The 60,948-nt window shown below is 45.4% G+C and overlaps 1 protein-coding gene across 2 annotated transcripts; it reads right to left on the bottom strand.

Moving 5' to 3' along the window:
- Positions 1 to 2,088: 2,088 nt before the first annotated feature.
- On the bottom strand, positions 2,089 to 30,745 carry LOC120992075 (sialic acid-binding Ig-like lectin 8). Of its 2 annotated transcripts, XM_040420826.1 has the most exons (7): positions 30,562 to 30,744; positions 14,555 to 14,636; positions 12,409 to 12,777; positions 11,381 to 11,680; positions 7,468 to 7,590; positions 4,962 to 5,002; positions 2,089 to 2,364 (listed from the first exon to the last, which is right to left on the bottom strand). In XM_040420826.1, the coding sequence occupies exons 2-7, from the start codon at positions 14,613 to 14,615 to the stop codon at positions 2,314 to 2,316; spliced, it is 945 nt and encodes a 314-aa protein (XP_040276760.1). In that variant the 5' UTR covers positions 14,616 to 14,636; positions 30,562 to 30,744; the 3' UTR covers positions 2,089 to 2,313. The 2 variants fall into 2 exon arrangements, with proteins under 2 accessions (XP_040276760.1, XP_040276767.1); XM_040420833.1 differs by lacking the exon at positions 14,555 to 14,636 and having other exon boundaries at positions 30,562 to 30,745.
- Positions 30,746 to 60,948: the final 30,203 nt, after the last annotated feature.

Here is a 60,948-nt window from a genome sequence, read left to right as displayed (position 1 = left end):
TTTTTATGGGCCTCCTAACAAAGGGGGTGAATACATACGCACATGACAATTTTCTGTTTTCTATTTATAAACAATAGTTTTATTTATATATTTTTCTCATTTTACTTCACCAACTTAGACTATTGTGTTCTGATCCGTCACATAAAATTCAGATTAACAAAACATTGAACTTAAGGCTGTAATGTACCAAAATGCGAAAAAAGTCAGTGGGGTGAATAATTTTGCAAGGCACTGTATAATCTATGAAAAATATTAAATTGTACCAAAATGTGATCAAAATTATGAGATAATGAACTTAAATTTGAAAATATATTCCCCCATCCCCCTAGTTGAATACTTGGACAATACACCTCCCAGGCCCTTTGTCCTGGTGATTGTATTTTAGTAAATCATGCCTTAAGAAACACTTCAGTCTCTGTTCTAAATTCCCTATCAACTCATTTAAGGAAGTATCTATCTCTAAGGGCTCATGCACATGAACATCTTTTCTTTCCGTGTCCGTTCCGTTTTTTTTGCGGACCGTATGCGGAACTATTCACTTCAATGGGTCCACAAAAACAACTGACTCAGTTTGTATTCCGTTTCCGTATGTCCACATGGCCGTTCCGCAAAAAAGTAGTGCATGTCCTATTATTGTCCGTGGCTCCATTCAAGTCAATGGGTCCGCAAAAAATACGGAATACATACAGAACACATCCGTATGTCATCTGTATTTTGTGGATCCATGCCCACTTTGCCCATGTGTTTACTGTTTACAAACATTACAGTACATTACAGTAATGATAACAAAGTTCCTGTTTCCGTTTTTGCGATCCGCAAAAAACGAATCGCATATGGAAACCATACGGATATGTTTTGTGGCATAACGGAACAGATGCGGCCACAAAACTGAAAAATAAAAACCTCAGATACGGAACAACAGATCCATTAAAAACGGGCCGCAGAACTACAACGGTCATGTGCATGAGCCCTTACAGTGATTTATCCTTCAAACTAGAAAGTGCCGATCACAGCTGAAAGTATCTAAACCACAATATATTATCCACCCTCTGTGCTGAATCCAAGATCGGCAATATCGCTCTATTCTTCACCACCTGTGTAACATATAGAATCCTATACTTTTTCCAAAACTGATCCTCAGCTATACCACCTAAAACCTGGAAATAAGAATTGTGCCAAAGCGGAGAGTATTGAAGCGACCCTTTTACCCCCAACCATCATTTAATAGTGCCCCAAGACTTAGATAATAACTTTGTGGCCTCGCTATAGTCCTGCTCCCGTTTGTTCAATTGTCCAGATTCTAGAAGAGTAAATACAGGTATATTGTTATACGAGGATCTCCTCCCCAAAGTCATAAGGAATGCACTTTTCTAACATTCACGACACAACCATACCTGGCCGGCAATAAAATATCCCTTGAAGTAGGGGAGAATCAATCCCCCCTGATCCAATGGTTTATATAAATATTCCCATTTAAGCCTTACTCGCTTTCTTCCCCAGAATAAGTTGTTAATGATACTCTCGATAAGTTTAAAAAACTTGTCCTCTATCCATATGGGTGAATTCCTAAGAATATAAAGGAGTTGGGGTAGAATCACCATCTTAACCAGGGATACTCGATCAGCTCTAGATAAGGGAAATCAAAACCATATCCCAATTTTTGACCTTAGTTTTGTTATCAGTGGAATCAAGTTAAGCTGTAAAAAATCTTAAATCTTAGGGGATATAGTCATACCCAAATACTGAAAGGTATCAGAAACATTCAACTTAGTCAACAAAACTTCATTAGAGGGTACAAAGTCCAGTGGCATAAGAGTGTTTTTTGACCAATTTATATCTAAACCAAAAAAAAACTCAGAAAGTCTTGGAAGAGTTGTTTTTGTAAAATCTATTAAAAATAAGACATCATCCGCGTATAGGGAGATACGATCTTCCATCCCTAATATTCCAAACCCTTTAATTTTATCATTCTGTCTAACGGCCAAAGCCAAAGGCAATGGAAGATAGTGGGCAACCCTGACGAGTGCCCCTATTCAAATCAAAGTTAGATGTCAAGATCCCATTAACGTCCAGCCTCGCCGAAGAAGATCTATATAATAGTTAATCATATCAATAAATCTATCTCCAAAACCCATCCTAGCCAAAACCTTCCAGAGGAATCAATGGCTACTACATTTATAGGAGTAGATAAGTCAAATACAAAAATAAAGAATTGATCTGCAAGATATCTTGATCTGCAAGATAAGATCTGAAACTTGGAATGTCCATTTTTGCTGGGTTGTATCTCTCTTCTACAAGGATGTTCCTGTGTCTTCATTGCGTCCTTATGCTATAGTAGATGTCATTTTTCTGTCCTATTAAGTTCTTTAAGAGAAAAGTTTATTAAAGGGGAGATCACAAGACTCATCATGATAATTCTTCATTGTGTATCATTACTGGTATGTACTATTGCTGGACAACTAGCTGACCTCAAGCGGTCAGGAGGAGTTGGAGCTACTAGTCCTTAGGGGATATAGCCAAAGGAAGCTGCTGTTGGCCACAAGCCCCTGGGGGAATTTAGCAGTACATGGCTCTAGAAATTAGCAAATTGAAAGAGAGACTAGGTTAGTGTCACGCCTGCTGTTGCCGGTGGCAACATGTTGCTGTTTTAACATGTTGGGGCAATGTCACGGGTTTTGCTGTGTGCACTGTGACTTACTGGCCACGCATGCTGTTGTCTGCTGCAACCTGTTGCCTTTTGCCTGTGTGTGCAATTCCCCTTTATGTAGTGTTTCCCTGCTGTGTGGTGTGTGTGGGGTTAATTCACTGGCTGGAGCAAAGTGGTGAGTTGGGTGCGGTCTCAGGTCTCCTTATATATGGTTTGGAGACTGAGATCAGTTTTGGTTTGTCTGCTTTGCATGAGAGATGTCTGCTCTGTGCATGGATGAGTTCTGAGGGCCATCCAAGTTTGACATCAAGGTTATTAGCAATGTCATCTGTGATGTCATACTGAGTGTTTCCTCCTTGTCTTCCTTCCCCTCCTGGTCCTGGTGTGTCATTTATGGTGTGGGTTTAAGTTGCAGGTTTGTGGTACGTCTTGTTTGTGGTTGCATGTCTGGGATGTTGTTGGTGTTTGTCTCTGCATGTGTGCAAGACGTCTCCCTTTGTGTGTGTTACCTCCGAAAGGGGGTCCCATTGGTTTCCCGGAGGGGTGAACCTAAACATATTTGCAGCCTTGCCTGGAGCCAACTTGCATTGGTGTCCGCATGGGGGTACAGGATGTTTTGGTGTTTTTCCATCTTTGCTGCGGCAGGTAAGTGTTTGATGTTCAGTTGTTACACTGTGTTCTTATCTGCCATGCAGTTGCTGCATTGTCTTTCTCCCTGTCAGCTACTGGGCTGCTGGAGATGCCTTTCATCCGTGGTGATGGATGAACAGGAGGTCTCTGCCATGTCACGATGTTGAGGGTGGTGCAGGGATTCCTAGACTTCTGGGTTCATGGATATGAACCCCTTTACCATTGAAGGTGGCTCATACAGCGAGGAGACTAGAGCTATTTTAGGGAAGCTTTAGGAGGTGACCAGCTCCCTTTTCCCTGCCTATGGCCTAGTACTTGGTGACATTGTACGGTGGGGAGTTTCCCCCACTCCCTACCGTGACAGTTAGGCCAAGTAACACTGCTCTTGGTTCCTGGGAAAATATATGGAAGGAAAGTGAACTGGCAGATCTTTGGGTTTCTGGGAAAGATATTGAAACTAGCATTGTTTCCAAAAGGAAAATAAAGCGAAGTCTGATGCCAGCAGAAGAATACCAAAAATTATAATTTGCATATATTTTTCTCAGAAACCAAGAGCAGCGTTGCCTGGCCCACAATACTCCTCATGCATACTAGGTGCTCTACATAATCAGAAGTACCCACCAGACAATACATATTTCCCAGAAACCTATAGTGGCATAATAGTCTCTCTTCTTTCTTTCTCTCAAAGTAGAATCTCTCCAGTTCTCCCAGTGGTTAATACATGGGGGTCCCATAGAGGATCCCTTTTCCATTTCATGATACTGATACAGGCTTTTAGAGGGCATTAGAACTTTGAATGCATGGGGTCATTATTGCACATGGAAGAATTATTAAATTGATGAATGCCCCTTTATTTAGGGTTGATCAATTTAGAAATAATTTATAGTGGTCAGAACACCAGAGTTGAATGACACAAATCTGGTATGCTGCAGCCACTACTAGAGGTAGCTTACTGTATATATGAGATGTACATACAGTATGCAGAAAGCTCTTGAGTCCCCCCTAGTGGTGGCTGCACAGAAACAGAGTCTTATTATTCATATGTCTGCTATGGAGATATAAAGCAAGATTTACTGATTTTGTATAACAGGAGTGCAGGGCATTGTGGGAACGTGTATGACAGTTGCAGATAGAGTTATTTTACGTGATCACATGACTGGTTTCAAGTAAAAATGTAACTTTCTTGCTTTTAATATGAATAAAGCACAAAACATCATATTTCTGTAAACTTTACCTTAGGCTACATGCACACGACCGTATGTGTTTTTCGGGCCGCAAATTGCGGATCCGCAAAAAAAAAAAAAATATGACGTCCGTATGGCATCTGTTTTTTTTTTTTGTGGATCCATTGCATATGCCTATCCTTGTCCGCAAAACGGACAAGAATAGGACATGTTATATTTTTTTTGCGGGGCTACGGAACGGACATACGGATGCGGATAGCATATCGTGTGCTGTCTAAATTTTTTGCTGACCCATTGGTATGAATGGGTCTGCATCCTATCCGCAAAAAAACGGAATGGACACGGAAAGAAAATATGTTCGTGTGCATGAGGCCTTAGAAAAACCCCACATAGAACGTATTATCACATTTTGCTTATGTGGGTTGATAGATCTTCAATCAATTACATAGTTGCATAATTAATACGGATGAAAAAAGACACAAGGCCATCAAATCTCATACCTGATAAGTGCTTTCTGCTCCTTGTTCTCCAGAGCCTTTTACTAGAAAATACAGCACATGCCCGGTCAGTGAGAAGTCATCATAAAGAAAACCAAAAGCAAACCTCGCTCTTCTGTGATAATAATCTTGTCTCTGCTAAAACTATAATTAAAGTTATGGAAAATAATGCACTAGAACAATAGATGCAAACATAATATATGGACTAAGCCCTCACTCTAATGATAAAATCTGAGACTCTCAGCCAATATATTTTCATTAAAACACATCTGTGCCCGCTACTCAGCGCCACGGTGGTCTCAGGTCAGGCAGGTCCTACTCTATAGCTAACTACGCATATATTATGTTTGCATCTATTGGTGGTGCTGGGTAGGTGGGCACAGATGTGGTTTGATCGAAATATGTTGGCTGAGAGTCTCAGGTTTTATCATTAGAGTGAGGGCTTAGTCCATATATAATGTTTGCATCTATTGTTTTAGTGCATTATTTTCTGTGACTTTATAAATGGAGCCATGCACATCCGCATATTTACTATCATATCGTGCAGAATTTTTTGTATCTTTTTTCTGTGATATTTTTAAAACTATAATTATAGCACACTTGAGCTGGGTTAACACATTAGGGCAGATTTACTAAGCCTGCATGTCTGGTGCACCCGGCCTCTCCCGCATCATCCCTACCAGTTATGAAATCTCAGGGACTGTCAATGAAACAATAGGGGGTGGCCCTAGTGAAGCAATGGTGCACCAAAGGGAGTAGCCCCACCCATGGTGCACCCAACACAGTATTTCTCAGGATAAGGGCTCATGCACACGACTAGGGTTGAGCGAATTGAAGTAAAATGAATTGACTTCTATCCGAATTTCAGAAAAAAATGGGTTTCGAATTTCCTCGTGCTTCGAGATAACGAGCCTATTTTTCCTGAAATGGCGGCAAAAAAAATCTAACGTACGAAATCTTGCGCGTGGTGACATAACTAGGTCACTGCACTGGACAGGCGCGGTGACGTCATCAGTGATGATGTCACCGTCCCGGCCAGCTTCCTGACATGATAACGTCACTCATCACATCACCGCGTGAGAATTTCAATCGAGATGACCACGACGGCCTCTCCACAAGCAAATGGATAAGGCAGGTATGTATTTTATTTTTTAACCGGATTAACCCTTGAAATGCCTTAATTTTAAACTCAGATGCCTCGATCAGCGATAAACATGGCATCTGAGGGGTTCAATGATGGGGGGCGGAGCAATCACCGTTCCCCGTCATTGCGTCCACTACATATAAAAGAATGCACTTCATGATGAAGTAATTTGTCAGGAATCAAATTTCTTGGTGAAATTCAGTAAAGCAGCCGAATCAAATTTTTCATAACTTCACTCATCACTACTAGAGTTGAGTGAACCCGAACTGCAAAGTCCGGGTTCGTACCAAACTTTGCGAGTTCGGGTACCCGGACCCAAACCCTGACTTTTTCACTGAAGTTCATGCTCGGTGTTCGGGTGATTTTATTATTTTCTGTTATAGCATGGTTATAATGGAAAATAATAGCATTCTTAAAACAGAATACTAAATAAAATGTCTACTGAGGGGTTAAAAATAAAAAAAAAACTCACCTCATCCACTTTATCACGCAGCCAGTATCCTCTTTTCTTCAGGAACTGCAAAAGGACCTGCGGTGTCGTCACCACGTGGAGAGCGTAGTGATGTCACTGCAGGTCCTTCTATCATCATTCAGCAGGACATGCGGTGACGTCACCGCAGGTCCTTTTACAGGTCCTGAAGAAAAGAGGATACCCGCTGCGTGACCAAGTGGATGAGGTGAGTTTTTATTTTATTTTAATCCCTCAGTAGACATTTTATTTAGCATTCTGTTTTAAGAATGCTATTATTTTCCGTTATAACGGAAAATAATAAAATGAAGTTTGGGTCCCCATTGGCTTAAATGGGGTCAGGGTTCGGGGTGAAGTTCCCGAACCCGAACTTTGACCTGAACTTAGGCTGAACCCGGCGAACCCAAACTTCCACGGGTTCGCTCAACCCTAATCACTACACATAACCACTGGCTGTTTTGCGGTCTGCAAATTGCGGATCCGCAAAACACGTATGCCGTCCGTGTGAGTTCCGCATTTTGTGGAGCAAAATGTTCTGCCCTCTATAGAACTGTCCTATCCTTGTCCGTAAAATGGAAAAGAATAGGAATTGTTCTATTTTTTTAGCCTGGTTGTGGAATGAACATATGGATGCAGACACGGCGGTGTATTACACTGTTATAGATGCCCCAGTTGGTGCTGTCATGGGGCAACAAGATAACTCTAATAGTGTAATCATGGCTAACACTACGGTAGTAAGGATGGTAGCACTTTTTCAGGCTTGCCATGGCTATCTAAAAAGCTTGCCACACGTTTAGGGTTTATACCATTAGGTTGTTGAGGTTGTTATAATAGCAGCAATGTCATTTCACCAGCATCATCACTACACTGAATGTGGCTACAAAATCTACAGTTACCTAGAAGTCTCTTCTCCATGTGTCTCTTCAGAAAGCAGTAAGTTCCCACCACGATCAGGATCAGGATCACAATGTTACCAGCAACCATCCCGGCAATGAGGCCAGGACCCACAGACCTGCAGACTACAGAGAGACGTGTGAGCCACAACATAGCAGATCTTTAGCCCGCTGACAAAAATTAGGACAACCCCTCAACCACTAATGGACCAAATTATTATAATTTACACAATGTAATAGTGTTGATATTCGCGAATATTCGAATCGCGAATTTTAATCGCGAATAACGCCACTTCGAGAATTTGCAGAGATGTAGAATATAGTGCTATATATTCATATTTGCGAAAATTCAAGATTTTTTTTCATCTGAACCTATGATCGATCACTCCCTGCTTCTTGCTTGTGGACGAATGAGAAGGCTGCAATGTCTTTGTCTGAGCTTAGCAACATCCATAGCAATCAATAGGAAAGTTGCCGACCCCTTACTATTTAAGAACCTCCGAAGCAGCCATTTTCTGCTGTTTTTTGCAGTTCTGAGAGAGAGAGCAGTGTGATTGCTGTGCTCTGTGCTTTGCGGTGTCATTACATTTGATAGTTAGTTAGCTTATATATATAATACAGATAGTCAGTGTAGGTTATATCCTGATATAGTGGAGCTGATTGTAGTGGTTCTGCTGTCCATATATACATCCTACAGACATAGTGCTGTGATGTCACAAGTTCACAATCAATATTTAGTGCACCAATCAGTAATATGTAGTCAGACCTGCTAAAATGTGAAGTTGCACGTGTTTCGCAAAAATATGCGCATCATTATTTGCCGATTTGCGCAATCGCGAATATATTGGAGCACTCTACCTGCATATAAAGCTATTGTAATGTTCTGCCGTGCCAACCGTTTTCTCCAGTCTCCGGAAACTTCTAGCAGTTTGGAAAATTTAGCAAAAGTGACCCACGCCTGTATTGCGCGCGCAATACGCGCATATTACATTGCCGATTTTCACAATCAAGGAAACAATCGCTTATTCTCGAATTTGCTAATTTATGATGAATATTTGCTAAATATTGCGAATTCGGATATTGCCCCTGCTGCTCATCACTACAAAGTAAATACCCCCCAAACTATTTATTACCAGAGCTCCTTGTACAGATATATCTGATAGGTAGCATCTTAAGTCTATTATTAGAAAATATCTACAGTATTACAGTCCAAGCTTCGTTCATTATTTTAGGGTTCATATTGCTTTATAAAATATACTATTACTACTGCTGCAACTAATACTGTTAATACAATGACAGTTATTACCACTGTACTACTACTACTACTACTAACTACTAACCCCTACAACTAACTACTACTACTCACTACTACTACCTACTACTATTAACTACTACTACAACCTCTACTACCACTACTATTTAAAATGTCGCTCATCTCTAACTCCTAGTAATACTAGACAACTTCTTAATTCTACTGCTATTAAAATACTCTTACTACTTCTTTACTACTACTATTTGACTACAGTAAATAGACTACTACTCCTAGTAGATTAGTACTACTATTAAAAGATTACTACAAATGCTATACTGCTACCACTAGATTACAATTGCTATTGCTAGAGTACAACTCCAACTATTGATGCTAGATTATTATTCTATACTACTATATCACTTTCAATTGCTGTTATACAACTTTTTCCATTACTTCTGTAATGGCCACTATAAAAACATCTACCGGTACGGCAAATACTGCTCCTAGCCATAGAGTATCTGTAAACTCACCAGGCACAGAAATGTCAGTGGAGGGAGCGTAATGCCTCATTCACACGTCAGTGTTTTGGTCAGTAAATTCTATCAGTGATTGTGAGCCAAAACCAGGATTGAAGCCTTCACAGATATAAGGTATAAGGGAAAGATCTGCACCTGTTCTGTGATTAGAGCCGCACCTGGTTTTGGCTCAAAATCACTGATGGAAATCACTGACCAAAACACTGACGTGTGAATGAGCCTTAAGTGTGAGGAGAATCTGAGGAAAAAGCACAAATATAGTATATATTTTGTATGTTTATTTATTTACTTTATTTATTTATTATTTTTACTGACAACATATTTTTGATAGCAAACCAAAAGACTACTACAACTACTAGATTACTACTATAATATTATAATTACTACTAACACTAGAGTACTTCTACAACTACTGGAATACTGTCATTGTGTATTACTATTTATATACTTAAGAGATTTCTATTAGAGTTGAGCGGACACCTGGATGTTCGAGTTCGCTGGGTTCGGCCGAACAGGTCAAAGTTCGGGTTCAGAACCCGAACTTGACCTGAACTTGACCCCGAACTCGGACCCCATTAAAGTCAATGGGGACCCGAACTTCACTTTATTATTTTCCGTTATAAAATGGTTATAACGGAAAATAATACTATTAGCTTTTTCAGATCTGATTTTTCACGATCGTAAAAACTCAGATCCAATGGTATATTCTAAAACATAGGCGTTACCATGGTGATGGGGACGCTTGAAGTTAAAATATACTATCGGATTGGAGAAAACTCAGATCCGATGGCATATTCTAACACAGAGGCATTCCCATGGTGATGGGGACGCTTGAAGTTAAAATATACCATTGGATTGGAGAAAACTCAGATCCGATGGTATATTCTAAACCTGTGGCGTTCCCATGGTGATGGGGACGCACCTCTGACAGGGCGCTGCCATCCGCGGCACCTGAGGGATTAATTGTGTGGGGAGCAGCTCCCTGTCAGCGGTCTGGTGCCGGGAATGTTTCTACAATGTTTGCATTAGTGGTCAGTGCGCCCCCACCTCCCCAGTATTAAAATCATTGGTGGGCAGTGCGCCCTCCCCCCCTTCCCCAGTATTAAAATAATTGGTGGGCAGTGCACCCTCCCCCCCTCCCCAGTATTAAAATCATTGGTGGGCAGTGCGCCCTCCCCCCCTCCCCAGTATTAAAATAATTGGTGGGCAGTGCGCCCTCCCCAGTATTATAATAATTGGTGGGCAGTGCGCCCCCCGGTATTAAAATCATTGGTGGGCAGTGCGCCCTCCCCCCCATCATTGGTGGCAGCAGCACTGCTGGCTGCCATGGTAACTCCGATCAGAAATGCCGCTGCCACCAATGATGGGGGGGAGGGCGCACTGCCCACCAATGATTTTAATGCTGGGGAGGGGGTGGGGGCACACTGCCCACCAATGCAAACATTGTAGAAACATTCCCGGCACCTGACCTCTGACAGGGAGCTGCCACTCGCGCAATTAATCAATCAGGTGCCGCAGATGGCAGCGCCCTGTCAGAGGTGCATCCCCATCACCATGGGAACGCCACGGGTTTAGAATATACCATCGGATCAGAGTTTTCTCCCCTCTGATGGTATATTTAAACTTCAAGCATCCCTATCACCATGGGAACGCCTCTGTGTTAGAATATACCATCGGATCAGAGTTTTCTCCAATCCAATGGTATATTTTAACTTCAAGCATCCCCATCACTATGGGAACACCTCTGTATTTGAATAAAATAACCCGAACACCGAACCCGAACCCGGACTTCAGTGAAAAAGTTCGGGTTCGGGTCCGTGTACCAAAACTTTACAGTTCGGGTTCATTCAACTCTGATTTCTATTAATGCTATGGTACTGCTACTTTCTCTATTACTAATACAGCACTATAGAGTCTAATATCACTACAGTAAATACTACTGCCAGACACAGAAATATCTGTGAATAAAGTGATTGTCTTTCAGTGAGGAGGGTCTTCTTCTCCCATGTATCTACAAATATTCTCAATCTATGTTCTACTGTTTGCATATACAGCCCCTACGTAGTCCTGCTGGTCTTAGAAAGCAATGCTATATGTCCAGTAGATCCAAAGTTGTGACGAAACTCACCTTTTACACTCAGCAAGATGCCATTCCTTGTGGTCACATTATTTTCATAAATCACTGTACAGGTCAGTAGTAGTCCATCATCTTCAATCGAAGGAACAAAGGTGATGTTGGAAGAGTGAGTGGTGGTGCCGTCTTCATTACTTATTGCATATATTATTTCTGTCTTCATTTTAGCTTTTCCTTCCCATTTGATTAATGGAGGTTTTCCAGAACATCTCCCAGGACTTGTACAGCTCAACGTCACCCCCTGACCAGCAACAATAATTCCGGCAGGAGAGATCTCCGGTTTATCTGATAACTCTAACAAAAGAGAGAGAGAGAGAGAGAGAAATCTTAAAGGGTTCTGATATTTTTAGTACATATTTATGTGTATCCTCATTATACCTGAAATAATCTGGAATTCCTTGGTTTTACTTTATCCATTAGACAGTATGTGCTACTGCCGGGTTCACATCACCGTTTAGTTTTGCATTCTTCTGATCCGTCAGAAGAACAGGAAAAAAAAAAAAAAAAAGATCCTTTATTTTGATCATCCTTTGTGCTAATTTTTAATCCAATTTTTCAGTTCCATCTGAGATCTGTTATTTTAGAAGGACAAAAAAGTCCTGTGAGGAAGATTTTTTCACCTGTCAAAAATGAAGGATCTCTTATGGAACTGACAAAATTGGATGCCATTTTGCATCCAATTTTGTCAGTTCCATAAGAGATCCTTCATTTTTGACAGGTGAAAAAATCTTCCTCACAGGACTTTTTTGTCCTTCTAAAATAACAGATCTCAGATGGAACTTAAAAATTGGATTAAAAATTAGCACAAAGGATGATCAAAATAAAGGATCTTTTTTTCTTTTTTTTTGGGTGCTTTTTTTTGGGTGCTCAAAATAAATTGTGTTTTTATGTTTTTTTTTCTCTTCTTTTGATGGATTAGAAGAACAGAAAGCTAAATGGTTATTTGAACTCAGCCTAACTAATGGGTTAAGTGTCCTAACTAGTCAATAATATTAGAAGATAAGTGGAGATAATCTACTCACCAGTTACTCTCACAAAGGTTCTGAAGTTATTGAAGGTATGTTGTAAGGCTCCCTCCTCTAATTTAAAAGTATAATAGTCAGCATCTTGTTGTCTTGCATTGTTGATCATCAGGGAACAATCTCCTCTCCAGACATCTCCAGTAAGAAAGATCCGTTCCCTTCTATTTTCAGAATCATTACCACTCTTAACAGCCACAGTCTTCATTGGAAAGGCATTTCCCCTGAGCCAGATTCCTCTGGTTTCCCTGGAGGGGGTGTATATTGGTTGAATATTAAAAGTGCAAGGGATGTGCACGCAGAGTCCGGCCTGGACTTCCACATTTCTTGGAGACATTACAATTAATCCATTATAAAACTGTGTGCTTGCATCTAGACAAAATAATAAAAAAGGAACACTCAACATTATGTTCACTTTTAATAACTAGTGCAAATAGTATGACAATTGCCTCTGGAGAGGGCAGTTTAAATTAAAAAGGGTTTTCCAGTTTCTTTACTTTGATGACCTATCCCTAGGACACATGACAGATCAGTTGGTTCGGGAAGCCCCAAGTGCTGGATCTAACACTGTGGACAGGGCTGGAAGCTGACCGCTCCATCCACTGTGTAGTAGCCGTACCAGTTTACTGCAGCTCAGCTCCTACAAATAATTTACACATTGGTTCCCTTAATAATAGCAGTTTCCAAAATCATAAAACACTCAATGCGCATGAATCAGCCTCTCTGTGGCATATCAGCTGTATAAGTACACAAGGCCGTGAGACTGGAGCTGGACAAAAGAGTGAGTCACAATTATCAAGCATTGTTTGTGCAACACGCCGCCCCCCAGGGCCGATCATGTCTCAGGTTTAGTGGAATGCAGAGTGGTGTGGTGAGGCCCACATGTCACGGTGTATGTCACGGTGCTCCTACCTGGATACCATCACTCCCCAGGGTTAGGCTCCGAAGCGATAAAGGGGATGAGTAATGGTGGGGAATAAGTTGAGTCCAGACTCCTATGAACAACAGCTTTACTTGGGTAAACTGGCATCCAAACAATATTCAGGCTTTCTCTTAGTTCCAACAGGCTTTGGCATAAAATCGCAGGCAAACTTGATATCTCTGCTTTCTCTCTCTGCTCTGCTAAACTCGGCTTGGATCTGGTTACTGGACTTTCAGTCAGTTCTGGTATCCCTGGATTGGGGTGCCTTTGGCTGTTGTCCCCCTCCTGACACTCAGTAAGTAAATTAGCAAGGAGTCAGGGGGCTCTATGAGCTACTTCCCTTTGGAGAGACTCCGGCCGCAGCCGGATAACCTTTTCCCCTTGCTGCTACATCTTTCCTGTCTTCTCAGCTCCACCATGGAGTCTAAACTTCTATAAACTAGAACTGCAACCCCTCCCTTTGGTAGGAAACAGGACTGGCTCACTTCTGCCCAAAAGGGGGAAAATGGAATGGTAAATTCCATTTTATTTAAGGATCTCCCTGCCACTTATACGCTGCCACCTGCTGGCGAAACAGGCACATTACATGAACATAACAGTTTAATTGCAAAATTAAGAATGCACAGTGTAGGAGGACCTGTAATAAATACACAGATAACAATATGGTAGCAATTAAAGACAGTAGCGGGGTGTAGAGTGGTAATACCACTTCAGAGTATTACATTTGTATCTCCATGCGATCTAAAAAAAGGACCAAACACGAAGAATGATGGCTTCCACAAGAAACAACATTCAGCAAGTTTAAGGGAAAAATACAGTAGCAACCTTTAGTCGTAAGGAGTGAAAGTGCAGCACAAAACAGGAAACAGTGGCCACTAGTGGTCAGTTCATAGAAAAACATCAGAATCCTGACAATGACTTATTCACATATGAATTGTGTGGACCCTTCTCCCTGATTTCAATTGGAGTCTGCAGTTTATGGCTATGACCTTAATTTACAGTCAAGGCCATAAACCATGAGCAGCACTGCCTCCCTTTGAAAACGACAAGAGTCTGTTTCCATGCTGGTGCCTGGTGGGGAATTCATGCCAAATTCAACTGTCAAAAGAATCTGAAAGGCCCTAAAGAGAAGGTCTCCAGAGCCCAGTTCATTTTCTGCACAAATTTTCATACCAAGGGATAAACTCAGTACACTGAATATTACTTAGAGAGTGTCTCTGTACTCACCTCTCCATAGCAGGGTAAAAATCAGTAAAATTGCGCTATAATGTACACGGCGGTCAGTCATTGGTCCCACTGGTATTGAGCTCTAAGATTAACATAATAATGAGAAAAATTATTTCCATTCATTGTAAAGCACGGTTCAACTTAAAAAAAATAAAAATAAAAATATATATATATATATACAGTACAGACCAAAAGTTTGGACACACCTTCTCATTCAAAGAGTTTTCTTTATTTTCATGACTATGACAATTGTAGATTCACACTGAAGGCATCAAAACTATGAATTAACACATGTGGAATTATATACATAACAAACAAGTGTGAAACAACTGAAAATATGTCATATTCTAGGTTCTTCAAAGTAGCCACCTTTTGCTTTGATTACTGCTTTGCACACTCTTGGCATTCTCTTGATGGGCCTCAAGAGGTAGTCCCCTCTGCTCTAAATACAACAAGGGGCATTGCAGAACGATCGAAGATGTAACAATACAAATTACTTCGTAAATTTCATCTATCTCGCTCGGCACATGAGAAGCTGACTTTGTTAAATGATAACATATACTGCTTAGCAGCAATAACAAATCAATTAGTTTATGTTATATTTTAAACACTTTGGATGTACTTATTACTTTGAATACAACAAGGGGCACAACAGAACGATTGAAGACACACAATCAATTATTTTGCACATTAAGGCTACTTTCACACTTGCGTTCGGAGCGGATCCGTCTGGTGTCTGTACAGACGGATCCGCTCCTATAATGCAAACGCTTGCATCCGTTCAGAACGGATCCGTCTGCATAACTGTTTTTTTCAGATCTGATTTTTCACTTCGTGAAAACTCAGATCAGACAGTATATTCTAACACAGAGGCGTTCCCATGGTGATGGGGACGCTTCAAGTTAGAATATACTAAAAGAACTGTGTACATGACTGCCCCCTGCTGCCTGGCAGGTGCTGCCAGGCAGCAGGGGGCAGACCCCCCCCTCCCTCCCCTGTATTTAACTCATTGGTGGCCAGTGCGGCCCCCTCTCCCTCCCTCCCCTGTATTTAACTCATTGGTGGCCAGTGCGGCCGCCCCCCCTCCCTCCCCTTCATTTAACTCATTGGTGGCCAGTGTGGCCGGCCCCACCTCCCTCCCCTGTATTTAACTTATTGGTGGCCAGTGCGGCCGGCCCCCCCTCCCTCCCTCTGTGACCGGTCGGGCGCTCCTCCTAGTGGTAAGTGAAAGGTCTGTGCTATAAGCAATGCGTTGCACAGACCTTTCACTTACCAGTAGGTGGAGCGCCCGGCCGGTCACAGACATCGCAGGTAAGTATAATGCTTCTAAAATTGCTAAGTAACCATAGCAGCCAGGACTGCAGTAGCATCCTGGTTGCCATGGTTACCGATCGGAGTCCCAGCGATTAAACTGGGACTCCGATCGGAACTCTCCGCTGCCACCAATGATGGGGGGTCGGTCATTTTAATTAGGGGGGAGAGGAAGGGGGGGCCGGCCGCACTGGCCCCCAATGAGTTAAATACAGGGGGGGGAGAGAGGGGGGCCGGCCGCACTGGCCACCAATGAGTTAAATACAACGGAGGGAGGGGGGGGGCGGCCGCACTGGCCACCAATGAGTTAAATACAAGGGAGGGAGGGAGGGGGGGCAGGCCGCACTGGCCACCAATGAGTTAAATACAGGGGAGGGAGGGGGGGCCAGCCACACTGGCCATCAATGAGTTAAATACAGGGGAGGGAGGGGGGGCGGCCGCACTGGCCACCAATGAGGTAAATACAGGGGGGGGGGGTCTACCCCCTGCTGCCTGGCAGCACCTGCCAGGCAGCAGGGGGCAGTCATGTACACAGACCTTTTAGTATATTCTAACTTGAAGCGTCCCCATCACCATGGGAACGCCTCTGTGTTAGAATATACTGTCGGATCTGAGTTTCACGATCTAACTCAAATCCAATGGTATATTCTAACATTGAGGCGTTCCCATGGTGATGGGGACGCTTCAAGTTAAATATACCATCGGATTGGAGAAAACTCCGATCTGATGGTATATTATTAGGGACTCCTGACTTTACATAGAAAGTCAATGGGGGACGGATCCGTTTGCAATTGCACCATATTGTGTCAACGTCAAACGGATCCGTCCCCATTGACTTGCATTGTAAGTCTGGACGGATCCGTTTGGCTCCACACGGCCAGGCGGACACCAAAACGCTGCAAGCTGCGTTCGGGTGTCCGCCTGCTGAGCAGAACGGAGGCCAAACGGTGCCAAACTGATGCATTCTGAGCGGATCTGCATCCACTCAGAATGCGTTCGGGGCCGCTTGTGAGAGGCTTCAAATGGAACTTACAAGCGGAACCCCGAACGCAAGTGTGAAAGTAGCCTAAGGAAAATCACAAAAATTATATAAATTAAAGGACATTTGATGGACTATTCATAATTTATTAAGAAAAATAACAAAAAAAGAACCATATAAATCACAGATTGTCACGATCAGTTGGAATACATTTTATATATATTTTCTTATATAAACTAGTGTTGAGCGAGCAGCCCGAATTTGCAGCGTTCGGCCGAATCCTGTGTATGCTCGAGCACAATTGAACACAATGAACATCAATGAGAGGCACCCCGTGCTCTGAAGAAGAGAGGATGTCTGGTTCACAGAAAAAGGTTAGAAATTGTTCGGAAACAGCAAGGAGAGGACAGCTGGATGCATCTTGGACTCCTATTACATATAATTAGGGATGAGCGAACCCGAACTGTATAGTTCGGGTTCGTACCGAATTTTGGGGTGTCCGTGACACGGACCCGAACCCGAACATTTTCGTAAAAGTCCGGGTTCGGGTTCGGTGTTCGGCGCTTTCTTGGCGCTTTTTGAAAGGCTGCAAAGCAGCCTATCAACAAGCGTCATACTACTTGGCCCAAGAGGCCATCACAGCCATGCCTACTATTGGCATGGCTGTGATTGGCCAGTGCACCATGTGACCCAGCCTCTATTTAAGCTGGAGTCACAAAGCGCCGCACGTCACTCTGCTATGATCAGTATAGGGAGAGGTTGCAGCTGCGACGTTAGGGCGAGATTAGGCAGATTAACTCCTCCAAAAGACTTCATTCTGTGATCGATCTGCAGCTGTGGATCATTGAAGTGCTATTATTGACTTGCTCACTTTTTTGAGGCTGCCCAGAGCGTTTTTAGATCACTTTTTTTCTGGGGTGATCGGCGGCCATTTTGTGACTTGTGGTGCGCCAGCACGAGCTATCACCAAGTGTATTTAACCATCGATAGTGTGGTTATTTTGTGCTATATACTACATCAGCTGCAGGCTGAGCCTGTGTCACCCAAGTGCATTTAACCATCAACAGTCTGATTTATTTTTTGGCCATATACTACATCAGCTGCAGGCTGAGCCTGTGTCACCCAAGTGTATTAAACCATCAATAGTGTGGTTATTTTGTGCTATATCCTACATCAGCTGCAGGCTGAGCCTGTGTCACCCAAGTGCATTTAACCATCAACAGTCTGATTATTTTTTGGCCATATACTACATCTGGTGCAGGCTGAGCCTGTGTCACCCAAGTGCATTTAACCATCAACAGTCTGATTATTTTTTGGCCATATACTACATCTGGTGCAGGCTGAGCCTGTGTCACCCAAGTGCATTTAACCATCAACAGTGTGGTTATTTTTTGGCCATATATTACATCAGGGGCAAGTTGAGCCTGTCACCCAGCGCCTAAAAAATAGACCTGACATTTCTATTCAACCAAATCTGTACTGTTTTAGCTGGTCAAGTTATTTGTATTGACCGTAAAAGCACACTTTTTTTTTCTGGGTTGAAAAAGCATTCCCAAATTTGCCATTATCAAAATAACTAGTTTGTGGTATTTGAGGCCTACTTGAAATCTATCCCAAAAATAAAATCTTACATTGAAGGTATTGATAGTGTCATTCAGAAAAACCTAAGACACACGCTAGCGTGCTGATAGAAGTGTGATTCTGTGATTAAACCTATACCTGTCACACAGCGCAAAAAAAAACAGGTCTCACATCTCTATTCAACCAAATCTGCACTGTTTGAGCTGGTCAAGTTATTTGTAGTGACCGTAAAAGCAGACTTTTTGTTCTGGGTTGAAAAAGCATTCCCAAATTTGCCATTCTCAAAATAACTAGTTTCTGGTATTTGAGGCCTACTTGAAATCTATCCCAAAAAGAAAATCTTACATTGAAGGTATTGATAGTGTCATTCAGAAAAACCTAAGACACACGCTAGCGTGCTGATAGAAGTGTCATTCTGTGATTAAACCTATAACTGTCACACAGCGCAAAAAAAAAACAGGTCTCACATCTCTATTCAACCAAATCTGCACTGTTTTAGCTGGTCAAGTTATTTGTAGTGACCGTAAAAGCACACTTTTTTTTCTGGGTTGAAAAAGCATTCCCAAATTTGCCATTCTCAAAATTGTGGTGAACGGGAACAATGAGGAAAACATCTAATAAGGGACGCGGACGTGGACATGGTCGTGGTGGTGTTAGTGGACCCTCTGGTGCTGGGAGAGGATGTGGCCGTTCTGCCACAGCCACACGTCCTAGTGAACCAACTACCTCAGGTCCCAGTAGCCAGCAGAATTTACAGCGATATTTGGTGGGGCCCAATGCCGTTCTAAGGATGGTAAGGCCTGAGCAGGTACAGGCATTAGTCAATTGGGTGGCCGACAGTGGATCCAGCACGTTCACATTATCTCCCACCCAGTCTTCTGCAGAAAGCGCACAGATGGCGCATGAAAACCAAGCCCATCGGTCTGTCACATCACCCCCATGCATATCAGGGAAACTGTCTGAGCCTCAAGTTATGCAGCAGTCTCTTATGCTGTTTGAAGACTCTGCTGCCAGGGTTTCCCAAGGGCATCCACCTAGCCCTTCCCCAGGGGTGGAAGACATAGAATGCACCGACGCACAACCACTTATGTTTCCTGATGATGAGGACATGGGAATACCACCTCAGCACGTCTCTGATGATGACGAAACACAGGTGCCAACTGCTGCATCTTTCTGCAGTGTGCAGACTGAACAGGAGGTCAGGGATCAAGACTGGGTGGAAGACGATGCAGGGGACGATGAGGTCCTAGACCCCACATGGAATGAAGGTCGTGCCACTGACTTTCACAGTTCAGAGGAAGAGGCAGTGGTGAGACCGAGCCAACAGCGTAGCAAAAGAGGGAGCAGTGGGCAAAATCAGAACACCCGCCGCCAAGAGACTCCGCCTGCTACTGACCGCCGCCATCTGGGACCGAGCACCCCAAAGGCAGCTTCAAGGAGTTCCCTGGCATGGCACTTCTTCAAACAATGTGCTGACGACAAGACCCGAGTGGTTTGCACGCTGTGCCATCAGAGCCTGAAGCGAGGCATTAAGGTTCTGAACCTTAGCACAACCTGCATGACTAGGCACCTGCATGCAAAGCATGAACTGCAGTGGAGTAAACACCTTAAAAACAAGGAAGTCACTCAGGCTCCCCCTGCTACCTCTTCTGCTGCTGCCGCCTCGGCCTCTTCTGCTGCTGCCGCTGCCTCGGCCTCTTCTGCTGCTGCCGCCGCCTCGGCCTCTTCTGCTGCTGCTGCCGCCGCCTCGGCCTCTTCCTCTGCCTCTGGAGGAACGTTGGCACCTGCCGCCCAGCAAACATGGGATGTACCACCAACACCACCACCTGCGTCACCAAGCATCTCAATCATGTCACACGGCAGCGTTCAGCTCTCCATCTCGCAAACATTTGAGAGAAAGCGTAAATTCCCACCTAGCCACCCTCGATCCCTGGCCCTGAATGCCAGCATTTCTAAACTACTGGCCTATGAAATGCTGTCATTTAGGCTGGTGGACACACACAGCTTCAAACAGCTCATGTCACTTGCTGTCCGACAGTATGTTGTTCCCAGCCGCCACTACTTCTCCAAGAGAGCCGTGCCTTCCCTGCACAAACAAGTGTCCGATAAAATCAAGTGTGCACTGCGCAACGCCATCTGTGGCAAGGTCCACCTAACCACAGATACATGGACCAGTAAGCACGGCCAGGGACGCTATATCTCCCTAACTGCACACTGGGTAAATGTAGTGGCGGCTGGGCCCCAGGCGGAGAGCTGTTTGGCGCACGTCCTTCCGCCGCCAAGGATCGCAGGGCAACATTCTTTGCCTCCTGTCTCCTCCTCCTCCTACTCAGCTTCCTCCTCCTCTTCTTCCACCTGCTCATCCAGTCAGCCACACACCTTCACCACCAACTTCAGCACAGCACGGGGTAAACGTCAGCAGGCCATTCTGAAACTCATATGTTTGGGGGACAGGCCCCACACCGCACAGGAGTTGTGGCGGGGTATAGAACAACAGACCGATGAGTGGTTGCTGCCGGTGAGCCTCAAGCCCGGCCTGGTGGTGTGCGATAATGGGCGAAATCTAGTTGCAGCTCTTGGCCTACCTGGATTGACGCACATCCCTTGCCTGGCGCATGTGCTGAATTTGGTGGTGCAGAAGTTCATTCGCAACTACCCCGACATGTCAGAGCTGCTGCATAAAGTGCGGGCCGTCTGTTCACGCTTCCGGCGTTCACACCCTGCCGCTGCTTGCATGTCTGCACTACACCGTAACTTCGGCCTTCCCGTTCACCGCCTCATATGCGACGTACCCACCAGGTGGAACTCCACCTTGCATATGCTGGACAGACTGTGCGAGCAGCAGCAGGCCATAGTGGAGTTTTAGCTGCAGCACGCACGGGTCAGTCGCACTGCGGATCAGACACACTTCACCACCAATGACTGGGCCTCCATGCGAGACCTGTGTGCCCTGTTGCGTTGTTTCGAGTACTCCACCAACATGGCCAGTGGCGATGACGCCGTTATCAGCGTTACAATACCACTTCTATGTCTCCTTGAGAAAACACTTAGGACGATGATGGAAGAGGAGGTGGCCCAGGAGGAAGAGGAGGAAGAGGGGTCATTTTTAGCACTTTCAGGCCAGTCTCTTCGATGTGACTCAGAGGGAGGTTTTTTGCAACACCAGAGGCCAGGTACAAATGTGGCCAGACAGGGCCCACTACTGGAGGACGAGGAGGACGAGGATGAGGAGGAGGTGGAGGAGGATGAGGATGAAGCATGTTCACAGCAAGGTGGCACCCAAAGCAGCTCGGGCCCATCACTGGTGCGTGGCTGGGGGGAAATTCAGGACGATGACGATACGCCTCCCACAGAGGACAGCTTGTCCTTACCTCTGGGCAGCCTGGCACACATGAGCGACTACATGCTGCAGTGCCTGCGCAACGACAGCAGAGTTGCCCACATTTTAACGTGTGCGGACTACTGGGTTGCCACCCTGCTGGATCCCCGGTACAAAGACAATGTGCCCACCTTACTTCCTACACTGAAGCGTGATAGGAAGATGCGCGAGTACAAGCGCACGTTGGTAGACGCGCTACTGAGAGCATTCCCAAATGTCACAGGGGAACCAGTGGAAGCCCAAGGCGAAGGCAGAGGAGGAGCAAGAGGTCGCCAACGCAGCTGTGTCACGCCCAGCTCCTCTGAGGGTAGGGTTAGCATGGCAGAGATGTGGAAAAGTTTTGTCACCACGCCACAGCTAAGTGCACCACCACCTGATACGGAACGTGTTAGCAGGAGGCAACATTTCACTAACATGGTGGAACAGTACCTGTGCACACCCCTCTACTTACTGACTGATGGTTCGGCCCCATTCAACTTCTGGGTCTCCAAATTGTCCACGTGGCCAGAGCTAGCCTTTTATGCCTTGGAGGTGCTGGCCTGCCCGGCGGCCAGCGTTTTGTCTGAACGTGTATTCAGCACGGCAGGGGGCGTCATTACAGACAAACGCAGCCGCCTGTCTACAGCCAATGTGGACAAGCTGACGTTCATAAAAATGAACCAGGCATGGATCCCACAGGACCTGTGCATCCCTTGTGCAGATTAGATATTAACTACCTCCCCTTATCAATATATTATTCTACTCCAGGGCACTTCCTCATTCAATACTTTTTTTAATTTCATTTTACCATTATATTGCGGGGCAACCCAAAGTTGAATGAACCTCTCCTCTGTCTGGGTGCCGGGGCCTAAATGTGTGACAGTGGCCTGTTCTAGTGGTGGGTGACGTGAAGCCTGATTCTCTGCTATGACATGAATACAGATTCTGCACTGACATAAGGCCAGATTCTCTGTTACGGGACCGCTCTCCTCTGTCTGGGTGCCGGGGCCTAAATCTGTGACAGTGGCCTGTTCCAGTGGTGGGTGACGTGAAGCCTGATTCTCTGCTATGACATGAATACAGATTCTGCGCGGACATAAGGCCAGATTCTCTGTTACGGGACCTCTCTCCTCTGCCTGGGTGCCTGGGCCTAAATGTGTGACAGTGGCCTGTTCCAGTGGTGGGTGACGTGAAGCCTGATTCTCTGCTATGACATGAATACAGATTCTGCGCTGACATAAGGCCAGATTCTCTGTTACGGGACCTCTCTCCTCTGCCTGGGTGCCTGGGCCTAAATGTGTGACAGTGGCCTGTTCCAGTGGTGGGTGACGTGAAGCCTGATTCTCTGCTATGACATGAAGACAGATTCTGCGCTGACATAAGGCCAGATTCTCTGTTACGGGACCGCTCTCCTCTGCCTGGGTGCCTGGGCCTAAATGTGTGACAGTGTCCTGTTCCAGTGGTGGGTGACGTGAAGCCTGATTCTCTGCTATGACATGAAGACAGATTCTGCGCTGACATAAGGCCAGATTCTCTGTTACGGGACCTCTCTCCTCTGCCTGGGTGCCTGGGCCTAAATGTGTGACAGTGGCCTGTTCCAGTGGTGGGTGACGTGAAGCCTGATTCTCTGCTATGACATGAAGACAGATTCTGCGCTGACATAAGGCCAGATTCTCTGTTACGGGACCTCTCCTCTGCCTTTGGTGCCTGGGCCTAAATGTGTGACAGTGGCCTGTTCCAGTGGTGGGTGACGTGAAGCCTGATTCTCTGCTATGACATGAAGACAGATTCTGCGCTGACATAAGGCCAGATTCTCTGTTACGGGACCTCTCTCCTCTGCCTGGGTGCCTGGGCCTAAATGTGTGACAGTGGCCTGTTCCAGTGGTGGGTGACGTGAAGCCTGATTCTCTGCTATGACATGAAGACTGATTCTGCGCTGACATAAGGCCAGATTCTCTGTTACGGGACCGCTCTCCTCTGTCTGGGTGCCGGGGCCTAAATGTGTGACAGTGTCCTGTTCCAGTGGTGGGTGACGTGAAGCCTGATTCTCTGCTATGACATGAATACAGATTCTGCGCTGACATAAGGCCAGATTCTCTGTTACGGGACCTCTCTCCTCTGCCTGGGTGCCTGGGCCTAAATGTGTGACAGTGTCCTGTTCCAGTGGTGGGTGACGTGAAGCCTGATTCTCTGCTATGACATGAAGACAGATTCTGCGCTGACATAAGGCCAGATTCTCTGTTACGGGACCTCTCTCCTCTGCCTGGGTGCCTGGGCCTAAATGTGTGACAGTGGCCTGTTCCAGTGGTGGGTGACGTGAAGCCTGATTCTCTGCTATGACATGAAGACAGATTCTGCGCTGACATAAGGCCAGATTCTCTGTTACGGGACCTCTCCTCTGCCTTTGGTGCCTGGGCCTAAATGTGTGACAGTGGCCTGTTCCAGTGGTGGGTGACGTGAAGCCTGATTCTCTGCTATGACATGAAGACAGATTCTGCGCTGACATAAGGCCAGATTCTCTGTTACGGGACCTCTCTCCTCTGCCTGGGTGCCTGGGCCTAAATGTATGACAGTGGCCTGTTCCAGTGGTGGGTGACGTGAAGCCTGATTCTCTGCTATGACATGAAGACTGATTCTGCGCTGACATAAGGCCAGATTCTCTGTTACGGGACCGCTCTCCTCTGTCTGGGTGCCGGGGCCTAAATGTGTGACAGTGTCCTGTTCCAGTGGTGGGTGACGTGAAGCCTAATTCTCTGCTATGACATGAAGACTGATTCTGCGCTGACATGAAGCCAGATTCTCTGCTATGGCATGAAGAGACTGATTCTCTGCTGACATGAAGCCAGATTCTTTGCTATGGCATGAAGAGACTTATTCTCTGCTGACGTGAAGCCAGATTCTCTGCTATGGGACCTCTGTCCAATTGATATTGGTTCATTTTTATTTTTTTCATTTTTATTTTAATTCATTTCCCTATCCACATTTGTTTGCAGGGGATTTACCTACATGTTGCAGCTCTCTAGCTCTTTCCTGGGCTGTTTTACAGCCTTTTTAGTGCCCAAAAGTTCGGGTCCCCATTGACTTCAATGGGGTTCGGGTTCGGGACGAAGTTCGGATCGGGTTCGAATCCCGAACCCGAACATTTCCGGGAAGTTCGGCCGAACTTCTCGAACCCGAACATCCAGGTGTTCGCTCAACTCTACATACAATAGACAACCACACAAAGGCTAATTTGCCAAAAGCCAGGTAGGTGCAAGCCAACAATCTATCCATGAGACAGATACAGTCAGCATACCTTACAATGGCAGCCTTGTGCACTATGAGACATTTAAACCAGCTCTCATCTGACTGGGAGCCAGTAAGCCTAAAACTTGCTTTATAACTTTTGGATGGCTTGGGTGGACCTGCACACCTAGATCATTATCATTAGGGTGACAAAAAGTTTTCTGATTGTCCTAACATAATATTCAATAACCTTTCTATACAGTTTTGTCATGTAAACTCATTTGCATAATAGTGGGCATAGCAAATTAGCTGAATCTGATTGTTATTTTTTTAGCTGAAACACTATTTGCATGGAAAATTTGCGATAAAAATCCACGATTCGAATATTCGCGATCAACACTCCTCATGAACAGCGCCATTTATTGGATTCATAGTCTTATGACAAGACTATGAATCCAATAGATGGCGCTGTTCATGACTCATGAACAGCACCATCTATTGGTTTTATTTAGTGTTGAGCGCAAATATTCGAATAGTGAATTTTTTTAGCGAATATCGGCACTTCGCTAATTCGCGAATATTTTGAATATAGCGCTATAAATTCGTTAGTTTCGAATATTAGTTTTTTTTTATATTATTGTTATAATTTTTTTCTTTCCCACTTCCCAAAAGTAGTTCTTACCTGTTCTGAGGATTCCTGGCTTCCTGGCTGCTCCAGTCAGTGCCCGTTGCCGCTTCTGACGACTTCCGTGCTCATGGAGCGTCCCCATCACCATGGGAACGCCTCCATACTAGAATGTACTGTCGGATGTCAGAATTAAGTTGAAATTGCAATGCGATTAATATAACTTGAAGTAATCGCATTGCGATTTTAACTTAGACTTGGTTTACTATGGTTGGCTTGGTGGAATTAGCAAAGATGAGGAATATGACGAATGTATTCGTCATATTCCTCAAAACGAAGATAACAAAATATTCTCCATCTTTGTTTTAGCTCCATATTCGTCAACTTCGCTAATTCTAACAATCAAATAGGAAAGTTGACTATAGAGACAGCTGTGTTTAATTCGCTATGCGATTATATTACTTTGCTTTTTTAAATAAATAGAATAATTATAATACTTGATAATTATTATAATTATTCTATTTATTAAAAAAAAAAAAGTAATATAATCGCATAGCGAATTAAACACAGCTGTCTCTATAGTCAACTTTCCTATTTGATTGTTAGAATTATCAAAGTTGACGAATATGGAGCTAAAACGAAGATGGAGAATATTTTGTTTATCTTCGTTTTGAGGAATATGACAAATACATTCGTCATATTCCTCCTCTTCGCTAATTCTAGATATCAAACCAATAGGAAAGTTGCCTTAAGTTAAAATCGCAATACGCGATTATTTAAATCGCATATTAATTGCGATAACTAGAATAATGACGAATATTCGATTTCGACGAATATGAGACGAAAATTCTAGCGAATATTCGCGAATTTCGTCGAAATCGAATATGGCACCTCCCGCTCATCACTAGTTTTATAGTCTTTTATTTTTAAAATACATTTTATTAGGTTTTGATATAATTTGCACATTTACATTCAAACATACAGTACAGACCAAAAGTTTGGACACACCTCATTCAAAGAGTTTTCTTTATTTTCATGACTATGAAGGCATCAAAACTATGAATTAACACATGTGGAATTATATACATAACAAACAAGTGTGAAACAACTGAAAATATGTCATATTCTAGGTTCTTCAAAGTAGCCACCTTTTGCTTTGATTACTGCTTTGCACACTCTTGGCATTCTCTTGATGAGCTTCAAGAGGTAGTCCCCTGAAATGGCCTTCCAACAGTCTTGAAGGAGTTCCCAGAGATGCTTAGCACTTGTTGGCCCTTTTGCCTTCACTCTGCGGTCCAGCTCACTCCAAACCATCTCGAATGGGTTCAGGTCCGGTGACTGTGGAGGCCAGGTCATCTGGCGCAGCACCCCATCACTCTCCTTCATGGTCAAATAGCCCTTACTTTCAAAGTTTTCCCAATTTTTCGGCTGACTGACTGACCTTCATTTCTTAAAGTAATGATGGCCACTCGTTTTTCTTTACTTAGCTGCTTTTTTCTTGCCATAATACAAATTCTAACAGTCTATTCAGTAGGACTCTCAGCTGTGTATCCACCTGACTTCTCCTCAACGCAACTGATGGTCCCAACCCTATTTATAAGGCAAGAAATCCCACTTATTAAACCTGACAGGGCACACCTGTGAAGTGAAAACCATTTCAGGGGACTACCTCTTGAAGCTCATCAAGAGAATGCCATGATTGTAGAAAGCAGTAATCAAAGCAAAAGTTGGCTACTTTGAAGAACCTAGAATATTACATATTTTCAGTTGTTTCACACTTGTTAGGGCTCTTTCACACTTGCGTTCTTTTCTTACGGCATAGAGTTCCGTCGTCGGGGCTCTATGCCGGAAGAATCCTGATCAGTTTTATCCTAATGCATTCTGAATGGAGAGAAATCCGTTCAGGATGCATCAGGATGTCTTCAGTTCCGGACCGGAAAGTTTTTTGGCCGGAGAAAATACCGCAGCATGCTGCGCTTTTTGCTCCGGCCAAAAATCCTAAACACTTGCCGCAAGGCCGGATCCGGAATTAATGCCCATTGAAAGGCCTTAATCCGGATCCGGCCTTAAGCTAAACGTCGTTTCGGCGCATTGCCGGATCCGATGTTTAGCTTTTTCTGAATGGTTACCATGGCTGCCAGGACGCTAAAGTCCTGGCAGCCATGGTAAAGTGTAGTGGGGAGCGGGGGAGCAGTATACTTACCGTCCGTGCGGCTCCCGGGGCGCTTCAGAGTGACGTCAGGGTGCCCCACGCTCATGGATGACGTGTCGCATGGATCACGTCATCCATGCGCATGGGGCGCACTGACATCATTCTGGAGCGCCCCGGGAGCCGCACGGACTGTAAGTATACTGCTCCCCCGCTCCCCAGTACTACTATGGCAACCAGGACTTTAATAGCGTCCTGGGTGCCATAGTAACACTGAACGCATTTTGAAGACGGATCCGGCGGGCACCTCCGGCAAATGGAGTGCACGACGGATCCGGACAACGCAAGTGTGAAAGAGCCCTTTGTTATGTATATAATTCCACATGTGTTCATTCATAGTTTTGATGCCTTCAGTGTGAATCTACAATTTTCATAGTCATGAAAATAAAGAAAACTCTTTGAATGAGAAGGTGTGTCCAAACTTTTAGTCTGTACTGTACATATTGGATCACATTACAGATATGTGCAGTGAAAACAAAGATAAAACACATATAAACAGTGCAATAATCATTTCCCTAAACATTTCCCCCCCTGACCCCCTCCCCCTTCTATACAGGTGATGTGGTTTAAAGTTTTCTTTTTATTATAGGTATTCCTCGAGGTATACAGTGTCTCATTTCGGAGTTCATGTGGATTTATTGTCCTGTAGTCTAATGGTAGTGCATCTTTATGTAAGGATTGATGATGCTTTATATGTTATTGGTTTCATAGTCTTATGACAAGACTATGAAACCAATAGATGGCGCTGTTCATGAGTAGTATAGATTCTAATGTTTATGCAAATGAGTTTACATGACAAAACTGGATCGAAAGGTTATTGAATATTATGTTAGGACAATCAGAAAACTTTTTGTCTCCCTAATGATATTGATCTAGGTGCGCAGGTCCACCCAAGCCATCCAACCGATATGAAGCAACTCTGAGGCTTACTGGCTCTCAATTAGATGAGAGCTGGTTTGGAATGCCTCAGGTGGGATGGAGCATTTAGGAGTTATAGAACTTGATAAGAAAATATGCAATAAAGTCAGATGATGATAAGATGTAACGTTTATGAGTGGTAGATTATAAATATTCCTATCTGAGGGGAAAAAATTATAAATAAATAAAGCTGGTTTTGAATGTCTTAGTGCACAAGTCTGCCATTTTAAGGTGTGCTGACTGTATCTGTCTCATGGATAGATCGATAGCTTGCACATACCTGGCTTTTGGCAAATAGCCTTTGTGTGGTTGTCTATTGTATGTAATAGGAGTCCAAGATGCATCCATATGTCCTTCCTATGCTATTCCCAAAGCATTTTAGTGGTGTTTCCATCAATTTCTAACCTTTTTTCTATAAACCACATGCTATTAATTAATTTTTTTATTATTTTTTTTGTTCTTTAATTAAAATATACGTTTTTTAAATCAACTCCAGTCTAATTAAGTTATATCAATTTTTTTGAGTTTTTTTTCGAGTAAACTACTACACGTATACAATCATACTACAATTTGGTTCCACTATTCATTTGGACTATTGTAGATCAAGAGACTTATGTCGTGTCGGTGGATTGACGCCCATGTGACCTCAGTATTTGCCCACCAGCTGGAAGTCCCCTTTTATCTTTTTTTTCTTAAATTATTTTATTAATGTATAATATGTAACAAATACTGTACTTTATATTAAACCAGTCCTAACTGCTCGATCTCCCTTACCGCTCTCCATAAGCTAGTTAATATACATTGCCGTGCCTGTCTTCTCAAAGAAAAATTTGGAAATAATTCAGATACAAATTTCCCAAAAATTTTGCACAACTTCCTCCTTATATCTACTGCATGTAAAAGCTATAAACTCCAGTATTACACATTGCTGATTAATGTTGCACAAATGAAATGATATCTGACAATATGACCGGAAGGAAATATCTAAATCTGCAAAAACACAACTTTTAGTGTATAAATGATCTTATGCTTCGGCTCTTCACCAAATTTAAGATCTGCTTGGTGTCAGTGATTGGGAACCCTCTTGTTTACAGGCAGTCACCTCATACATAGCAAGACTATTTTTTAGCTAAGTGGGTACAATGGTATCCAGTTTAGACAATGCTCTGTTAGCTAAAAACTGACTCCAGAATGATACATTTTGGCAAACTAGTAGAGACACTGGCGTAGAGGCCTGGGCGATAACTACTGTGTGGAGGCACCAAGGTGGCATAACTACTGTGTGGAGGCACTAAGGGGAATGACTATGGTGTGGACTTTTCCTCCTGTCCAGTGCAGGACTGGCAGTGGAAGAGAGTGTTGCAGGGACTTTGTTTGGGGGAGAGAGGACATAAGAAAATTTGCTGTAAACCTGGTTGCTCTCCTGCTGTTCAGCTATGGATGTATTCATCTTACTGAGCATTGTTCACACAATATCATTTTTTTTTACACATTTACATACTGTGTGTACAAAGGATGAGATTTCCAAATCGGATTGTGCCAGAATTCTGGCGTACATACTTTGAAGCACATTTGAGCAAAGTCTTGGAAACTTTTTCTATCCCATCGGACAAGGGTGTGTGGCTTACCAGATAAGTAGCATTACCTTCCTGAAACGGGTCGTGACTTATGGTACTGTATGACAATGTGCAGCGACCCCCAAAAAATAAAAAAATACAACATTTTAGCACATAATTCTGGAGTGAACAAAGCCAACTAATGCATTTCTTGCAGAGAGGGGTGTCAAGCATGGATTTCTTACCTCTGTGTCTTGCAGATGATAAAGGTGGAATTCCTATCTTGATCTTTAATGATGTATTTCTTCACAAAATGCCTGGACAGCTTGGCCTCTCTCCGCAGCTCTCCTGACTTTTCCTCCTTCCTTAGATTATCTGCTTTGAAAACTGCGTATCCTGGGCACCAAGTAAAAAGCAGAAGTGGCCGTTTCCTCAGCTCCATCCAAGATTGCAGTATAACTGAGTCAGTCATAGCAAGTGATTGAAATATGAGGCAAGAGGAGAAATATAAAGGGGTCATCGCATGGAAATTCTTACTATGAAGTATGACTGCAATGGACCTATAATGATTTTTTCTTTTTTTTAAATTTACATTACATTTTCTTCTGTGGTAGCACCCTCTGCTGTTTATCCTTCTGGGCCACCTTCTCCTGGCCTAGTCATCTCATAAAGAAGCAGGTGACGCGGTCCAAACACCTTTCATTCATCCCAACTGTTAAATTCACAGAAATATAGAGCTATATCTCCCTCTAGACAGAGGAGAAGAAAATTGTGGAGGCATTAAAAGCCATATGTATCTCTGGAGCAAAATTTGATGAGGGAATATATGTTCATGCTGGGGAGGAAAGAGTTAACAAGATCTAATTTATTAAGATCTAAGGTACACTATCATGTGTAGTGGTAATTATTAGGTACACTGCCATATGTAGTAGTCATTATAAGATATAATATCATGTGTAGGGGTCATTATGCGATACAATTAGAGATGAGCGAATTTCTTAAAAGTTCGATTTGGCTAATTCGCCGAATTTCACAAAAAAATTCACTTCATGCTGAATTCCTTAGTCACGAATGCATTTTTTTGTAAGTAGTGGGCGCAATGACAGGGAGCGGTGATAGAGCCGCCCCCGTCATGGTACCCCTCAGATGCCGTGTTCATACATGATCGCAGCATCTGAGTGTAAAATTAACAATACAAAAAAAATTATTAAATCAAACTTACCTCCTCCATTTGCTGGCGACGGGTCGGCGGCCGCCATCTTGCTTGAAGATCTCGGCCGAAAACCCGTGCGGCGCGTGATTACATCATCACGCCGGCTGGAGTGATGATGTAATCTCATGCTGCACGGGATTTCGGCTGAGATATTTAAGCAAGATGGAGGCTGGCGGCCCGTCGTGAGGAAATGGAGGAGGTAAGTTTGAATTTTTTCGTTTTTTATATTATTTCAGGTTAAATCGATTTGCTGACGCGAAGCACGTGGAAATTCGGCTTCTAGGCGAATCAAATTTATCCTGATATTGGGATTGAATTCCACTTTGTGGGATTAAGATCACTCATCTCTAGATACAATGTCATGTGTAGTAGTCATTAAAGGATACAATATCATGTTTATGGGTCATTATAAAATATACCATCATGTGTATGAGTCATTATAAGATACAATGTCACGTGTAGTAGTCATTAAAAAATTCTATGTCATGTGTACCAGTCCTTATACGATACAATGTCATGTGTACGGGTCATTATGAAATACAATGTCATGTGTATGGGTCATTATAAGATACAATGTCATGTGTATGGGTCATTATGAAATTCAATGTCATGTGTAGCGTAGCTCGTGACTTCTTATACAGACTTTTGACCAATAAATCTCTCTGATATCTTGATTGCTTGTAAGCGACATGATGGGCTTTTCTTTCGTTAACTCTTACACAATAATAAAAATTTTGAGAGCATACCAACTATTATGAATTGCAGTGCAAATAATTGACACCATAGAACTATGCTTAAATGAGAACACTGACTGACAATTTTAATGTTAAGAAGTTTGTCTCTTAAATGTCTCATTATGACTATTAATTCTTATCATATAAATAGACCATAAGTAGGGTTGAGCGAACCCAAACTGTAAAGTTCGGGTTAGTACCGAACTTTAGGATTTTTGGACCCCGGACCCGAACCTGAACTTTTCAGTAAAAGTTTGGGTTCGGGATCGGTGTTTGGCTATTTTATGGTGCTTTTTGAAAGGCTGCTGAGCAGCCAATCAACAAGCGTTTAACTCTGTGCCCTTAGAAGCTATCACAGCCATGCCTACTAATGGCAATGCTGTGATTGGCCAGTGCAGCATGTGACCCAGCCTCTATATAAGCTGGAGTCACATCGCGCTGCACGTCACTCTGCTGTGCTTAGTGTAGGGATAGGATGCTGCTGCTGTGAGGGAGAGAATAGGAAAGAATCTTTAATCAGAAGTGCTTGTTAACTCAGCGATCTACATACATTTAGTTGTGTGGGTGCAGTGCCACAGGGACTCTTTCTGGCCACAATAGTGATGGAAAAGTTGTTTCAAGGGGACTAACACCTGGACTGTGGCATGCCGGAGGGGGATCCATGGCAAAACTCCCATGGAAAATTACGTAGTTGACGCAGAGTCGGGTTTTAATCCATAAAGGGCGTAAATCACTTAACATTCCTAAATTGTTTGGAATAACGTGCTTTAAAACATCCAGTGTGTGTATACGATCAGGTATGATGTTGTATCGATCAGGTGGTGTAAGGGTTACGCCCGCGTCACAGTGACAGACTAAACTCTGACAGACCAAACTCCCCGTTTAACGCATCGCAAACAACTGCAAAGAGTTGTCAATAGTTGACACACTCATGACATAAATTTTATTCCTCTATGGGTCAATCTTGGTGTAGTGATGACTGTGCTCGTGCACACGTTTGGGAGATTGCAGTCTATGGCGGTTTTTCAAAGCCTATGGTCGTGCTGAGGTAGTTCAGTGACAGTTAAGTGACCCAGAAAACAATGATTCTGCAGTGTGGGCCCATTGTTGGCCTAATAGGCTTTAATGATCACCTTAGATGATCACAAAGAAAATTTATGTTTTTTCTATGCAAAATTATCCAGCCGATCGCTTTTGATCTGTTCACAATGAAGCAATGACCTTATCATCTGGGGTGTGCCAACATTGCCATTGCCAACAAACTCATAGAGGTGATCGCTTCATTGTGATACGCAAACCCCTTCACCACAACAAGGTAACGATCACGAAGGGGAATTGACACATGTATGTGCCTATTTTTTTGTTTTGTTTTTGCAGCCACAGTGCAGCACCAGAGGCCAGAAAAATTAGGCATGTACACATGCCTGAAAAATTTGGTATTGTTGCAGCCGCTGCTGTAGCAAAAAGGCAAAAAGTGCACTAAAACATTGCGGCTTGAACCCTAGTTGGTGGCGGAGAAGTCACACAAGTCATCCGGCATGCAGAGATTAAATTCAGCAGAGTGGGGAGGGGACCATTTTTAGCCCAAGGCATCTCATCGGGCATTTTTTAGTCAAATGCATCCCCCACTGTCAGTCCCTTCGGGATCCATGCCTCTTTCATCTTAATAAAGGTGAGGTAATCTAGACTTTTTTGACCTAGGCGACTTCTCTTCTCAGTGACAATACCTCCTGCTGCACTGAAGGTCCTTTCTGACAGGACACTTGAAGCGGGGCAGGCCAGAAGTTCTATTGCAAATTGGGATAGCTCAGGCCACAGGTCAAGCCTGCACACCCAGTAGTCAAGGGGTTCATCGCTCCTCAGAGTGTCAATATCTGCAGTTAAGGCGAGGTAGTCTGCTACCTGTCGGTCAAGTCGTTCTCTGAGGGTAGACCCCGAAGGGCTGTGGCGATGCGTAGGACTTAAAAAGTTCTGCATGTCCTCCATCAACAACACGTCTGTAAAGCGTCCTGTCCTTGCCGGCGTGGTCGTGGTAGGAGGATTGCTTTCACCTCTTCCCCTGTTAGATTCCCGTTGTGCTGTGACATCACCCTTATACGCTGTGTAAAGCATACTTTTTAACTTGTTTTGGAACCTCTGCATCCTTTCCGACTTCCGGTAATTCGGTAACATTTCAGCTAGAGTTAAGCGAACACCTGGATGTTCGGGTTCGAGAAGTTCGGCCGAACTTCCCGGAAATGTTCGGGTTCGGGATCCGAACCCGACCCGAACTTCGTCCCGAACCCGATCCCCATTGAAGTCAATGGGGACCCGAACTTTTGGGCACTAAAAAGGCTGTAAAACAGCCCAGGAAAGAGCTAGAGGGCTGCAAAAGGCAGCAACATGAAGGTAAATCCCCTGCAAACAAATGTGGATAGGGAAATGAATTAAAATAAAAATTAAAAAAATAAAAATGACCCAATATCAATTGGACAGAGGTCCCATAGCAGAGAATCTGGCTTCACGTCAGCAGAGAATCAGTCTCTTCATGCCATAGCAGAGAATCTGGCTTCATGTCACCCACCACTGGAAGAGGCCACTGTCACATATTTAGGCCCCGGCACCCAGACAGAGGAGAGCGGTCCCATAACAGAGAATCTGGCCTTATGTCAGCGCAGAATCTGTCTTCATGTCATAGCAGAGAATCAGGCTTCACGTCACCCACCACTGGAACAGGCCACTGTCACACATTTAGGCCCCGGCACCCAGGCAGAGGAGAGAGGTCCCGTAACAGAGAATCTGGCCTTATGTCAGCACAGAATCTGTCTTTATGTCATAGCAGAGAATCAGGCTTCACGTCACCCACCACTGGAACAGGCCACTGTCACACATTTAGGCCCAGGCACCCAGGCAGAGGAGAGAGGTCCCGTAACAGAGAATCTGGCCTTATGTCAGCACAGAATCTGGCTTCATGTCATAGCAGAGAATCAGGCTTCACGTCACCCACCACTGGAACAGGCCACTGTCACATATTTAGGCCCAGGCACCCAGGCAGAGGAGAGAGGTCCCGTAACAGAGAATCTGGCCTTATGTCAGCGCAGAATATGTCTTCATGTCATAGCAGAGAATCAGGCTTCACGTCACCCACCACTGGAACAGGCCACTGTCACACATTTAGGCCCAGGCACCCAGGCAGAGGAGAGAGGTCCCGTAACAGAGAATCTGGCCTTATGTCAGCGCAGAATCTGTCTTCATGTCATAGCAGAGAATCAGGCTTCACGTCACCCACCACTGGAACAGGCCACTGTCACACATTTAGGCCCCGGCACCCAGACAGAGGAGAGGTTCATTCAACTTTGGGTTGCCCCGCAATATAATGGTAAAATGAAATTAAAAATAATATTGAATGAGGAAGTGCCCTGGAGTAGAATAATATATTGTTAAGGGGAGGTAGTTAATATCTATTCTGCACAAGAAATGGACAGGTCCTGTGGGATCCATGCCTGGTTCATTTTTATGAACGTCAGCTTGTCCACATTGGCTGTAGACAGGCGGCTGCGTTTGTCTGTAATGACGCCCCCTGCCGTGCTGAATACACGTTCAGACAAAACGCTGGCCGCCGGGCAGGCCAGCACCTCCAAGGCAAAAAAGGCTAGCTCTGGCCACGTGGACAATTTGGAGACCCAGAAGTTGAATGGGGCCGAACCATCAGTCAGTACGTGGAGGGGTGTGCACAGGTACTGTTCCACCATGTTAGTGAAATGTTGCCTCCTGCTAACACGTTCCGTATCAGGTGGTGGTGCAGTTAGCTGTGGCGTGGTGACAAAACTTTTCCACATCTCTGCCATGCTAACCCTGCCCTCAGAGGAGCTGGCCATGACACAGCTGCGTTGGCGACCTCTTGCTCCTCCTCTGCCTTCGCCTTGGGCTTCCACTGGTTCCCCTGTGACATTTGGGAATGCTCTCAGTAGCGCGTCTACCAACGTGCGCTTGTACTCGCGCATCTTCCTATCACGCTCCAGTGTAGGAAGTAAGGTGGGCACATTGTCTTTGTACCGGGGATCCAGCAGGGTGGCAACCCAGTAGTCCGCACACGTTAAAATGTGGGCAACTCTGCTGTCGTTGCGCAGGCACTGCAGCATGTAGTCGCTCATGTGTGCCAGGCTGCCCAGAGGTAAGGACAAGCTGTCCTCTGTGGGAGGCGAATCGTCATCGTCCTGTGTTTCCCCCCAGCCACGCACCAGTGATGGGCCCGAGCTGCTTTGGGTGCCACCCCGCTGTGAACATGCTTCATCCTCATCCTCCTCCACCTCCTCTTCATCCTCGTCCTCCAGTAGTGGGCCCTGTCTGGCCACATTTGTACCTGGCCTCTGGTGTTGCAAAAAACCTCCCTCTGAGTCACTTTGAAGAGACTGGCCTGAAAGTGCTAAAAATGACCCCTCTTCCTCCTCGGCCACCTCCTCTTCCATCATCGCCCTAAGTGTTTTCTCAATGAGACATAGAAGTGGTATTGTAACGCTGATAACGGCGTCATCGCCACTGGCAATGTTGGTGGAGTACTCGAAACAGGGCACACAGGTCTCGCATGGAGGCCCAGTCATTGGTGGTGAAGTGGGTCTGATCCGCAGTGCGACTGACCCGTGCGTGCTGCAGCTGAAACTCCACTATGGCCTGCTGCTGCTCGCACAGTCTGTCCAGCATATGCAAGGTGGAGTTCCACCTGGTGGGCACGTCGCATATGAGGCGGTGAGCGGGAAGGCCGAAGTTACGCTGTAGCGCGAACAGACGGCCCGCACTTTATGCAGCAGCTCTGACATGTCGGGGTAGTTGCGAATGAACTTCTGCACCACCAAATTCAGCACATGCGCCAGGCAAGGGATGTGCGTCAAACCGGCTAGTCCCAGAGCTGCAAAGAGATTTCGCACATTATCGCACACCACCAGGCCGGGCTTGAGGCTTACCGGCAGCAACCACTCCTCGGTCTGTTGTTCTATACCCCGCCACAACTCCTGTGCGGTGTGGGGCCTGTCCCCCAAACATATGAGTTTCAGAATGGCCTGCTGACATTTACCCCGGGCTGTGCTGAAGTTGGTGGTGTAGGTGTGTGGCTGACTGGATGAGCAGGTGGAAGAAGAGGAGGAGGAAGCCGAGTAGGAGGAGGAGGCAACAGGAGGCAAAGAATGTTGCCCTGCGATCCTTGGCGGCGGAAGGACGTGCGCCAAACAGCTCTCCGCCTGGGGCCCAGCCGCCACTACATTTACCCAGTGTGCAGTTAGGGAGATATAGCGTCCCTGGCCGTGCTTACTGGTCCACGTATCTGTGGTTAGGTGGACCTTGCCACAGATGGCGTTGCGCAGTGCACACTTGATTTTATCGGACACTTGGTTGTGCAGGGAAGGCACGGCTCTCTTGGAGAAGTAGTGCCGGCTGGGAACAACATACTGTGGGACAGCAAGCGACATGAGCTGTTTGAAGCTGTGTGTGTCCACCAGCCTAAATGACAGCATTTCATAGGCCAGTAGTTTAGAAATGCTGGCATTCAGGGCCAGGGATCGAGGGTGGCTAGGTGGGAATTTACGCTTTCTCTCAAATGTTTGTGAGATGGAGAGCTGAACGCTGCCGTGTGACATGGTTGAGATGCTTGGTGACGCAGGTGGTGGTGTCGTCTTCCACCCAGTCTTGATCCCTGACCTCCTGTTCAGTCTGCACACTGCAGAAAGACGCAGCAGTTGGCACCTGTGTTTCGTCATCATCAGAGACGTGCTGAGGTGGTATTCCCATGTCCTCATCATCAGGAAAAATAAGTGGTTGTGCGTTAGTGCATTCTATCTCTTCCACCCCTGGGGAAGGGCTAGGTGGATGCCCTTGGGAAACCCTGGCAGCAGAGTCTTCAAACAGCATAAGAGACTGCTGCATAACTTGAGGCTCAGACAGTTTCCCTGATATGCATGGGGGTGATGTGACAGACCGATGGGCTTGGTTTTCATGCGCCATCTGTGCGCTTTCTGCAGAAGACTGGGTGGGAGATAATGTGAACGTGCTGGATCCACTGTCGGCCACCCAATTGACTAATGCCTGTACCTGCTCAGGCCTTACCATCCTTAGAACGGCATTGGGCCCCACCAATTATCGCTGTAAAGTCTGCTGGCTACTGGGACCTGAGGTAGTTGGTTCACTAGGACGTGTGGCTGTGGCAGAACGGCCACGTCCTCTCCCAGCACCAGAGGGTCCACTAACACCACCACGACCATGTCCACGTCCGCGTCCGCGTCCCTTATTAGATGTTTTCCTCATTGTTCCCGTTCACCACAATTTTGAGAATGGCAAATTTGGGAATGCTTTTTCAACCCAGAACAAAAAGTCTGCTTTTACGGTCACTACAAATAACTTGACCAGCTAAAACTGTGCAGATTTGGTTGAATAGAGATGTGAGACCTGTTTTTTTTTGCGCTGTGTGACAGTTATAGGTTTAATCACAGAATGACACTTCTATCAGCACGCTAGCGTGTGTCTTAGGTTTTTCTGAATGACACTATCAATACCTTCAATGTAAGATTTTCTTTTTGGGATAGATTTCAAGTAGGCCTCAAATACCACAAACTAGTTATTTTCAGAATGGCAAATTTGGGAATGCTTTTTCAACCCAGAACAAAAAGTCTGCTTTTACGGTCACTACAAATAACTTGACCAGCTAAAACTGTGCAGATTTTGTTGAATAGAAATGTCTGGTCTATTTTTTAGGCGCTGGGTGACAGGCTCAACTTGCCCCTGATGTAATATATGGCCAAAAAATAACCACACTGTTGATGGTTAAATGCACTTGGGTGACACAGGCTCAGCCTGCACCAGATGTAGTATATGGCCAAAAAATAATCAGACTGTTGATGGTTAAATGCACTTGGGTGACACAGGCTCAGCCTGCACCAGATGTAGTATATGGCCAAAAAAATAATCAGACTGTTGATGGTTAAATGCACTTGGGTGACACAGGCTCAGCCTGCAGCTGATGTAGTATATGGCCAAAAAATAACCAGACTGTTGATGGTTAAATGCACTTCGGTGACACAGGCTCAGCCTGCAGCTGATGTAGGATATAGCACAAAATAACCACACTATCGATGGTTAAATACACTTGGTGATAGCTCGTGCTGGCGCACCACAAGTCACAAAATGGCCGCCGATCACCCCAGAAAAAAGTGATCTAAAAACGCTCTGGGCAGCCTCAAAAAAGTGAGCAAGTCAATAATAGCACTTCAATGATCCACAGCTGCAGATCGATCACAGAATGAAGTCTTTTGGAGGAGTTAATCTGCCTAATCTCACCCTAACGTCGCAGCTGCAACCTCTCCCTATACTGATCATAGCAGAGTGACGTGCGGCGCTACGTGACTCCAGCTTAAATAGAGGCTGGGTCACATGGTGCACTGGCCAATCACAGCCATGCCAATAGTAGGCATGGCTGTGATGGCCTCTTGGGCCAAGTAGTATGACGCTTGTTGATTGGCTGCTTTGCAGCCTTTCAAAAAGCGCCAAGAAAGCGCCGAACACTGAACCCGAACCCGGACTTTTACGAAAATGTTCGGGTTCGGGTCCGTGTCACGGACACCCCAAAATTCGGTACGAACCCGAACTATACAGTTCGGGTTCGCTCATCCCTAATTTCAGCCTCTTTCTGCTTATACCGGGGGTCTAGTAGCGTGGCCACCCAGTACAGGTCGTTCTCCTTCAGCCTTTTTATATGAGGGTCCCTAAACAGGCATGACAGCATGAAAGACCCCATTTGCACAAGGTTGGATGCCGAGCTACTCATGTCCCGTTCCTCTTCCTCACTGATCTCATTGAAGGTCTGTTCTTCCCCCCAGCCACGTACAACACCACGGGTCCCAAATAGGTGACAACGAGCACCCTGGGATGCCTGCTGTGGTTGGTCTTCCTCCTCCTCAAAGCCACATTCCTCCTCTGACTCCTCTTCCTCAGACTCCTCTTCCAGCCTTGCCGCAGGTCCAGCAAGCGATGATGATAAGGCTGTTTCTGGTGGTGATGGTGACCACAACTCTTCCTCTTCAGGCTCATCTATGGCCTGATCCAGCACTCTTCACAGGGCACGCTCCAGGAAGAAAACAAATGGTATGAGGTCGCTGATGGTGCCTTCCGTGTGACTGACTAGGTTTCTCACCTCCTCAAAAGGATGAGCGTCCAGGAAAGTGGTAAAAAAATACCCAGCTCCGCAGAGGCTGTCCTAGCACCCCAGTCATACAAATACTCGTTGACGGCTTTTTCATGTTGGAGCAGGCGGTCGAACATTAGGAGTGTTGAATTCCAACGTGTCGGGCTGTCGCAAATCAAGCGCCTCACTGGCATGTTGTTTCGCCACTGAATATCGGAAAAGTGCGCTATGGCCGTGTAGGAACGCCTGAAATGGCCACACACCTTCATGGCCTGCTTGAGGATGTCCTGTAATCCTGGGTACTTATACACAAAGTGTTGTACGATCAGATTCAACACATGTGCCATGCACGGCACATGTGTCAACTTGCCCAAATTCAATGCCGCCAACAAATTGCTTCCGTTGTCACACACCACTTTGCCTATGTCTAGTTGGTGCGAGGTCAGCCACTGATCCACCTGTGCATTCAGGGCGGACAAGAGTGCTGGTCCGGTGTGACTCTCTGCTTTCAGGCAAGTCAACCCCAAGACGGCGTGACACTGTCGTATCCGGGATATGGAATAGCCCCTGAGGAGCTGGGGGGGTGCAGTTGATGTGGAGCAAGACGCAGCAGCAGAAGAGGACTCAGCGGAGGAGGTTATGGAAGAGGATGGAGTAGGAGGAGTAGAATAGGTGGCAGTGGTCAGTAGGGTAATCAGTGGTCAGATGGACCCTTGCCCCAACACTGTGTGCCAGACATGCCATGACTTCCTTTTCCACAATAGAGTACAGGTTGGGGATTGCCTTTTGTGAAGAAAAAAAAATTTGGCCGGGTACATTCCACTGCGGTGTCCCACTGCGGGCTAAGAGTTCTGACAAGCCAGCTGTCAGACGCCGGGCAAGGAGGGGACTCTGTGACATTGGCGTCTTACGCTCAAACATTTCCTTGACAGACACCTGACTGTGGGCAGATGAGCAGGAACTGCTGAAGGTGAAAGGCGGAGTGGCGGGTGGTTGAGAGGGGGCAAGGAGGACAGCAGTGGTTGATGACGTGGCTGAAGATGCTGGACCAGGAGGAGGATGGTGGCTTTGAGTTTGTGTGCTGCTTGTACTCATCATGTGTTGATCCCATAGGCATTTGTCATGTGAGATCATGTGCCTTCGCAAAGCAGTTGTACCTAGGTGGGTGTTGGACTTCCCACGACTCCGTTTCTTTTGGCACAGGTTGCAAATGGCATCGCTGTTATCAGTGGCAGACACACAAAAAAAATGCCACACTGCTGAGCTTTGCAATGACGGCATTCTGGTGGTGGCAACAGCATGCGTTGATTGGCGTGCTGTCTGGCTGACCCCGGGTGCCGATACATGCTGTCTTGTCTGTGCCACTAGCTCCTTCGATGACCTCCCCCTGCTTCCAACTCGTCTCCTCCTCCTCTCTGTCTCCCCTTCTGAACTTTCCCCCTGTTCTTCTTCTCTTCGAGCGGGCACCCACGTGACATCCACGGACACATCGTCATCATCAACCGCTTCACTTGTATCTGACAACTCAGCAAAGGAAGCAGCAGCGGGTACAACATCATCATCATCATCACACCGTACGTCCATGTGTGTAATGCTGCCTGACTGAGACATATCCCTGTTATCTACATCCTCTGGCAATAATGGTTGCGCATCACTCATTTCTTCCAACTGATGTGTAAATAACTCCTCTGACAGATCAAGTGAAGCAGCTGTGGTGCTAGTGTTGGTGGTGGCGGCAGGCGGGCGAGTGGTAACTTGAGAGGTGCCCGAAACTGAGCTGGAGGAGGATGGTGCGTCAAGGTTCTGAGCGGAAGCTGTAGAAGATTGGGTGTCTTGTGTAAGCCAATCAACTATGTCCTCAGAATTTTTCGAGTTCAGGGTACGTGGCCTCTGAACACTGGACATTATTCTAGGGCCAAAGGAAATCACAGCACCACGACCACGACGGCCCCTGCGGGGTGGCCTGCCTCTGCCTGTCATATTTTTTTAGATTAGTGGTACTATGCGTGCAAGGTACTGTGCCACCCTATATGAGTGGTGGGCAGTGGGCACAGTACAGTCTGTGGGCCTGACACTCACTGGCAGGCAACTGCAATTATTTTACAGAGGAAAAATGTAATGACTTTTTTATCTGCAAGGTACTGTGCCACCAGATATGAGTGGTGGGCAGTGGGCACAGTACACTCTGTGGGCCTGACACACACTGGCAGGCAACTGCAATTATATTACAGAGAAAAAATTAAATGACTTTTTTATCTGTAACGTACTGTGCCACCCTATATGAGTGGTGTGCACACAGTACAGTCGGTGGGCCTCTCACACACCGGCAGGCAACTGCAATATATATATATATATATATATATATAAAAAATAATAAAAGCAGACTGATGTACCAGCCCTAAAAAGGGCTTTTTGGGTGCTGTCAAGACGCTGTCCTTACAGCAGATCAGATGAGTCTTTGAGGACTGCAGTGGACACTGAATACACTGGCCTAGCTAATGATTTCCCTATTAATTCAGCAGCAGCTGCACTCTCCCTGCTCTCACTAACACTGCAGCTTCAGAATGAATCTAAGATGGATGCTGTCCTTGCTTTTTGATAGGAGGTGGGAGGGTCTGGGAGGGAGGGTCTGCTGCTGATTGTCTGGAATGTGTCTGCTGACTATGAGGTACAGGGTCAAAGTTTACTCAATGATGACGTATAGGGGGCAGACCGAACATCGGATATGTTCGCCCGCCGAGGCGAACGCGAACAAGCGATGTTCGCCTGCGAATAGTTCGGGACATCTCTACAGTGCACAATCTTTTTACCCTGCCCTGAGCCCAGTGACCCAGAAAAATAACTTTTATCTGTCTGTTAGTTAGATGGGCGGCGGCAGCCATTTTATGCAAGCTCAGTGCTCCAGCACAGCATCTGTGCTTTTGTGACATTCATAGCATTTGTCAGTGTGAAATCCAATCTTGAAATACTGCAATAATTTTCTGGATTTAAAAAACACCCATTTTTGGCAATAACCTACATCTGGGGCCTTTGCTGCATCTGTCAGTGTGAAAGACAAGCTTGAAATACTCAAATAATCTTCTGGGTTTAAAAAAACATAAAACTAAAACTAAATTTGCAGTCTTTGCTGCATCTGTCAGTGTGAGATACACACGTTATATACTGGTGTTCTATTCTGTTATTAAAAAAACACCCATTTTGGGCAAAAAACTAATTTTGCAGCCCTTGCTACATCTGTCAGTGTGAAATACACGCATTAGATACTGGTGTTTTATTCTTTTATTAAAAAAAACACCCATTTTGGGCAAAAAACTAATTTTGCAGCCTTTGCTGCATCTGTCAGCGTGAAATACATGCATTAGATACTGGTGTTTTATTCTTTTATAAAAAAAAACACCCATTTTTGGGGGGCGGAGCCTGCGCTGCTGGAGATGGCTGCTTGAAGCGTAGCTCCGCTGACTGAATATCCCTCATAGCTTGTTTTACATAGCCCTCCAGACCAAAAAATTTTAAAAATCGGTGGACAAAAACCCACAGAACCTATCGGTCCTGCCAAAACGACGATTCAGCCTGGAGAAATGGACAAATTTATTAAGATGGCAGCCGCCGCATATCTGGCTGAAGAACCCAAGATGGCGCCGGAACTCCAAAGGCCTCCGGCTACAAGCAACAAGCTGCGGGCGGCGCGGAAGGAGGTAGGGATGACTACCCTGGCCCAGACGCCCTGCCGATCTCCAGGGGCTTCCTTAAAGAGTCGCTAGCTGAAGACCTTGAACCCCTAACCACAGAACTTTCAGCTATCAGGGGGGACATACGTCATATTGGCACAAGGGTGGAAACCCTTGAAGATAACCAATCTAATATCATCACGCATCAAAAAAGAGCAAGAGCACATTAACTTGCTATACACAGCTATAGAAGACCAGGAGAACCGGGGGAGGCGAAATAACTTACGCTTCAGAGGCATCCCCGAATCTGTTGCTCCTAGCGACATCCCCGAAACGGTAATCCAAATTTGCATGCACTTGCTGGGCCCTGATACTGCCCATGAAGTCAATATAGAAAGGGCTCACAGAGCACTCCGACCCAAGCCGCAACCCAATGAACCCCCACGGGATGTAATATGCAAATTCCTATACTTTCCAGTCAAGGAAGCTATTCTTATAAGCGCCATAAATAATCCATCATTGAAGTGGGAAGGCAACAATATCTCTATTTTTCAGGACTTGACTCAGTCTACACTTAAAAAATGCAGAGCTCTGAAACCCTTGACGGACTGGCTGCGTTCACATAAGATCCTGTATAGATGGTCATTCCCCTTTGGCCTATCTTTTACTCACGATGGTCATGGCCTATTCATATCCTCTTTTAAAGACCTTGTCAAGGTCTATGCACACTTCAAGATGCAGCCGCTCCCGATTGAAAACTGGGAGACGATTCAAGATTGTGCGGCTCTCCCTGATCTTCCTACTGTTTCGCCTTTGGAGCTACCTCCTACCCCCAAACCGCAAAAAGCAAGCAGAGGAAACATTTCAACTCCGAGGAGACTTCCACTTTTAGACGAATGAAGATCTGAGATTTACTCTACTGCAGATAAATATGATGTTCTAACGGGACTCTGATTCACTGAGAATCTCCCTTATACTAGCAGAGTTAACCACTTTAATATATTATGTTCTAGCTGTTATAATTTCCTTTCTTACAATTGAATTGGTTTCTTCTATACCCATAAGGGGCTGTACCATATCACAGTCCTTGTTTTACATTCAACCCTTGCTTCCCACCTCTCTCTATGACCCTTTAAAACGTTAATGCTAACATATGGGCTCTCACTACTGCCCAATCTAAGGACTAGAGAGAGGGTGGATGAATCTCTTCACAGAGATAATAACGTCTGGTATCTGATGCTCTTTAGAGGGATTTACACGGAAATTACAGTACAGACCAAAAGTTTGGAGACACCTTCTCATTCAAAGAGTTTTCTTTATTTTCATGACTATGAAGGCATCAAAACTATGAATTAACACATGTGGAATTATATACATAACAAACAAGTGTGAAACAACTGAAAATATGTCATATTCTAGGTTCTTCAAAGTAGCCACCTTTTGCTTTGATTACTGCTTTGCACACTCTTGGCATTCTCTTGATGAGCTTCAAGAGGTAGTCCCCTGAAATGGTCTTCCAACAGTCTTGAAGGAGTTCCCAGAGATGCTTAGCACTTGTTGGCCCTTTTGACTTCACTCTGCGGTCCAGCTCACCCCAAACCATCTCGATTGGGTTCAGGTCCGGTGACTGTGGAGGCCAGGTCATCTGGCGCAGCACCCCATCACTCTCCTTCATGGTCAAATAGCCCTTACTTTCAAAGTTTTCCCAATTTTTCGGCTGACTGACGGACCTTCATTTCTTAAAGTACTTAGCTGCTTTTTTCTTACCATAATACAAATTCTAACAGTCTATTCAGTAGGACTATCAGCTGTGTATCCACCTGACTTCTCCTCAACGCAACTAATGGTCCCAACTAGAGTTGAGCGAACATCTGGATGTTCGGGTTCAAGAAGTTCGGCCGAACTTCCCGGAAATGTTCGGGTTCGGGATCCGAACCCGACCCGAACTTCGTCCCGAACCCGAACCCCATTGAAGTCAATAAGGACCCGAACTTTTCGGCACTAAAAAGGCTGTAAAACAGCCCAGGAAAGAGCTAGAGGGCTGCAAAAGGCAGCAACATGTAGGTAAATCCCCTGCAAACAAATGTGGATAGGGAAATTAACTAAAATAAAAATAAAAAAAATAAAAATTAACCAATATCAATTGGACAGAGGTCCCATAGCAGAGAATCTGGCTTCACATCAGCAGAGAATCAGTCTCTTCATGCCATAGCAGAGAATCTGGCTTCATGTCAGCACAGAATCAGTCTTCATGTCATAGCAGAGAATCAGGCTTCACGTCACCCACCACTGGAACAGGCCACTGTCACATATTTAGGCCCCGGCACCCAGGCAGAGGAGAGAGGTCCCGTAACAGAGAATCTGGCTTCATGTCAGCACAGAATCAGTCTTCATGTCATAGCAGAGAATCAGGCTTCACGTCACCCACCACTGGAACAGGCCACTGTCACATATTTAGGCCCAGGCACCCAGGCAGAGGAGAGAGGTCCCGTAACAGAGAATCTGGCTTCATGTCAGCACAGAATCAGTCTTCATGTCATAGCAGAGAATCAGGCTTCACGTCACCCACCACTGGAACAGGCCACTGTCACATATTTAGGCCCAGGCACCCAGGCAGAGGAGAGAGGTCCCGTAACAGAGAATCTGGCTTCATGTCAGCACAGAATCAGTCTTCATGTTATAGCAGAGAATCAGGCTTCACGTCACCCACCACTGGAACAGGCCACTGTCACATATTTAGGCCCAGGCACCCAGGCAGAGGAGAGAGGTCCCGTAACAGAGAATCTGGCTTCATGTCAGCACAGAATCAGTCTTCATGTTATAGCAGAGAATCAGGCTTCACGTCACCCACCACTGGAACAGGCCACTGTCACACATTTAGGCCCCGGCACCCAGACAGAGGAGAGGTTCATTCAACTTTGGGTTGCCCCGCAATATAATGGTAAAATGAAAATAAAAATAGGATTGAATGAGGAAGTGCCCTGGAGTACAATAATATATTGTTAAGGGGAGGTAGTTAATGTCTAATCTGCACAAGGGATGGACAGGTCCTGTGGGATCCATGCCTGGTTCATTTTTATGAACGTCAGCTTGTCCACATTGGCTGTAGACAGGCGGCTGCGTTTGTCTGTAATGACGCCCCCTGCCGTGCTGAATACACGTTCAGACAAAACGCTGGCCGCCGGGCAGGCCAGCACCTCCAAGGCATAAAAGGCTAGCTCTGGCCACGTGGACAATTTGGAGACCCAGAAGTTGAATGGGTCCGAACCATCAGTCAGTACGTGGAGGGGTGTGCACAGGTACTGTTCCACCATCTTATTGAAATGTTGCCTCCTGCTAACACGTTCCGTATCAGGTGGTGGTGCAGTTAGCTGTGGCGTGGTGACAAAACTTTTCCACATCTCTGCCATGCTAACCCTGCCCTCAGAGGAGCTGGCCGTGACACAGCTGCGTTGGCGACCTCTTGCTCCTCCTCTGCCTTCGCCTTGGGCTTCCACTTGTTCCCCTGTGACATTTGGGAATGCTCTCAGTAGCGCGTCTACCAACGTGCGCTTGTACTCGCGCATCTTCCTATCACGCTCCAGTGCATGAAGTAAGGTGGGCACATTGTATTTGTACCGTGGATCCAGCAGAGTGGCAACCCAGTAGTCCGCACACATTAAAATTTGGGCAACTCTGCTGTCGTTGCGCAGGCACTGCAGCATGTAGTCGCTCATGTGTGCCAGGCTGCCCAGAGGTAAGGACAAGCTGTCCTCTGTGGGAGGCGTATCGTCATCGTCCTGTGTTTCCCCCCAGCCACGCACCAGTGATGGGCCCGAGCTGCGTTGGGTGCCAACCCGCTGTGAACCTGCTTCATCCTCATCCTCCTCCACCTCCTCCTCATCCTCGTCCTCCAGTAGTGGGCCCTGTCTGGCCATATTTGTACCTGGCCTCTGCTTTTGCAAAAAAACTCCCTCTGAGTCACTTCGAAGAGACTGGCCTGAAAGTGCTAAAAATGACCCCTCTTCCTCCTCCTCCTCCTGGGCCACCTCCTCTTCCATCATCGCCCTAAGTGTTTTCTCAAGGAGACATAGAAGTGGTATTGTAACGCTGATAACGGCGTCATCGCCACTGGCCATGTTGGTGGAGTACTCGAAACAGCGCAACAGGGCACACAGGTCTTGCATGGAGGCCCAGTCATTGGTGGTGAAGTGGGGCTGATCCGCAGTGCGACTGACCCGTGCGTGCTGCAGCTGAAACTCCACTATGGCCTGCTGCTGCTCGCACAGTCTGTCCAGCATGTGCAAGGTGGAGTTCCACCTGGTGGGCACGTCGCATATGAGGCGGTGAGCGGGAAGGCCGAAGTTACGCTGTAGCGCAGACAGGCGAGCAGCGGCAGGATGTGAACGCCGGAAGCGCGAACAGACGGCCCGCACTTTATGCAGCAGCTCTGACATGTCGGGGTAGTTGCGAATGAACTTTTGCACCACCAAATTCAGCACATGCGCCAGGCAAGGGATGTGCGTCAAATAGGCTAGTCCTAGAGCTGCAACGAGATTTCGCCCATTATCGCACACCACCAGGCCGGGCTTGAGGCTCACCAGCAGCAACCACTCGTCGGTCTGTTGTTCTATACCCCCCCACAACTCCTGTGCGGTGTGGGGCCTGTCCCCCAAACATATGAGTTTCAGAACAGCCTGCTGACGTTTACCCCGAGCTGTGCTGAAGTTGGTGGTGAAAGTGTGTGGCTGACTGGATGAGCAGGTGGAAGAAGAGGAGGAGGAAGCTGAGTAGGAGGAGGAGGAGACAGGAGGCAAAGAATGTTGCCCTGCGATCCTTGGCGGCGGAAGGACGTGCGCCAAACAGCTCTCCGCCTGGGGCCCAGCCGCCACTACATTTACCCAGTGTGCAGTTAAGGAGATATAGCGTCCCTGGCCGTGCTTACTGGTCCACGTATCTGTGGTTAGGTGGACCTTGCCACAGATGGCGTTGCGCAGTGCACACTTGATTTTATCGGATACTTTGTTGTGCAGGGAAGGCACGGCTCTCTTGGAGAAGTAGTGCCGGCTGGGAACAACATACTGTGGGACAGCAAGCGACATGAGCTGTTTGAAGCTGTCTGTCTCCACCAGCCTAAATGAAAGCATTTCATAGGCCAGTAGTTTAGAAATGCTGGCATTGAGGGCCAGGGATCGAGGGTGGCTAGGTGGGAATTTACGCTTTCTCTCAAATGTTTGTGAGATGGAGAGCTGAACGCTGCCGTGTGACATGGTTGAGATGCTTGGTGACGCAGGTGGTGGTGTTGGTGGTACATCCCATTTTTGCTGGAAGTCAAGTGCCAACGTTCCTCCAGAGGCGGAGGAAGAGGCCGAGGCGGCGGCAGCAGCAGAAGAGGCCGAGGCGGCAGCAACAGAAGAGGTAGCAGGGGGAGCCTGAGTGACTTCCTTGTTTTTAAGGTGTTTACTCCACTGCAGTTCATGCTTTGCATGCAGGTGCCTGGTCATGCAGGTTGTGCTAAGTTTCAGAACGTTAATGCCTCGCTTCAGGCTCTGATGGCACAGCGTGCAAACCACTCAGGTCTTGTCGTCAGCACATTGTTTGAAGAAGTGCCATGCCAGCGAACTCCTTGAAGCTGCCTTTGGGGTGCTCGGTCCCAGATGGCGGCGGTCAGTAGCAGGTGGAGTCTCTTGGCGGCGGGTGTTCTGATTTTGCCCACTGCTCCCTCTTTGTCTTTTGCTACGCTGTTGGCTCGGTCTCACCACTGCCTCTTCCTCCGAACTGTGAAAGTCAGTGGCACGACCTTCATTCCATGTGGGGTCTAGGACCTTATCGTCCCCTGCATCGTCTTCCACCCAGTCTTGATCCCTGACCTCCTGTTCAGTCTGCACACTGCAGAAAGACGCAGCAGTTGGCACCTGTGTTTCGTCATCATCAGAGACGTGCTGAGGTGGTATTCCCATGTCCTCATCATCAGGAAACATAAGTGGTTGTGCGTTAGTGCATTCTATCTCTTCCACCCCTGGGGAAGGGCTAGGTGGATGCCCTTGGGAAACCCTGGCAGCAGAGTCTTCAAACAGCATAAGAGACTGCTGCATAACTTGAGGCTCACACAGTTTCCCTGATATGCATGGGGGTGATGTGACAGACTGATGTGCTTGGTTTTCATGCGCCATCTGTGCGCTTTCTGCAGAAGACTGGGTGGGAGATAATGTGAACGTGCTGGATGCACTGTCGGCCACCCAATTGACTAATGCCTGTACCTGCTCAGGCCTTACCATCCTTAGAACGGCATTGGGCCCCACCAAATATCCCTGTAAATTCTGGCGGCTACTGGGACCTGAGGTAGTTGGTACACTAGGACGTGTGGCTGTGGCAGAACGGCCACGTCCTCTCCCAGCACCAGAGGGTCCACTAACACCACAAGACCATGTCCACATCCGCGTCCGCGTCCCTTACTAGATGTTTTCCTCATTGTTACCGTTCACCACAATAAGAAAAATATTATTCGGGCCAATTTATTGAATTAAAATTCAGGCCTTTTTTTACAGACACCTAACACTATCTGGCTATCTATTTAGGTACCGTATTACACTAATACAGGCACACAAGTAATGACAGATTTAGCAGAATATAAATGTGAGTCCTATTTTTTACGCGCTGTGTGACAGTTATACGTTTAATCACAGAATTAGACTTGTATCTGCACTGTAGCGTGTGTGTTAAGTTTTTCAGAATGACCCTATCAGCACCTTGAATCTAATATACCCTTTTAGGGATAGATTTAAAGTAGGCCTGATACAGCAGAAACCACTAATTTTGAGAATGGCAAATTTGGGAATTGTTTTTCAACCCAGAACAAAAACTGTGCTTTTACGGTCACTAAAAATAACTTGACCAGCTAAAACAGTACTGATTTGGAGGAATATAAATGTGAGGCCTATTTTTTAGGCGCTGTGTGACAGGTAAATGCACTTGGGTGACACAGGCTCAGCCTGCACCTGATGTAGTATATGGCCAAAAAATAACCACACTATTGATGGTTAAATGCACTTGATGAAAGCTTGACCCTGATGTAGGATATAGCAAAAAATAACCACACTATTGATGGTTAAATGCACTATGTGGTAGCTTGTGCTGGCTCACCACAAGCCACAAAATGGCCGCCGATCACCCCAGAAAAAAGTGACTGAAAAACGCTCTGGGCAGCCTAAAAACAATGAGCAATTGAATAGAAGCACTTCAATGATCCACAGCTGTAGATCGATCACAGAATGAAGTCTTTTGGAGGAGTTAATCTGCCTAATCTCGCCTTAACGTCGCAGCTGCAACCTCTCCCTACGCTTGTATCAGCAGAGTGACGTGCAGCGCTACGTGACCCAAGCTTATATAGAGGCTGGGTCACATGCTGCACTGGCCAATCACAGCCATGCCAATAGTAGGCAAGGCTGTGATGGCCTCTTGGGGCAAGTAGTATGATGCTTGTTGATTGGCTGCTTTGCAGCCTTTCAAAAAGCGCCAAGAAAGCGCCGAACACCGAACCCGAACCCGGACTTTTACGAAAATGTTCGGGTCCGTGTCACGGACACCCCAAAATTCGGTACGAACCCGAACTATACAGTTCGGGTTCGCTCATCCCTAGTCCCAACCCCATTTAAAAGGCAAGAAATCCCACTTATTAAAACTGACAGGGCACACCTGTTAAGTGAAAACCATTTCAGGGGACTACCTCTTGAAGCTCATCAAGAGAATGCCAAGAGTGTGCAAAGCAGTAATCAAAGCAAAAGGTGGTTACTTTGAAGAACCTAGAATATGACATATTTTCAGTTGTTTGTTATGTATATAATTCCACATGTGTTAATTCATAGTTTTGATGCCTTCAGTGTGAATCTACAATTTCCATAGTCATGAAAATATAGAAAACTCTTTGAATGAGAAGGTGTGTCCAAACTTTTGGTCTGTACTGTATATATCCAGAAAATCACAGAGCAGCACTCCTAGCTTCAAGCAGTTCAGATGCCAGCATTATCCCCTTGGTCCTGGGGTCCATACACAATCCAAATAAATATAACGCAGCACTCCTTGGATAAAAAAGTTAAAAAATTTGATATTTATTCAACACATGTTGATACAGGCAACGTTTCAGCTCTCTCACAGAGCCATTATCAAGCCAAGTGCTCATTTGGCTTGATAATGGCTCTGTGAGAGAGCTGAAACGTTGCCTGTATCAACATGTGTTGAATAAATATCAAATTTTTTAACTTTTTTATCCAAGGAGTGCTGCGTTATATTTATTTGGATTATATATACACTCACCTAAAGAATTATTAGGAACACCTGTTCTATTTCTCATTAATGCAATTATCTAGTCAACCAATCACATGGCAGTTGCTTCAATGCATTTAGGGGTGTGGTCCTGGTCAAGACAATCTCCTGAACGCCAAACCGAATGTCAGAATGGGAAAGAAAGGTGATTTAAGCAATTTTGAGCGTGGCATGGTTGTTGGTGCCAGACAGGCCGGTCTGAGTTTTTCACAATCTGCTCAGTTACTGGGATTTTCATGCACAACCATTTCTAGGGTTTACAAAGAATGGTGTGAAAAGGGAAAAACATCCAGTATGCGGCAGTCCTGTGGGCAAAAATGCCTTGTGGATGCTAGAGGTCAGAGGAGAATGGGCCGACTGATTCAAGCTGATAGAAGAGCAACGTTGACTGAAATAACCACTCGTTACAACCGAGGTATGCAGCAAAGCATATGTGAAGCCACAACACGCACAACCTTGAGGCGGATGGGCTACAACAGCAGAAGACCCCACCGGGTACCACTCATCTCCACTACAAATAGGAAAAACAGTCTACAATTTGCACGAGCTCACCAAAATTGGACTGTTGAAGACTGGAAAAATGTTGCCTGGTCTGATGAGTCTCGATTTCTGTTGAGACACTCAAATGGTAGAGTCCGAATTTGGCGTAAACAGAATGAAAACATGTATCCATCCTCTGATGGCTACTTCCAGCAGGATAATGCACCATGTCAAAAAGCTCGAATCATTTCAAATTGGTTTCTTGAACATGACAATGAGTTCACTGTACTAAAATGGGCCCCATAGTCACCAGATCTCAACCCAATAGAGCATCTTTGGGATGTGGTGGAACGGGAGCTTCGTGCCCTGGATGTGCATCCCTCAAATCTCCATCAACTGCAAGATGCTATCCTATCAATATGGGCCAACATTTCTAAAGAATGCTATCAGCACCTTGTGGAATCAATGCCACGTAGAATTAAGGCAGTTCTGAAGGCAAAAGGGGGTCCAACACCGTATTAGTATGGTGTTCCTAATAGAAACATAGAAACATAGAATGTGTCGGCAGATAAGAACCATTTGGCCCATCTAGTCTGCCCAATATATCTGAATCCTATTAATAGTCCCTGGCCCTATCTTATATGAAGGATAGCCTTATGCCTATCCCATGCATGCTTAAACCCCTTCACTGTATTTGCAGCTACCACTTCTGCAGGAAGGCTATTCCATGTATCCACTACTCTCTCAGTAAAGTAATACTTCCTTATATTACTTTTAAACCTTTGCCCCTCTAATTTAAAACTGTGTCCTCTTGTGGTAGTTTTTCTTCTTTTAAATATGCTCTCCTCCTTTACCGAGTTGATTCCCTTTATGTATTTAAAAGTTTCTATCATATCCCCTCTGTCTCTTCTTTCTTCCAAGCTATAAATGTTAAGGTCCTTTAACCTTTCCTGGTAAGTTTTATCCTGCAATCCATGTACTAGTTTAGTAGCTCTTCTCTGAACTCTCTCTAGAGTATCTATATCCTTCTGGAGATATGGCCTCCAGTACTGCGCACAATACTCCAAGTGAGGTCTCACCAGTGTTCTGTACAGCGGCATAAGCACTTCACTCTTTCTACTGCTTATACCTCTCCCTATACATCCAAGCATTCTGCTGGCATTTCGTGCTGCCCTATTACATTGTCTTCCCACCTTTAAGTCTTCTGAAATAATTACTCCTAAATGCCTTTCCTCAGATACTGAGGTCAGGACTGTGTCAAATATTCTATATTCTGCCCTTGGGTTTTTACGCCCCAGGTGCATTATCTTGCACTTATCCACATTAAATTTCAGTTGCCAGAGTTCTGACCATTCTTCTAGTTTTCCTAAATCCTTTTCCATTTGGCGTTTCCCTCCAGGAACATCAACCCTGTTACATATCTTTGTGTCATCAGCAAAAAGACAAACCTTACCATCGAGGCCTTTTGCAATATCACTTATGAAGATATTAAACAAAATTGGTCCCAGTACAGATCCCTGTGGAACCCCACTGGTAACATGACCTTGTTTTGAATGTTCTCCATTGACTACAACCCTCTGCTGTCTGTCACTCAGCCACTGCCTAATCCACTCAACAATATGGGAGTCCATGCTCAATGACTGCAGTTTATTGATAAGTCTTCTATGTGGGACAGTGTCAAAAGCCTTACTAAAATCTAGATATGCGATGTCTACTGCACCTCCACCGTCTATTATTTTAGTCACCCAGTCAAAAAAATCTATAAGATTTGTTTGACATAGTAATTCTTTAGGTGAGTGTATATACACTGTTTAAAAATAAATAAAGGGAACACAAAAATAACACATCCTAGATCTGAATTAATTAAATATTCTTCTGAAATACTTTGTTCTTTACATAGTTGAATGTGCTGACAACAAAATCACACAAAAATTAAAAAATGGAAATCAAATTTTTCAACCCATGGAGGTCTGGATTTGGAGTCACACTCAAAATTAAAGTGGAAAAACACACTACAGGCTGATCCAACTTTGATGTAATGTCCTTAAAACAAGTCAAAATGAGGCTCAGTAGTGTGTGTGGCCTCCACGTGCCTGTATGACCTCCCTACAATGCCTGTGCATGCTCCTGATGAGGTGGCGGACGGTCTCCTGAGGGATCTCCTCCCAGACCTGGACTAAAGCATCTGCCAACTCCGGGACAGTCTGTGGTGCAACATGACGTTGGTGGATAGAGCGAGACATGATGTCCCAGATGTGCTCAATTGGATTCAGGTCTGGGGAACGGGCGGGCCAGTCCATAGCATCAATGCCTTCGTCTTGCAGGAACTGCTGACACACTCCAGCCACATGAGGTCTAGCATTGTCTTGCATTAGGAGGAACCCAGGGCCAACCGCACCAGCATATGGTCTCACAATGGGTCTGAGGATCTCATCTCAGTACCTAATGGCAGTCAGGCTACCTCTGGCGAGCACATGGAGGGCTGTGCGACCCTTCAAAGAAATGCCACCCCACACCATTACTGACCCAATGCCAAACCGGTCATGCTGGAGGATGTTGCAGGCAGCAGAACGTTCTCCACGGCGTCTCAAGACTCTGTCACCTCTGTTACATGTGCTCAGTGTGAACCTGCTTTCATCTGTGAAGAGCACAGGGCGCCAGAGGCGAATTTGCCAATCTTGGTGTTCTCTGGCAAATGCCAAACGTCCTGCACGGTGTTGGGCTGTAAGCACAACCGCCACCTATGGACGTCGGGCCCTCATATCACCCTCATGGAGTCTGTTTCTGACCGTTTGAGCAGACACATGCACATTTGTGGCCTGCTGGAGGTCATTTTGCAGGGCTCTGGCAGTGCTCCTCCTGTTCGTCCTTGCACAAAGGCGGAGGTAGCGGTCCTGCTGCTGGGTTGTTGCCCTCCTACGGCCTCCTCCACGTCTCCTGATGTACTGGCCTGTCTCCTGGTAGCGCCTCCATGCTCTGGACACTACGCTGACAGACACAGCAAACCTTCTAGCTACAGCTCGCATTGATGTGCCATCCTGGATAAGCTGCACTACCTGAGCCACTTCTGTGGGTTGTAGACTCCGTCTCATTCTACCACTAGAGTGAAAGCACCGCCAGCATTCAAAAGTGACCAAAACATCAGCCAGGAAGCATAGGAACTGAGAAGAGGTCTGTGGTCACCACCTGCAGAACCACTCCTTTATTGGGGGTGTCTTGCTAATTGCCTATAATTTCCACCTGTTGTCTATCCCATTTGCACAACAGCATGTGAAATTGATTGTCACTCAGTGTTGCTTCCTAAGTAGACAGTTTGATTTCACAGAAGTGTGATTGACTTGGAGTTACATTGTGTTGTTTAAGTGTTCCCTTTATTTTTTTGAGCAGTGTATATATATATATATATATATAGTCCAGAAAATGAACGGCACTTCGGTAAATTATGAACAAATGACTCCTTTAATCACTCGTGCGGTGCAACGTTTCGGCTCAATACTGGAGCCTTTTTCAAGCAGAGAACTCATACCTAGTGGTGACTTATATACACTCACCTAAAGAATTATTAGGAACACCATACTAATACAGTGTTGGACCCCCTTTTGCCTTCAGAACTGCCTTAATTCTACGTGGCATTGATTCCACAAGGTGCTGATAGCATTCTTTAGAAATGTTGGCCCATATTGATAGGATAGCATCTTGCAGTTGATGGAGATTTGAGGGATGCACAACCAGGGCACGAAGCTCCCATTCCACCACACCCCAAAGATGCTCTATTGGGTTGAGATCTGGTGACTGTGGGGGCCATTTTAGTGCAGTGAACTCATTGTCATGTTCAAGAAACCAATTTGAAATGATTGGAGCTTTGTGACATGGTGCATTATCCTGCTGGAAGTAGCCATCAGAGGATGGATACATGTTCTCATTCTGTTTACGCCAAATTCGGACTCTACCATTTGAGTGTCTCAACAGAAATCGAGACTCATTAGACCAGGCAACATTTTTCCAGTCTTCAACAGTCCAATTTTGGTGAGCTTGTGCAAATTGTAGCCTCTTTTTCCTATTTGTAGTGGAGATGAGTGGTACCCGGTGGGGTCTTCTGCTGTTGTAGCCCATCCGCCTCAAGGTTGTGCGTGTTGTGGCTTCACAAATGCTTTGCTGCAGACCTCGGTTGTAACGAGTGGTTATTTCAGTCAACGTTGCTCTTCTATCAGCTTGAATCAGTCGGCCCATTCTCCTCTGACCTCTAGCATCCACAAGGCATTTTTGCCCACAGGACTGCCGCATACTGGATGTTTTTCCCTTTTCACACCATTCTTTGTAAACCCTAGAAATGGTTGTGCGAGAAAATCCCAGTAACTGAGCAGATTGTGAAATACTCAGACCGGCCTGTCTGGCACCAACAACCATGCCACGCTCAAAATTGCTTAAATCACCTTTCTTTCCCATTCTGACATTCAGTTTGGAGTTCAGGAGATTGTCTTGACCAGGAGCACCCCCCTAAATGCATTGAAGCAACTGCCATGTGATTGGTTGACTAGATAATTGCATTCATGAGAAATAGAACAGGTGTTCCTAATAATTCTTTAGGTGAGTGTATATGTGAAACAATCAACATACAAATCATGTGATCCAATCCAGCAGGTGGGTGTGTATCAAAAAAACACAATGCGATAGAAAAAAGTGCATACAATGTATACAAAGTACAATATGCAATAAGGACATGGTCATGTATATCAATCGTGATACATAATATATTGATCTTGTGACAAAAACATATTAATCATATACAAAAAACTGACCATGTCAGGTGATAAATAATGACCTAAAATACAGGGGGAGGAACAAAAGAAAAGGTAGTGCAGACATACTAATCGGGTAAGGCACACAATCCATGTGTCATCTCGGCGTTTTGTATATCCCACTGCGCCTGCTCGGAGGAGCGCCAATCAGGAAGCTCATGCAGCCTCAGATGTCATGCGTCGTAGGCAATTGCCGACGCGTGCACGTTCCCCAGCAGTTTAGTGTCATCTGCAAAAATTGATATTTTACTGTGCAAGCCTTCTACAAGATCATTAATAAATATATTGAAGAGAATAGGGCTCAATACTGACCCCTGAGGTACCCTACTAGTGACAGTGACCCCTCCAGTACTGACCCCTGAGGTACCCTACTAGTGACAGTGACCCCTCCAGTACTGACCCCTGAGGTACTCCACTAGTGACAGTGACCCAATCTGAGTGTGTACCGTTAATAACCACCCTCTGTTTTCTACCATTGAGCCAGTTACTTACCCACATACAGACATTTTCTCCCAGTCCGAGCATTCTCATTTTATATACTAACCTTTCATGCGGTACAGTGTCAAATGCTTTGGAGAAGTCCAGATATATTAGGCGTATTTCTGACACAGATTGTGGTGCAAAGGTCCTTAGTACCTACAATAATCATAGGACATAGAATCAAAACCGTCTATCCAGAAGGAACAACCTATAATTGTATAGGCAGGAACCCTCCCAACTCTGGTGTGTTGGAGGCCCACTAAGGTGTAACAAACCAGATAGACGGACTAATATATTAAAATAATGTGTATGGAACCACCGCACAAAGAATCAAAAGTAGTACTATGAGATACAATGTACTGCATCTCAATAGTAATATGTGCTGGTGGGATACTACAGGAGTGGTATGACCTCTGGATTAATGTCTATGTTGAATGTCTCAACATTCATATAGGGCATACCACACACAGCACACATATAGCACTGGCCAGTGACAGTAATATATCGCTGGGCAGTAACGGTTAGTGCAGGGAGCGGCAGTGTCCTGTGCCGTGCCTCCAAACACTAACCCTAATGTAGGTGCGTCGATAACACAAGTGAAGGCTTCTGCCGATAGGAGTACATACAGAAGATAGCCCACCTGCATATGCTGAACTATGGCTCTACGCGTTTCCGTGCACCTTATCAGTGCACTTCATCAGGAGCCTGCGTAGCTACAACACCTTCACTGCCTAAAACGTATATAGGATAAACCAGGCACTCAAGTATGGAGTAAATTGATAAGGATATTTATTCCCACAATGACAATAGAATATAACAATAAAATTCACCAATAAAATACTATAAAATATATTATAAAACACTTTAAACCGTAATAGCAGCAATATTCGACATATATATGCGTAAATTGAGTAGCAGCGGCATAGATGTTGAAGTCAATACGTGAATTGATAAGCAGCAGCAATGGACATATACATTAATTAATAAATAGCGGCATTTGATATATGCGGCTTGTAGATACTGAAGTCATTGGATTCAGAAGACAAGGAAACCGCAGGAAAACCGCAATTGGTAACAGAGTCTTATAAGCGGAGGACAAGGAAAACGCAGAAAAACCGCAATTGGTAGCAGAGTCTTATAAGCGCTTTCTTGGTTTCGGTAATATTGAATTGCACAGCGGTGGCGTCCCACCGATATGAGCAACTGTGTTGCTTAGTTTTAACTGACCAGTATGTCTTTATCCTACGTCCGGATCTGTGGAAATTTGCTGTGGGTGCGGTGTCACCTGGATATCCTGCTCACGGAAACGATGTCTGTGGCTTTGTTAGGATTCCTCCGGTGTTCGTCGCTCTCAGTCACAGCTAGTTTATTCTTAGAAGTCCAGGGGAGCTATTTTTCCAGCATGCCGGTACAGGGTATTTAACCATACGCGTTTCGGGGTTCTCTGAATGACCCCTTCCTCAGTGGTAACCCTGAAGTGCTTCCCCACATCCTTTTATATAAAATCTTGGAGAGAAACAAGGTCCGGACAGGATCTCATCATACCAAAACATGGAAAACTGGAATTGTCCAATATAATCATTATATGCGTTTTTCCTTATGCGATTCCTGTGATCTAATTTTTTGCTGCGTTTTTTGGATAGGTTGCGTTTTATGTTCCACTGCTATTTAAATACAACACCTTCACTGCCTAACCCGATACCCTAGTCTGGGAATCGGTGAACTACATAAAGATGTTAGTGAGTAGCACCGAATCCTAGTGTGGAGTACGGTGTACTACTTTTGACAAACATAGTCTCGGCTCTGTAATGGCCCCGAAGCGGCCAGCCAGACGCCGTGATTTAAAGGGGAAACACCACGCCCCCATGGACACGCCTCCTATCGGTAGCCAATCCACCACAGGAATCATTCATAATGGGCTGGTTCGCTACCAACAACGGAGGAATAGGGATGTGTCCAGGGGGTCAGTGCACAAGCGCTGAATGGTAACAATGTAACAGGGAATATCAACGGCGGCCTTGTAAATGAACAGGTAGCAGTATTCGGAGAGCAAAAAGGGGATCATGAAGCAAGTATTAGTAAACCTACAAACTAGATGTACAAAAAAGATATACAAGTGTAAAGGGGGAGTATTAATCACTAATATTTATGCAAATATCAATAATTAATATTCATAAATAGGAGGAGCCGTCTATTGATGACTCCGCCCATTTATACCTTTATATACTAATATTAACACAATACCTTCGCTATGCTTTACACTAATCCCTAAGCTAGCTGCATGCGCCTTACTAACTCACTACCGCTAACAAGTACACGCTACACAAAGGGTACAAATATTACGGTATTTATTATCGCCTGACGCACACGATATACGGTAAATACACTAACAATACAGCACTAAATATACAATCCTAAACTACACTACACATTCCCAATTCCACCCATCAACTAACTATACAGTTCACATATACAAGTAATATTAACAACCCACCCATCTAGTCCTATACTGTCCCTACGGGGTTAACGGTGGCACTGCAAGGGTTTATGCAGGCCACCGACACAAATACAGTATTTGCAGGGCTACTCAGTATACCCTGCAAATGTAGTTACCAAAAGATCAGGGGTTGACCAGGGGATGCCGGGGAAGGCAGGGGTTAACCAGGGGAATGCAGGGGTTAACCAGGGGATTGGGGTCACTCAGGGGCATCAGGGAGGGTAAAGGGTATACAACCAAGGCAGGGAACCAGGAATCAGGGTTATATGCCTGGCCTGGTAGGGGTTAAGGGGTATGGTAAGGCCTGGCAGGGA

Source organism: Bufo bufo, chromosome 1 (genome assembly GCF_905171765.1).
Source record: "Bufo bufo chromosome 1, aBufBuf1.1, whole genome shotgun sequence".
Classification (NCBI taxonomy): Eukaryota; Metazoa; Chordata; class Amphibia; order Anura; family Bufonidae; genus Bufo; species Bufo bufo.
The sequence above is the reverse complement of the archived record's forward strand: the minus strand, read 5'-3'. Positions and strand labels throughout refer to the sequence as shown.

What these genes read in the sequence shown, in the direction of transcription:
- LOC120992075 (XM_040420826.1), bottom strand. Translation starts at nt 14,615, where the DNA reads ATGACTGACCGCCGTGTACATTATAGCGCAATTTTACTGATTTTTACC. An exon ending in AACCTTTGTGAGAGTAACTG is followed by an intron (nt 11,681 to 12,408) that starts GTGAGTAGATTA and finishes CTCTTTTGTTAG; the next exon opens with AGTTATCAGATAAACCGGAG. An exon ending in CATCTTGCTGAGTGTAAAAG is followed by an intron (nt 7,591 to 11,380) that starts GTGAGTTTCGTC and finishes GTCTCTCTGTAG; the next exon opens with TCTGCAGGTCTGTGGGTCCT.